Below are 72,089 nucleotides of genomic sequence, written 5' to 3' on the forward strand. Positions count from 1 at the left end.
TTTATTATTCCAAGGGGGAAATTCAGTTGTCCAGTTGTAGCACAGCAGTATACAGTTATTTACAAAGTTACAGAGAAGTAGGAAAAGATAGATAAGAGTAAAAAAACAAGAGCAGTACAGTACCAAAAACGAGAAGGTGCATCAATAGAGGGGGCGAATTAAATATAAGTATATACATAAAGTGTCTTACAAAAAAGAGACCAAAGCAGTCAATGCTAGTTAGTGCAACAAGTATCTCACTGTCATTGTTAAACAAGACAAATACTCAGAAACTACCAACACAACCTAATAGTGCAATGTCGAAAAACAGTGCGAAAAAAAACTACAGAAACAGCTCAGAGCAGAAGAAACTAGGCAGCGTGTCACCGTAAGACGCACATGATGCTCACAGCGCGGAACCGAGTGCCGCGCTGTGAGCTTGTAGATCTGCTATTTTTCACTGGTTAAAGCATTCAATAATTCTAAGATAAACGGGTTAACTAAATGATGTGTTTGATGTTTGTCCAAGCGAAGCCGCCGTACCTCCCTGGATTACCAGGGATTAGAACAGCCCCATTCATTCAGTGCACTAGTTGTTAGAACAGCCCCATTCATTCAGTGCACTAGTTGTTAGAACAGCCCCATTCATTCAGTGCACTAGTTGTTAGAACAGCCCCATTCATTCAGTGCACTAGTTGTTAGAACAGCCCCATTCATTCAGTGCACTAGTTGTTAGAACAGCCCCATTCATTCAGTGCACTAGTTGTTAGAACAGCCCCATTCATTCAGTGCACTAGTTGTTAGAACAGCCCCATTCATTCAGTGCACTAGTTGTTAGAACAGCCCCATTCATTCAGTTGTTAGCCGCTGAGACTTGAGTTCAATAATATTCTTTTGTTTTTTGACGCATTCCTAAGACAACATTTTAATTACAATAAATTTGCCCCCATTGATTCCGGATGGGGACCCAAATGCACTCGGGTCCCCATCCGTAATCAATGGGGGTAAATTTATTATAATCAATTTTGGTTGTTCTGCTCTCATCCAATGGACATCAAGCTTTTATCCTCATCCTCATTCCTCGTTAGCATAATTGCCTAATCTCACCTTTTGGATAAATTTACATGTTTGCCTAGCTTTACTCTCCTATGTGTGTGTGTGTGTGTGTGTGTGTGTGTGTGTGTGTGTGTGTGTGTGTGTGTGTGTGTGTGTGTGTGTGTGTGTGTGTGTGTGTGTGTGTGTGTGTTACAGATCAGGAGAGCAGATCACATGCATGGTGGAACACCCTGGCCTGATGGAACCTATAATGGTAGACTGGGGTCAGTAATCTATTACTGTAATCTATTACTGTAATCTATACTGTAATCATGACTGAACCTGTAATGGTGGACTGGGGTCAGTTACTGTACTCAGTAATCTGAACTGTAATCTATACTGTGCGTGTTTAATGCTACTGTATTCAACCTTTTCAGACCGCGACCCCCAAAAACAATCATATTTGAACTGGGGAGTGGGGGGGGGGGGGGGGGGTTATGTGCAACCCTTGAAAAAGGTCTGTGACCTGAAACATGTCACAAACCCCTATGTTTGATAATTAGTTCTAGAATTTCACAACAAAGACTGTTTTAATACCAGGTTACTGATGAAACACACTGCAGTTTAATCTGCTGCTCGGTGCAGAAGGGCTGTTAACCCATTCAGGCCGGGAACACATTTTGCTGTTTGGGAGGGGCTTACAGTACATGTACAGTATGTAGCAACATATTTGTTTTGTAGGCTAATTTCTGATTTAGCCCTATTCTATAGGCCTATCGTTGCTGTGTGTTTGTGTTTTTACTTGATTACAATTTACAATGTCAGCATTTAGCAGAAGCTCTTAATACAATAAAGGCCTCTCCATACTTCGACAGAACCGAACTTTTCGGTTGAAAAATAAACTTTTTTATTTTGTATCTTTTCCGAAAAAAAAGCGTCAGATGTTCATACTTCGCTCCTGTTCGGAGGGTTGGCACGTTGGAAGTTGGAAGCGGTGGCACGTATTGTGGAGGTTATGGAGGAGGGGGAAGACGAGGAGGAAATGTTAGAGGAGGAGGAGGATTTTGCCCTGCTTTGTGCGGCTGAGGAGGAGGCGAGCACATCTAGCCGTCGGTGGTAGCCTATGTCCGCCCACTAAATACGACATGGCCCCGGGATGGCCTGTATCAGACTCTCGTTCAGGGGATGAGGGGCATGGACGAGGAGAAACATTTTGAAATAATGAGAATGTCTGCCAGTCGTTTTGACGACCTTCTGCGTCGTGTCGCGCCGCTCATTGAGCATGCACCGACACACAGTTATAGTAGTTTTCGCGGGTCGCAAAGCAAAAACAAAAGCAATGTACAGTAGCCTCGCGTCACCAGGCTTTCCAGTGTACAGTAGCTGGGGGTGGGGGGTGGGGGGGTCCAACCGACCAATATTTCTATTATGACTCCATGCCAGATGGAGTGAAGTGTTTAATCTACTGTAATAATATAATATATCATTAATATCATATCATATTTCTATTACCAGATGACTCCATGCCAGATGGAGTGAAGTGTTTAATCTACTGTAATAATATAATATATCATTAATATCATATCATATTTCTATTACCAGATGGAGTGAAGTGTTTAATCTACTGTAATAATATAATATCATTAATATCATATCATATTTCTATTACCAGATGGAGTGAAGTGTTTAATCTACTGTAATAATATAATATCATTAATATCATATCATATTTCTATTACCAGATGGAGTGAAGTGTTTAATCTACTGTAATAATATAATATCATTAATATCATATCATATTTCTATTACCAGATGGAGTGAAGTGTTTAATCTACTGTAATAATATAATATCATTAATATCATATCATATTTCTATTACCAGATGGAGTGAAGTGTTTAATCTACTGTAATAATATAATATCATTAATATCATATCATATTTCTATTACCAGATGGAGTGAAGTGTTTAATCTACTGTAATAATATAATATATCATTAATATCATATCATATTTCTATTACCAGATGGAGTGAAGTGTTTAATCTAATAATATAATATCATTAATATCATATCATATTTCTATTACCAGATGGAGTGAAGTGTTTAATCTACTGTAATAATATAATATATCATTAATATCATATCATATTTCTATTACCAGATGACTCCATGCCAGATGGAGTGAAGAACAAGCTGGCTCTGGGAGCAGCAGGTCTGGTTCTGGGTCTGGTCTTCTTCCTGTCTGGATTCATCTACTTCCTGTGGAGGAAGAGAGGAGGTGATTGACGTGATTAATTAATGTTTAATTCATTAATCTGCTATCAGTGGAAGAAGAGAGGTCAGATCTACACATACACAGTGCTGACAGCTTAATTAGACTGATATGGTGATGCTAGGTGGAGTTGAATGAGTCTGTCTGTCTGTCTGTCTGTCTGTCTGTCTGTCTGTCTGTCTGTCTGTCTGTCTGTCTGTCTGTCTGTCTGTCTGTCTGTCTGTCTTATATTTTAATCATAATGTCTTATTAATGTCTAATCTCTTCTTATCAGGTCGTATCCTGGTGCCAACGACCAACTGAAGGTGAGAATCTTCCTTCCACAACATCCACGTTCATTTCCTCTTCCTGTTCAACACAAACACACATTTATACAAAAAATATGCTTATTTGGGCAAGAAAACAGTTAGATTTCCCAATTGACAAAATCAAGGTATTCACAAATTATCAGACATATATAGCGAATATGGTCCTAGATCCTTTCAAGAGCTCAAACAAATGTATAACATCCCTGGTAGTTACTTTTTATTTTATCTACAACTGCGCACTGCAATGCGCACTTATGGTGTCCCATGGAATCAACCCCTGACTGTACATCTCTATTGCGTATACTGAATGGTATAAATGTCAAAACTGGTTTTGTTTCCGGAAATGAAACTACAGGAAATATCATGGTTTGGAATATAGATCTTAAGGATTATACACCCGAAATAAATTGGCAACGGGTATGGAATAATATTCCATTAACATCTCGGAACTATAATAACCAATTAACACATTACAAATTAATCCAAAGATTTTATTTAACGCCCAGGAAGCTCTGCCAGATCAAAACTTTACAAAATCCCTTCTGTTCTTTATGTCCGCTAAGAACCTTGGGAACCTACTGTATGTACTGTACATACTGTACATACTGTATGTACACATGATGTGGGAATGTCTAAGAACCATGGGAACATACAGTATGTACACATGATGTGGGAATGTCTAAGAACCATGGGAACATACAGTATGTACACATGATGTGGGAATGTCTAAGAACCATGGGAACATACAGTATGTACACATGATGTGGGAATGTCTAAGAACCATGGGAACATACAGTATGTACACATGATGTGGGAATGTCTAAGAACCATGGGAACATACAGTATGTACACATGATGTGGGAATGTCCAGGAGTGTTGACCTTTTGGGCTGCGGTCGCATCATTTCTATCTAATATAATTGAGCTGGAGGTACCCTGTTTACCACACATTCTATTACTTAATGATGACTCATCTCTAAATATAACATCCCATAAGAAGAGAATATTTCTGGCTGCTGGTCTAACGGCAGCAAAAAAATGCTTGTAATGAGATGCAAACCTCCTCATAATCTTAGTATCCATCGCTGGAAAGTATCTTTTTATGAGGTCCTGAGATTAGAGGCATCTTGTGCCCGAGCGCAGGGTGCAAATACAAAGTCTATTCAAACATTACTCACTGCAGCCCAGAAGGTAAAATCATTACTCAGATAGGATACTTTGCATGTTCTGTTTCCCCTATGCTCTCTCCCTCATCTGCTGTAATTTCTTGTTTCTCTTTCTCATTATATAATTTTGACCCAGAAGAGGTATGATGATGTGTATACAGTACATGCAGGCCATGGTGTCTCTCTCTTATAGTCTGTGCAAATGTGGGGGTATGGAGATGGGGATAAGAGACTTTGTCCTTGTAAGTAGGAACCCATTATAACAATATTTTAAAGAAAAAAAAAAGGAAAAAAGAAAAAGTTGGTCACAAAAAAAAAGCTTATTCAGTAACCCCTGTTTTAATAAAGAAGACTTAACTGTAACTGGTGCATTTATACGGCACTTTTATCCAAGGCGCTTTACAGAGATTGTGCATTACATTCACCCATTCATACACACACACACACACACATTCATACACAGATGTCCGAGGAAACCATGCGCAGCACCAACCTGCTCACCGGGAGCAACTAGGCGTTCAGAGTCTTGCTCAAGGACTCTTCCACACTAACTCTGGGGGAGCCCGGGATCGAACTGGGAACCCTCTGTGTTCTACGACGGCAACACATGTTGATGTGTGGGCGGCTGCAGCTCAGGACTGGAGGTAGAAGAGCCTGCAGGTTTGCCAATGATCGGCGGTTCAAATCCCGGCTCCTCCTGTCTACATGTCAAAATGTCCTTGAGCAAGACTCTGAACCCCTGGTTGTACTCAGTGAGCAGGTTGGTGCCTTGCATGGTTTCCTCTGCCATCAGTGTGCATTTGTTTGAATGTAATGCACAATGTAAAGCCTTGGATAAAGGCGCTATAGAGGTTTATACATTTACCATTTGATTTGTCTCCATGCTGTCCACAGCATGTGGAGAGGGAAAGGGAAGTGTAGTTCTTGATTGTGTTACATTTAGATCATGGAAACCTGATAATAACAGGAAGGAAACAGGATAAAACCCAACGCAGGGAGCGTGCATGAGTTGCCCTGAGCCCTGATGTATTTAACTGTCTTTAACTAGGATGCATTTCTAGCAGAGGTAAAAGACAGTTTGTGTGTGGGGTGTGCGTGTGTGCGTGTGTGCGTGTGTGCGTGCGTGCGTGCGTGCGTGCGTGCGTGCGTGCGTGCGTGCGCGCGCGCGGTGCGTGCGTGCGTGCGTGCGTGCGTGCGTGTGTGTGTGTGTGTGTGCGCGTGTGTGTGTTTACATGAAGGAGAAGTGTTTACATGAAGGAGAAGTATTTCAATGTGTCAAAGAAGAAGTAATGATCTTTTGTAGAAGAACACAGTAGAAGTATCATCCTCTGTAGAGGAACTAATGTGATCTTGTTCCAGGAGACTGTGTGTCCATTCTAAAGCCTTTCTATTTATTAGTCTTATAAATCTGATTCAGTCTGACCTCGCTCACTCATTGGCTGTTGAGCTCGTCTGTCATGCTTTTAGTACGTGCTGTGCACCAATCATCTGAGGTTGGCAAAATCCGTCCCTACCATGGCAGTACTGGTAGCAGGAAAGGTCGAACTAAAACAAAGTTGATCCCAACAGGTCTGTGGCCTTAAGCTAGATGCAGAATAGACCAAAATCTAATCTTTGCTTCTGGGGGTCCCTGGAACAAAATATTTTGCGATAGGGGTCCGTGGCCAAATACATATCATTCTGGGGGTCCTAAATAATGATAGAAACATACGTTTTTTTTCTGGAAAACTGTTAGGATTTAGAATGCATTTGTAGAATGTGCCTATCAGTGGTTAAGGACCCCCAATATGTGTTTTTGGCCGCAGACCCCCATCTCAAAATATTTTGTTTCACGGATGGACCCCTATCGCAAAATATTTTGTTCCAGGGACCCCCAGAAGCAAAGATTAGATTTTGGTCTATTCTGCATCTAGCTTAAAGGGGAAGACCACCCATTTTCAATATTGAAATATGTCATTAATATACCTTAGAGGAGTTGTGTGGAAATAGAAAAACAGTTCCCCCCCCTTCTGTGTTGCCTAGAACTGGAGGATTGATTTTGGGGTTTGTATTGTAAAGTACAATGTGTGATGTCATCAAGTTGTACTTTACAATACAAACCCCAAAATCAATCCTCCAGTTCTAAGCAACACAGAAGGGGGGGGGGGGGACTTTTTTCTATCCACACAACTCCTGTATATTAATGACACAGTTCAATATTGAAAATGGGTGGTCTTCCCCTTTAAGGCCACAGACCCGTTGGGAAATGAGTTTGGGTCGACTTTGTTTTAGGTCAAAGACAGAATCAGAAGTAAAAGGAAAAGTCTTCCCTAATGTTACTGGTTACACTTAAATGTTTGTGAAAAAAGGTATTTAGCACAAATCATTTATATAATCATTTATATCATGTGAGAGTTTGAGTTGCAATCATAACATGCAATCATTATAATCATTAATAATTTATATATCATATTTAATTTTTCCAACATGTGATATTAATGACACAGTTCAATATTGAAAATGGGTGGTCTTCCCCTTTAAGGCCACAGACCCGTTGGGAAATGAGTTTGGGTCGACTTTGTTTTAGGTCGACCTTTCCTGCTCCAGCTTGGCGGAATGCCATGATTTATGTGATACTCACGAAGGTCTTCAGTAGTAGTTTTATTGATTGATTGAATATGTTATTAGACAGAAATGTAAAACAACATGAGTTCAGTCTGAACACTTTGTCTAAAAGGATTTCACCAGAAAATAAGTCCTTGGGGTCTTGTTTCCTTTGGGGTCCTTGGTATTCAATTCATCAACATATAAAGTAGCATCAAAAACATTCAAATATCATCACAGATATAAATCACTTCATGTACAGAGAACATAATAGTTTGGAGTAGAAACAGCAGGAATTACTACGGTTCAGAGAGACTGACTCAGTAGGCCTTTACATATCAGACACAGACATGATTTGTTCAATACGATTTGTTCGTTCATTTACGAAACCATCATAACACATTATGTAGGCCGATTATAAATTATTATCAAAGTAGTGAACACACAGGAGTTCAGACTGTGGTGTGTAAAGATGTATGAATTAATTTAAAGCAGATTAAACCAGATAAAACTGAACCCACCAGGACAGGCCCTCTCTGTTTGCTGTGATTCAGATTGATTTATTTCTCCCAACATTACAGATGTCACAGTCAGAATACTGAGTTAATGGGGTTGAGAATGGAGTTCATTACATGTTTAACTTGTTTAATCCCCCCCCCCCCCCCCCCCCCCTTGTCTTTTCACAGATGCAGCCAGCCAGTCATCGCTGCTCCCTGCTGGAGAGAGGAGGGAGTGCATGTGTTTCCAGTTTGCTTTTAAAGGGCCACTTCACCTCTGGGACAACCCGATCTTATTTTATTGTTGTTTGGGACATGATCAACACAATCCTGAGTTATTTTTTTGTGTTCAATCTGTGTTTTTAGATATTTTCGTATTTCAGCAGTGATGCATTTTGCATCACTAGTGGGGAAGCTCCCCCCTGTCAGGTGATAAGAAGCGGCCTGCTCATTCCTCATGCACTGAAGGAAGCGTGAACTCAGTCCGTTGCTCTCCCCAGGTTGGCAGAGGGAGAGCAGAGCCCAGGATTACAGCTTAGACAATTGGCACTGGGTGAAAAAATGTGTTACAAAAATCATGGGATAAAAAATGGCATGAATTATGATTCTTAGTTAAATGTCCAACTCCAACATTATTTATTTGAATACATGTTTTTCCCCAAAGATTCTTCCTCATAATTACAGCTTTCAGATGCATTAATGATATATAAGTTCTTCTAGAGCTACACACAGAAAAACACTGGGTTAAAAACAACCCAATTTGGGTTGTTTCCCAACCCAACACTGGTTAAATATTGTACCGACCCATCGCTGGGTTAATTTAACCTAACATGTTGGGTTATTCATATAACCCAATGTGTTGGGTTATTTAAAATGTATTATATTTCCTCATTATTATATATTATTATTATGTTGGTGGTTCCTTTTTTAAATTGAAATTTCATCGGTACAACTAATAGTTGTCAATTTAATTAAATAATCACATTATCACAAAGTATGGGCGAAGCGATTCAGCCTATGCTAATCTTCCCTGTTAAGTTACAATATCAACTAATTTATTGACATTGCCAAAATGAGACAATACATGGAAGAATAGCATGATCCCATAGGCTATACCTGCAAGAGTCCTCTAAGGTTCTGCATCTAATTTCACCTCTAGGGGGAGGGAGCTCAACCCTAACCTAGCACCCTAGCACTTTAGCTTATGGTTGAAGCTCAAATACTGACAAATCAAATTCTGACATAATGTCAGTCAGCTTGCCTTGGCAGACACTTGGATATGACACTGTGTCATATCCACACAGTGTCATTGACACATTTAGCATTTTTTGCTCCTAAAAGCTTAAAATGCCACTGGAAATGCTTTACCCAGCATGCTTTGCATTGTTATGCAAAGCAATGGTGACCAACGTATTTACCCAACGTGTTGGGTAGTCCAAAATAACTCAACAAATTCTATGGAAATTACAACCCAACAGCTAATAACACCATACCCAACAGAAATAACTCAGCGAATTGGGTTATCAGAATACCCATTTGCATGAAAACAACCCAATTAAATAACCCAATAGGCTTAACCCAGCCAAAACAACCCATCATTTTTTAGTGTGTACTGGCTCATATCTCATCATTTTATATCTCTGATCATCTATATTTACATCATATGAAAATAATGACCAATAAAGACCATCTTAGTATTGTTGTGTCAGGTCACATGTTCTATGTGTGTAATCAATCATGAGTGATTGACAGTTAATCTGCTAGATGTTGGTTTGGATACAGTGTGTGGTTATAACTGATGGAAACATTGTGTTACATTGTAACCATTGTGTTTTACTGTACTTACTGTACAGCAGGGCTCAGCAGCCTTTTTGAAATGAAGAGCCATGTTTTTGTTTCCTAGACCAGGGGTCTTCAACAGGGGGTCTGGGACCCCTAGGGGGTCCTCAGAGTTACTACAGGGGGGCCGCCAAATCCTTGTGTGATAGGATCATTATGTATACGATAAGGTCTTGCTGCACGGTCATTATGGCTTATATGGAGACAACTAATAATTCTCAGCCTGAAGTGTCCATATAAGCTGGTGCTGTGGCACCCTAGGATGCCGTGATGCCAGTCTCAGAATAATTTGATAATATTTGGACGTGACGGTGGTCTCAGGGGACTATAAATATACAATTCATTCATAAAGAAAAAAGTAACTTTGGAGTGCCCGAAATAAGCGATTTTGGGAGGGTCGCACCAGCCAGCTGTGAGGAGTTGGTCGTCAAAACTCAGATGAGGAGCAACAATAACAGAAATCCACCAAAACCAGGTAGCAACAAAAGGCACATTTAGAAATGTTTTGGTCTGAACTTCCCCTTTAATACATAAAAAGTGCCTTCCTGATTGGCTGTGAAACAGGAAGTGAAATATATTACTCCTGGTATTTTCTATTGCAGTGTCAAGTTCAATTTGACCAGAATATATGTTTTAATATGTTTTTAAGCTGTTAAACTGTGTGCACATGAGCATCTATGGTCATTAGGCCAATACAAAGAGCATCTATGGTCATTAGGCCAATACAAAGAGCATCTATGGTCATTAGGCCTATACAAAGAACATGAGCATCTATGGTCATTAGGCCTATACAAAGAACATGAGCATCTATGGTCATTAGGCCTATACAAAGAACATGAGCATCTATGGTCATTAGGCCTATACAAAGAACATGAGCATCTATGGTCATTAGGCCAATACAAAGAACATGAGCATCTATGGTCATTAGGCCAATACAAAGAACATGAGCATCTATGGTCATTAGGCCTATACAAAGAACATGAGCATCTATGGTCATTAGGCCAATACAAAGAACACACACTGAAATGGTATTTCTAAATTATGATTTATTGATTAATGAACACAACTATATATACCTTGTTGTATTTTTTTGGTCTGGTTTTTAATGTCTTTGTATTTGTCACATTAGACTACTGTTAATAAAGTTGTATTGGATTGTATTGGACTGGAACTGACTGTTTCACAACATGTCTGCCTAGTAACTGTGATGTTTGACCAAAGAACAATTCTGATTGGCTGTGAATCAGGAGGAGAGTTCAAGTTTCACGCGCACGTGCACACACACGCACGCACACGCACGCACGCACACACACACCACCTTCTTTGATCACATGACCAAGGCTTGTTTTTAAAAACATTTGATGCTGTCAGCACGTCTCAGTGAGATGTAATGAGGCTTGGATTTTCTGAAGGCAGCCTGTAGTAGGGCTGTACACAAAGTAACACACACACACACACACACACACACACACACACACACACACACACACACACACACACACACACAGAGCAGAGCCATGCTATAAAAGATAATTGTCTTTAGCTTCTTCTCCGTGACTGTAGTGTACAGTATGCTCTCCTATATGGCTGTGAATGCTGAACCCTGAACTTGTGAAGCCTGCCCTACAGAAATCCCTTGTTGGACGCTATACACCAAAATGCTACAGTATGAGCAGTACTAATAATCAGCAAGCAGAATGAATGAACATTCAACAGGTATCTATCTGTATGCGGGAGGGAGGGCTACCCAGGGTGAGTGAGAACATGGGGGGAACATGAGGCTTGCTGGTCTCTGCCATAGACACTGGGGGCGGTGCTGTGGGGGCCAACACCTGTTCACTGAACGGCAAGGGCATCTCACACCTACGTGGATGTACTGGAGAAAGACACTGCTGAGCATCCACATGCACGGACGATCCACAGGACTAGAAACACTGCCGGAGGGCTTTGTCAGAGCAAGGCATTCAATTCCCAGACGTTTCCTGCCCAACTGCCCACCACCAGGGTGGTTGTGGGTTTGAATCCACCGTCGGGCCAACACAATTCACCCTTTGTTAGCCTTCTGATTGGTCCCTGACTGACCAACCAGCAGGCTCTGTCTGCCTTGTCCCGCCCTGGTTCCACCTTTATGTTGAATTTGCTAAAACATAATTTTTGGAAAAATAAAAACATTTAAAAACATGCTGAGTCATTATACTGCCACTGAGCAGCTCCATTTTACTGAAGCCAAGTTTGAAATTAGAATTGAACACACAGAATAACTATACAAAGCAACTGAATTACAATGGTAGTGGAGGGAGTGTCCCACCGAATGTCCCACCAAGACACAGCAACCAATGGGTGTGAAGAGGCAGGACTTGACAAAGGGTGAATTGGGCCGTATTTGGGAGATGGAAGCTGGGCGGGGAAGGTGATCATTTTCATTACACATACTCCTACGGGCTGGGGTGGCACCTGCTGTCAGTGGGGAGTGTTTGGTGGGAGGAGTAAAGGCTATATGTCCTCCTGGTGGGGATCCTCACAGGCAGGTGAGCCTGTTGTATACAACAGTGACAAGTGACAACACAGAAATGTGTGTGGGGAGGAATCAATTTAGATAACAACTACGTTAGGGAGAAAAGGGGTGTAAAAAAGGTATTGTCTACTCTTAAAGGAGGACAACAGTATACAGTATTGATATGTATGACCATCAGGGACGTGCTGGCCACTGGGAAAAGCGGGACAACTCCCGAACGGCCGGTTCATTCCCGGCCGGTCCAGGCCGGCCATTAGAAGAGAAAAAAAAGAAAATGTCGGCCTTCGTTCCAACAAAGTAAATCGTGTGTTGTGTGCTTGTAGATCGGCTGTTTTCACTAGTTTAAATCATTTTTAAAATGGTGTTGGACATACAAGGTTTCCACCCGACAATGACGAAATATAACTCATGTAATTGGCCCACTGACTTGTCACTTGTCATGATTGATCTGAAATGGCAAATCTTTGAGTAGCAGCAGCGCTATAGAGAGAGATCTCTATAGCGCGCAGTGAGGGCCTCTACAACTCTTTTTCCCGGGCTGAATCAGGGGCCCAGCACGTCCCTGATGACCATGTTTTAAATATAGGCTATTGTATAGAAGGAGTAAGGTCAAGACAGCAGGTGGACGTTTTGCTCAAAGCTACAAATCCTGCTAACGTCTGAGTTTGAAAGATGCTAGTATGTTTTCGTACTGTTGCCTGCATGCCTTTCACAAGGTTGCCTACAGCTATTCTAGAATTGCTGTTATTTTCTGCACTTCTTTGCAGTGCGTATACAATGTTATAGCCTACTGTAAGTAGTAGTTATGTATTCTTTGTTACAGTGGACTGAACCCCCTGTTTAGTTTTTCTTCATTATCTTTCAGCTTGTCAAGATCACGACCTCATTCCAGAGATCCTCATTTCCAGCCTATTAACACATGGGATGCTCAGGTTTATAACATTTCTAGCTGTTGCTGCTGCCGCCATTCACTCACGCTTTATTTTGAAGAGCCTCGGAAGCAAGTGGGTGTCCACTGACGATTGAGGAAGAAAATCCATTTGTTTACAAACGCTCGCGAAACTAAAATCCAAACCGCGGCCGACCATCGCGGTAAAGTGTCGCCGTGAAAACAATCAGATCTCTGCTTCCCTGGCGTTCTTTTCTCCTCATTCATAGATAAAGACCTTTTTATGTTTCAGAGTAGAATGGAAATCAATGCAACCAGCTCGTGCCATTTTCTCTCTCTCTCTGAGCTACGGGGTGACGTATGGACCAAGGTCATTCAGAGGGCAGGCAGCTGCACGTAGAGCTGTACAGTTAACCCCTCGTTGTCTCGTTCAGGAACGAGACAACTCCTTTTGGCAGGGTGACCCCTAGTGGCCTTAACTCGTTACTGAACGAGTTTGGCACCCAAGTTGTTAACCTTACGCACCTGTTCCTCATTAGTTCTCTCCTATATACAGTATATACCCCATATTCCACTGTACTGTATCTTAGGCAAGGGTTGACACTAAGGTCTCAGAGGCACTTGCCCATGGGGCAAGTACAGGTCATGTTCTACTTGCCCAAAGATCATGCCCACTTGCCCGAAAAGTTAATCAAAGTCCATTATAAAATGATAGCTAAAATTTGAATTACTGTTTAACAACAATTTAACACTTGTTTTACTTTGAGACTATACGACAAAAAATGTCGTACCTACATTTTTATCCAAATACCTATAGCTATGATTGAATATGACTATTGGTTCTCACCTATTTTATATTTTTAAGCATAGCAACAGTGAAATCAGCACATTATAGGTAAACGGTGCTCTTATTTGACATTCCACAGACCAGAAGACAGAGTGCTCTGGCCACGTTCAGGTGTTTAGACAGATATCTTGTGTTGTGTTTATAGACGGTTGTGACCCGCTCAAACAAGCACTTGAACCTGAAAGTAAACTCCACCTGCCCGAAAGTTTTATTTACCTGCTGTGGGCAGGTGGGCAAGCCTTAGTGTCAACGCCAATCTGTGTTTTTAGATATTTTAGTATTTCAGCGTGCAACAACTGATCATATGATGCAAAATGCATCATATGACCAGTTGTTGCATGCTGTTGCATGCTGAAATACTAAAATATCTAAAAACACAGATTGAACACAAAAAATAACTCAGGATTGTGTTGATCGTGTCCCAAACAACAATACAATAAGATCTGGTTGTCCCAGAGGTGAAGTGGTCCTTTAAGGATAAGGGGGAAGGCATAGGGCCCAATTTGTCTAGCGAGCAGATCAAACTATATTAATCAAAAGACCTGACAAGCTCAATGGAGTCACTTTATTCTGTAGCATCTGAGAACTGCATCGGGACCATGCACTCTTTTGTGTTTTGTAGCCTACAGTAGTAGCTCCAGACAATTCACTGTTAAGAAAATGAAAAAGATGAAGAAAAAAAGGAACTGTAATGATCAAAGACAGATTAACCCTTTTGACACTACTAAGTCAAGTAGCCTACAGTATACATGCTGATGAGTGGCTTCATTTAATTTAGGCTTTTAAATACGGTAGATTAATGTATTCCATAGCCTTATAGAGTCAGCATTGTCGTTCAAGTGAAAGTTGAAAACTCCATTCCAATTGTACATGTCATAATCTGGTGGTAATGAGAGCCGCACCAGCTCAGACAATTCTGGAGAAATGGTAATGTGTGCCTCAGAGGCTTGTACTGTATGTAATAAGTACAGCTGATTCAGTTCACACAAGGGCAAGATATTCTAATTCAAGGGATGAGAATGTTTATGAGTGAATATTTCGGAAAGCTGTTCCTTTCATTCAGCTAATGTCTTAGATTTTTTCTTGTCTTTGCTTTCTTTGGCTCTGTGTGCTCTGGGTTATCGAGGCAGTTATAGTGGACTGTAGTGTCAACACTGTAGGCATTGAGGCCTGAGCAAAGAATGTCTCAGTAAGAAGGGACACCGACGTGTTTTTTTGGCGTCCATGCGCCAATCTCGGTGGCAAAACTAACACCGGAAGTTCGGTGAATAAAATTGGCGTCTATGAGCGCCGACTGGGACAGCTCATGAACAAAAAAATAATTCTGAACGATTGAGACCTTTATAAAACACTCAGCTCAGGAATATAAAAGAACACATGTCACACATTGTTTTCGTCTTGCTTTTCGGTTTGTGCGCTGTATAACATTATAGAAGCATCTAAAGAGCACAATTTACGTTTCTGAACTTGCTAGTATCGCAAGACTCTCCACCATTCCCTGTCTGGAATCCATTTTTTGTTCATGAGCTGTCCCAGCCGGCGCTCATAGAAGCTAATGTTATTCACCGAACTTCCGGTGCCAGTTCCGCCACCGAAAGTGTCATGGCGGATAGGCGTGGTCACCAACGCGTCACCGGTGACTTCTCCTTCTTTGAGGCTTCTTGGGCCTGAGCAGGAAGCAGGGAGGAGCTGGGATGAGGGTGGGGCCAACACTGGCTCATTAGTGCAGTCCTCCCACTCAGGACAAGGTGGTACTGCAGCTGAAAATGCTCTGAAAACCAGGCAGAAATGACTGTATTCAGTGGTAAATAATAGCCTCAAACCTTTTGAAAAACGTTTTTGGGACATAAACAACATGATAATAATTATTTTTAAATGCATGGTGTAGGACCTTTAAAGAAGATGGAACATTCTGTCAAACAGGCTTACAGTTGATGCTTTGTGGAGCAGTAGCTGCATAACAAACAATTTGTCTTGTGGAAACCTGCATAATGAAATAGAAATTCTGAAATAGTAATTACCGCAAGCATCTGCCAACTCAAACCCCCATAAACAGCTGAACACTGTGTTATTGTTATTGTGTTGTCTTTTGTCTAACACAATGAGAACAGCAGCTTTCAAGGCGTCAAGCCATGACGATGTTAATCTATTGATAATAATACCATGCATTGCTTGAGTTTATTTTCATGCACTCAAAAAGAAAAGAAGTCTTTTCTATGGATAACTACAGCATGTATTCACATGTGTAGGAAATGTTATGGTTGTGAAGTGAAGATCTATTTCAAATGTGTTAGAGATGTAGGGCTCACAGTTATATATTTTTAATAACTTGAGGTTAATGCCCTACTTCGTCGTACAAGAATTTCAAACAAATGTAGCAGATCTACAAGCTTTAATCAAAAAATAAATAAATCATAATAATAAAAAGGAATAGTTTTGGACATATATGACCTTATCATAATTATGTTAGTTAACAGCATCCAATACAAAATATAAGACTAAAGGGCCATTCACACTGAGACTACATAATAATATTATGTAGTCTCACTTTTAAAACCATATTATGGTTTTAAAAGTCGTCAAGTGGATGGCAGGTTAACACCAACTATAAAAAAGGTATTTTATTATTCTCATTGATTCTTATATTATGAACTCGTCTAGATTGTTATAGAGCTTATATAGATGGTCATGATCTCAGCAAGGACTCGAGAGACACTTTGGCTCTGCAAATGAGAAACGGTAACGTTGTTTAGTCATCATCATAAAGTATTGTTTTGTTGTCACATTTATATGATGGATTTCATCTGCGGAACCAAACCCAGAGAGCCAGAGACTAACACCAAGAGTTGTTATGTTAGAACAAAATGTGGTCAACATAATTCTTTATAATTAAACTGTTAACCTTTGATATTGTCACACATAAATATCAAACTCTGTTTTCATTAATTTACAAAAAATCAAACCTCGGTTCGAAGTGGAGCGGTGAATCTGTATGTGTGTGTGTGTGTGTGTGTGTGTGTGTGTGTGTGTGTGTGTGTGTTTGTGCCTGCACAACAGCGCCCCTCCTTTAACATGTGTGGCCACTCAAGGTATTGCCAGGCTACAGACATACCCAGCCAGCCAGCCAGCCAGCCAGCCAGCCAGGTCGGCCCACCCGGCCCGACCCTAACAATTATCATCATTTTCGGCCCGAAAACCCGAAAGCCCGAGTGAGAGGAGAAAAAAAAGAAACGTCGCCAGCCCAGTAGGCAGCACCAGTGTCTCAAATTACAACAGTGAGAGAATGGACATATAATAGTTGGCGAAATGGCAACTTCACGTGTTAAATTGCTCATGAAACATGCAAGGTTCTGCACAAAATGTGCTAACGTTAAATCCCTGTTGTTGTCAACACTAGATTCAATCTCAATCATACAGCTATGCTATCATCCTCTCTCTCCATTGTCGCTGCCTGCGTGATTTATGTTTCGTCCTTTCAACGGTCACGCATCAAACACAGGCAGCAGGCTCGGCAGATCTATAAACCCAAAACGTGTTCATCTGGCTTGCATTCTGGGCTTGCAGATCTGTTCTTTAGTGCGCGACACCTCCTGGCCACCATGCTTAAACATACACAACTCAGGCACTGAGGCACGTAATAAGCGGCGCGCTGCGGCTGTAAACCCTTTAATATAAATGCACACAGCAGCAGCAAAGGACACTTGATTAACCAGAAAGCATAATGGAATTAATATCTTACCAGACGAGATGATCGTGTAAGGTAAGGCTGTCAACGTATGAGTATGGTGCTTTTAGGTTGATCATGTTGATGTTGTTGTAATACAATCCTTTTAAGTCCTTGTCAATATATCCAGGTTGGTTCCGCTTTGAAAGTAGGCTAGTTTTCTTGGATTTATACTTATTACAAACTTGTGAAATTGCCTGCTGCCTTTTAATTTAACATGCAGCTCCAAACTTTCATCGTAGCCGCTGCTCCACACGGAGCTAACGGTAACTCGCTGCCTGGGACAGACTTCCGTATATCCAAAGGTTTCGTTTGTGACGTCATCACAACAACCAGACTGCTCTATGAGACTGATAGACTATACTTCCGTATGCGTCACCGATTATCCTTGGATAATTGGTTAGGAACTTAGACAGGCTTCAGAGCTGCGCTTAAAGACAGGCAGACAGCGATTATGCGCCTGTTCTCTGTTGCTTGAGTGACGGAGCCCGGAGCCCGGAGCCCGGGCCGGGTCGGGTCGGGCTCGGGCAGAATTTGAGAACTCTAATAGCCAGCCAGCCAGCCAGCCAGCCAGCCAGCCACGGACATACCTGTCTATTGGGAGCGCTTTCACCGCTCCAAAAAAAACAAGTTAGAATATGGAGGTTTCTGCCCGACAGCAACACTATTGTTTTCCCCCATAAGGAAATGCGTGTATGCAGGGACGTGCTGGCCATTGGGAGAAGCGGGACAACTCCCCAACGGCCGGTTCATTCCTGGCCGGTCCAGGCCAGCCATTAGGAAAGAAAATTAAAAAAAAATTCGGCCTTCGTTCCATTTTGGGGGCTGGGCGGCCAACAAAGTAAATCGTCACTGTCGGGCAGAAACCTCGTATCTCCAAGTTTCAAGTGTATAAATCTTTTCGCAAAGTAAAGCCCTGCTTCATCATAAGGCTGTTGCACAAAAGTAGTGAATAAGGCTGTTGCACAAAAGTAGTGAAAACAGCAGATCTACAAGCGCACAACGCCTCGCACCGCTGTAGATCGGCTGTTTTCACTAGTTTAAATCATTCTTAAAATGATAAATACAAAACAAACGGTTTTGGACATACAAGGTTTCCACCCGACAACAACGAAATATAACTCATGTACAGTATTTGGCCCACTGGCTTGTCACTCATCATGATCTGAAATGGCAAATCTTTGTATAGCAGCAGCGGCGCTATAGAGAGATCTCTCTCTATAGCACGCAATGAGGGCCTCTACAACTCTTTTTCCCGGGCTGAATCAGGGGCCCAGCACGTCCCTGCCCCTACAAGTGAAGTGGTGAAGCTCATGAGCACAATATCTTTGTCATGCATGAGTGATGGTAGAAATGTGGTCTCTTTATGTAGCAGGAGACCTAGGGCTCCACTACCAGGCAGGACATAAAAGTTGTGGATTGCAAAGTTGTGAATCAGAAAATTACCATTAAGGCAGTTACACAACCGGGAATGAAGATACGAAAAAATATTCCACATAGAAACTATTCATTTAGTTGATGAATGCCTCTTTCATACAGGTTGATGCCTTTATTCGTGTGCAAGAAACTGACCTTGATTAAAATGTGTGGCTCTGTCGTTGCATAATATTCGTATTCTGTGTGGAATCTGGATGTAGCATTGAGTTTTTGATTAGTGTGTGTGTGTGTGTGTGTGTGTGTGTGTGTGTGTGTGTGTGTGTGTGTGTGTGTGTAATGACAACCTTCCTAGAAATGTAGTGAAAATGGGTCTTTGAAATATGGACTAAAAGTTAAAAAAAAAAAAAAAAAAGTATGCAGCCTTTTCAGAAATCATCAGCAACAAATACAGCCTGGTCTCGACTGCAACACATAAATAAATAGGAAGCACCATAGCAGACAAGGAAGAACCATATAAGAGTCTGGTTTCTGGTTGTTGTGGGTATATATCGATACTGATTGATTAGTCACTTTTACAACGAGGTACAGCTTGTAAGCATTGGGCATTTGTGGAATGAGCAACACAGCCAAACGTGTGTGTAGCGCCGACCAAAGATTTGCCAATACTGGTGCTGGCAGGTGTATGAATGGGGTGCATCTCTCCACTCCGACATGTCTCCTTTCCGACATGTCTCCATTCCGACACTAACCCTATCTCTAACCCTAACCCCTATAGAGTGTCGCCACTCCGACAATAAGAAGTCAATTTCGGAGTGGCGACATGTCGGAATGGAGAGAGCCTCCCGTATGAATGTGTGTGCCAGTCACAGGTGTGTGCCTATCCCTGAACATGGATTCTGCCAAAAGTTGGGACCTAATGCTATCTATCCTCCAGGAAGACAACGCTCGCCCCCACAGAGCCAGGATCATCAGAGAGAACCTCCAGAATTTGGGAGTGGAGAGGATGGAATGGCCTGCCGTGAGTCCATACCTCAACCCAATAGGGTATAGGCACATAGCCATTTTGTTCTACTTCCGGGTGTCTTTTCGACTTCCTTCACAGGTGTTTCTGATGATACTAATCAAGGGTCTGTTCCATTCTGGTCAAACAGAGTCTGGGTGCTGTTATTGTGCATGTTGGCTTACTGGAAACACTCTGCTACACCAGTGGCTCTCAAAGTGTCCTTGAGTGGGTTCCAAATATCCCCATACAGGTGTGTAACTCTGAGAATGTACAAATGTAAGCAAATGGACCTGCAAGGGTCCATTTGCTTCCATTTGTTGATTCCATTTGTACAGAGTTTATGGTGGTCCTTGAAATTAAAGGACCACTGTACAATAAATCAAACAGAGCCTTAATTTGTATCATCAGTAACACCTGTGAAGGAAGTCGAAAGACACCCGGAAGTAGAACAAAATGGCGTATGTGCATATACCCTTGTGGGATCAGCTTGGATGACCAACAGAACCATGTTGGCTGACTTGTGATAAATCCTCGTTGAGGAATGGGATGCCATCCCACAGCAAAATGTGGCTATATGTTGGTGACCAGCATGAGGAGGTGGTAACAAGCCGTTGGATCTTCCACACTCGAGGTCCCTTACACTGAGTGTAAAATGTATAAAGTGTATATGTTACAGGATGTTTGGGTAACGCAGGACGTTCTATGTAAGAGCGCTTGTTTTGTCGTTCACCACACACCAATCACCACCAGGTGGCGACGACAGCCATTCACTAGTGAAGGCGCTGACGTCACTCGTTTGCGACTCTATTTGCGACTTTATTTACTAGCCTAGCCTAGCCTAGCCTAGCTTAGCCATTAGCTCCATTGTAGTCACTTGGACAGGGCGTTTATCGTGGGCTTGCCCAGGCCGTAAATATAACGATTGCATTCACCACGGCTTCGTAACTCGCGCGGCCCTGGCCTGCTCTTCGCCCCCGAGCACCGACCAAGGTCCGCTGGCCTGCGCGCCGCTTGCAATGTCGTGGACAATCGAGCGGCCCCGCCTGGAGGACGTTGCTGTGGGCGACCGCTTGTTCCGCCCCGTGCTGCACGCCGAGTGCTCCGTTTCTCGACCGTCCTGTTTCTCTAACAAACCGTGACATATACATGGCTAATATGTGTTGTTTTTTCTTATTAGTGTGGGAGAGTGCAGTCTTCAATGCTCCAAACAACAAAGGCGAATACCAACAGAACATTATTACAGCCCATTTTGGCAAATGTTTAGTCGGCGCTACCCACAATTTGTCTGTGTTGCTCATTCCATGAATGCCCGATGCTCATAGGCTGTACCTTGTTGTAAAGGTGACTAATCAACGATAGAAATGATATAAAACACATTTATTAAAGGGGAGTGTTGGCAGTAAATAGGCCTATGTTACATATTTCGCAACCTAACTTAATCTATGCACGTCTTCGTTTGGTCTCTAAGTATCCATTCCATTGTGTGTTTGCTAATGAGAACGTGTTGACAAATAACTGAAATACGCACGATGTGATAGTTTCCTCTTAACGTTGTGTTTGCTTGTATGGTAATTTACAGTTGTGAATTTTTGCCTTGTGGACATTTGAATCAAACTGCATTAAAATGAAACATTTACCATCATGTGCAGTGGCATAACATTCCACTAACGGATAGTGTGTTTCAACAGCAATATGAAGGAAAAACAATCAATCTGATTGATTGATTTACCTGGCAGTCGAGCAGTAAAAAGCAGTTCAGGGTCATTTAACACCATTCTCATTATTCCCGTTGAGGTATACATTTGTTTTTTTTTAAATTACAAACAAGAGGCTGAAATCACATCACATTTGACACACATGGGTAGTCTATTTGGCCTTATATGGTCAGCACACATTCTAGTGGATAGAATGAATGGAAAATGTACCAATTATATTTTTATTTGAATGAAATACAATCACTGAATATACCTTTAACGACAGGGTCATAAAATGTGACCACAGCAAGGACCATGTTCAACATGCAGTGATGTTACTAGGTTTTCAATGTAATGGGTCCCGGGACCCACAGGTGGTCATTCGAATGGGTCCCAGAAAAGTTTTATGAGTCCTCAATATAAAATGGCAAAATGGCGTCGGACGTCGGTGGAATCAAAACACTTACGTTTCTATCGCCTGTTTAAGGGAGCTATAGTCAACCTTTTCATTGTAGGGCCGACACTTTGTTTACATCCTAGTCTATTGACTAGAATGTAAACAAAGTGTCGGTCTGACAATGGCCAAAATGATTATTTTATCATTATTTTACGCTTTTTGTGGTCATTTTTGAATAGAAACACATATATGAAGCTTATTTTTTTATAAAATATTTTCAAAACATTATTTTTATTTTAGCATTCGTTTTTCAAGAAAAAGTTGACTATAGCTCCTTTAAGACTTTCTGCGTGGATTTTATTTGTGTTAACGTAGGGTAAAGTAGGATGCTTTCACCCATGAACAATGGTGGTGTCTGTGGAATTTTTCTTTTTTTTTCTTTTTCCGCAATGCGGTAAATTATTTTAACATGGACTCCAATGGAGGCGCATCCCCGGGACCATGACATGAATGAGTCCCTGGGTGACTTGAATGAGTTTTTGATGCGGGATGCGCATTGCGCACGTAATGACATCACTGAACATGTCACACACACACACACACACACACACACACACACACACACACACACACACACACACACACACACACACACACACACACACACACACACACACACACACACACACACGTGTGTGATTTGCGCGCGCTCAAAATGTCAAATCCACCCTAGTGGAACCTGTTACATATTACATAATAATATCCGTTTCAATGAATCCCTTGGGTCCAAATTGTATGGTAAAATGTGTTCATTTGTCTCTGAGTTTTCTTAATTTTCTTCCCTTTTCGGGTTGGGGTGACATGTGTAATAAAGATTTAAAAGGAAGCCTATTGGACAATATTTGAGCTTGGTACTTGGCAGAATCTTAACATACACACTTAAAGAATTAAGAAAAAAAAAAAACAGGTTGTGAAAGAAAATCCACCCTATGCGCGCAGACCCCCCCTGTCCATCTAGACTATATTTTCTGTCACTGTCTGATCGTACACATTATACTGATATCAAATAAAACTAGAAATACTGTTCCTAAGAAACAGTGTGGGCTTGCATGTAACACCATGGATGGGCACAAAGATCTGCCCTTTGGCTGCACCTCATTGGCTAAGGGCCCTGCCTTTGTACTGTCGGTACAAAGGCATTGTCATTTTGAGGAGAACTTGACTGATAGATAAATAATGAAGATAGTGTGGGCTTGCATGGAATACCATGTATGGAACACCATGTCTGGGCATAAAGATCTACCCAACGGTTCTCTCTTCCTTGCTCTCCAGACTTATTTCCGTTTGGAAATGCATTGGATGCTTAATTTTTTTGTTGCCATGATTTTTTCTCTTCAATGTCCCTTGATGCCATGGTCTCCATAGACCTCCATGTAATTTATAGTGCACGGATCGTGCACGCCCATGCCTAGATGATGCACCACGTGTGTGCCCACTGTTCACAGCTTTCAAACAAAAAAATCCACTTGGAAATCCGTTCAGGCATTCATGATTTATCAGCCATTATGTTTTCTTCAGATGTAAACAAACATGGCTGCCATGAATGGGTTGGTATGGGGGTTAAACATGCAATTTCGCGATCGCGATCATGCCTAACACATTTCTGGAGGTCCAAAAAACATTTTTGAATTTTTTTTTGAAAAAAAATAAATAAATAAAAATTCTTCAAAAACGGCCCAAACTCGGGAAACTCGGGGTTGGCACAGCATTGGTACCAATACAAACTCGGGAAACTCGGGGTTGGCACCATATGTGTTAAAGTTAGATATTTCAAAAACTACAAAAGATTTCATGTGGGTGTTGTTATTTATATCAGTTTGCACTTGTTGGTGATGTCACCAAGAACGCAGCTGCCTCATTGGCTAAAGGCCCTGCCTTTGTACTGTCGGCCAGTTTTGAGGAGAATAACCTTACTATATAAATACTTGGGAGAACATAATGGTCTCGCTTTCAGCGGGCCCACAATTATAGAGATTAGATCATGATAATATTAAAGGTCATTAGTGCTATGGTTATTCTGATATTCCTTGTGTTACAGCAGATCAGTGGTCCAAGGTACAGCAACACCATCTCATACTGTATGTTGTCGTTTAAATGGCCTGTCTTGGTTTAAAGCCCACTCACCACGACAAGGTTCAGGCCGAGAGTGGGGGACACACGGGGGAGGGGGGACACAGGACAGAACACATGGGGAGGGGTGACAAGACAAGACAAACTCTGGCGAGATAACATGAAACAGATATGTATACAACATGGTTACAATAAGATACATATATTTACCCATATCCATCCAAACATTAATGTACATGAGATTTCAAGGAAGTTGCATGAGACAAACAATAAAAACAATTAACTTAAGTGGCTGTCTCACAGATCTTTCCAGTGTGGTTTGTCTTTGTATTATCCTGCACACATCTGACACTCCCCTTTGCATCAGGTATCATCTGTGTGACTACTCCCTCTCTTCCAAAACAAGTCAGCAAGACACTTCACTTGCTTCCAACTTTAGCGTGCATCCTTCGTGAACATTCCAAGCGGTGACAGTCTGTTCCTTCATTAGCAATAGTTGTTAGAAGTCAATGGCTCAAGATCTGTTGGATGATCTGATGACTTGGTAAGAGGTCTGTCATTTAATATTGATTCCACTACGCAAAACAATGTTCATAAACGTTCATCGTCGACGCTTTGCTCCTTCAGAACATACTATTATTTTCCTCTCAGAACAAGATCTCTCCCAGATCCCTCCAAAGTGATACCTGGCAGGTGGATTGAACACAGTGAGACCTGGCAGGAGGATTGAACAGCCACTGTATTGCTTTTTGCATCATGAGTGTGTCCCGGATCTTCCGCTGGTTCCACTGATGAAGGGTTTCTCGCAGCTCACACTCGGCCGCGTTCGATTAGTTTAATTATCAGAAAGCATGATGGATACTTACCTCACCTGCACAGAAAGTGTTGGATAGCATTCAGGCAAGAATCAGTGTGCAATGTGTGCACTACTTCCAGATGTCCTGCTCTGGACGAGAGGCATGTGAACAGAACTCTGCACCCTTTCACAGTACTGGACGCTGCTTCACATCTAACGGTCCAAAATAGTCCACCTCCATGTTTGTGAACGGTGACATGCAGGTAATAATGTGGCTTGAGGTATGTTTGCCATTTTCAATCCTAGTGCCTTGCCTTTGATTATTCTCCAGGTAATACATCCTGGTTGGCGGAACCTCCTCACTACAGAGTTTGCTGAGGGGGACATATATCTCTGACACAGTTGTGAGAGCATATAGTAAGTTCCTTACCTAATGTCTGATCTTCTCATGGATGTCTTGCAGAATTAGCATTGTGATGTGCAAGTCTTTCGGAATGATAGCTGGATGTTTTCCATATTGGCATGGCATATGCATGGAGACGGTCTCCTACTCTCAATACTCCATCTTATATTATTAGACCAAGCTCCATCAATGGATGATTCGTCGTATGACTTCCTCTTTTTGAACTTGAGTCAAACACTCAGTGTAAGAGCATTTTTTCAGGGCTGACTGGTCACGTCTTTTCTCCATCAGAGTTGTATTTTGAAAGCTGGGATCTGCTTGAACATCTCCATGATTCTGCAACATTGTAGAAGTAGACATTGTAGAATCCAGGCCACAGCTCTCAATAGGCACCAACTGGAGTAATGGTTGATGTGCTTGCTCATAACATCCGTCATCAGCTGTATGTGCGACATGTACGTAGGTACGTTGGGTCAAACAGCCTCTGGAAGCCCATTGGCTCTGTGTCTCTACATTTGCTGATGTTTGGCTGAAACAAAAATCTTTGTGTTGGCAGTTGAAGTCAGATGGCAGGTGCAGGTACTAGTGGAAGTGGCAAGTTCACATTGTCATGACTCTTCTACAGATCATATTCCTCCACCTCCTTCTAAGACCTCATGGAAAGAGGAGTTAGGAGGTGTTAGGAGGTGGTGTTAGAAGGTGGTGTTAGAGTTAGGAGGTGTTAGAGTTAGGAGGTGTTAGAAGGTGGTGTTAGAAAGAGGTGTTAGAAGGAGGTGGTGTTAGAAAGAGGTGTTAGAAGGTGGTGGTGGAAGCTGATCTGTAGAAGACACATGACAATGCCAATTTCAGCCAAACATCAGCAAATGTAGAGAAAACAAAATAACGGCATTATCTATTCAATCTTCTTTTGCGTAACGTCAGAGGTCCAACTCTGTGTTGCGTAGCCACGCCCGCATCTCGGGTCCTAGGTTGATGAGGCTTGCTTCCGAGGGTGGTTGTGTAAGGGGCTTGTGGTGAGTATATGGTCGGCAGTTTGCTCAGGGTCGTCGCACTTGCATGCCGCACTCTCCACCAGGCCCCACTTCTTCATTGATGTTTTAAAGCGACTGACACCAGTTCGTAGGCGGTTCCATTGCCGGCGTGGTAGGTCGTCTCCTCCTATGGCGCCACCTACTACGTCCCGGATGTATCGATGGACGTGGGAGGGCCCGGCTGGCTCCCACTCCTGCTTCCAAGCTGCTGCCAACCATGCATCTCTGGAGATGTCCCCAGAAGTGGAGTTGAGCATCTCATGTCAAATGATCATTACAGAATGACGCACAAACAACCTTCATCATGAAAACAATCAACTAAGTGTCTGTCTCACAGATGAGGCATAGCTTGTCAACAAGTCTTTCCAGTGTGCTGTCGTTGGCTTGTCCTGCACAAGTCTGACAAGCTGCTTTGCATCAGGTTTCATCGGTGTGACTCTACCCCATCACTTCTTTTGTGAACAGTCAAGTTCCATGACTGGCTTCTTCTTCAAGTCTGTAGCAATCGCAGATGACTTGCTGTCAATATTGGGCACAAGCCACAGCTGACGGGGTAGGTTCTGCCAGGTATTCTGGACTGCATTTTCCAGTAGGTGGGACCTTGTGTGCACTGATCCACAGCGGCACGTGTCATGTTGTGTAGTTCCAGACCTTTATGCGTTGCACCTCCCTTGTTCACACGCAGTCTATTAAGTGACTTCCAGACTGTCCAGCCAAGGTTGTGGCCACTATAGTGAGAATTTCCGTTGGTGTGATTCCCCTTCAAGAGATTGTGTGTCGTCGCTTTGCCATTCATCTTCCCAGATGTTGGCCCTTGCTTCGTCTTTGATTGTCTGGAGGGCAGGACTGTCTGCATAAAACTGAGCCTGCGTGGGGGTGCTACCCGGTAATGCAAGGGGTGTATAATGTTCCTCTCCTGTGTTCTTCCTTCATCTTGAGCATATGCATTCTTCTGATGTGTGGGGGAGAGATGCCGGTTATTCCCAACCGGCCCATCCTCACGCAAAATGCAAAAAAGAAGAAAAAAAAAGAAAAAAGAAAATAAATTAATAATTTGTTCAAATTGCATGGGGGGGCTGAATTCATAGGGCCGGATGACTCTTGAGGTCCACTCTTGAGATCAAAAAGGCAAACAAGCGGGAATCCTATGCACTACTTCAACTTCATCTCCATCTTGGTTGTTGTTCTCATAACCCCATGATGTTCTCTGGGCATTGAAGTCGCCGATGCTGATGTGAAATCTTTCTGGTAGTTCTGTGTACAGAAAGGGGATTGCGGGTGATGTGAGACATTTGGGAGGGCAACCGTGATGGTTTCCATGTGCATTTCCAAGGTGTGGGTCCAGACTTCCTCAACCTTGAGGTTTGGTTTGCTGAGAACAGCAGATCCATACCGTCTCTGTCGGATATCTATGGCCATGTTCATTCCAGTAGGTCATCTTCAATTTACAAGGCATAGGCCAGGTCTGGGTTGGTATGGGTGTTACATTGTGCAGTGAAGAAGCTTGGGGCTTTTTTGGGTCAAACAACAGCCGCTAGAGGCCCATGGGCTCTATATCTCTACATTTGATGTTTAGCTGTGACCCCAATCCTTGTGTTAGCAGTTGAAGTTCCCTGCCTAGATGGCAAGTGCAGGTACCAGTGGGAGTGGCGAGTTCATATTGTCATGTGTTTTCTACAGATCAGCTTCCACCACCACCACTAAGACCTCATGGAAAGAGGTGGTGTTAGGAGGTGGTGTTAGAAAGAGGTGTTAGAAGGAGGTGTTAGAAGGAGTTGGGGTTAGAAAGAGGTGTTAGAAGGAGGTGGTGGAGGATGATCTGGAAAGACACATGCCAATGTGAACTCCCTACTCCCTCTGGTACCTGCACCTGCCATCTATGCAGGGGACTTCAACTGTGAACACAAGGACTGGGGTTACAGATAAACATCAAATGTAGAGAAACAGAGCCCATGGGCCTCTAGAGGCTGTTGTTCGAACCAAAAGAGCCCACAAGCTTCTTCACTGCACAATGTAACACCCATACCAAAGTGTAATACATGCCATAAAGCATTGTTTGATATTATTTGCGATTTAAGCTTCTCTTCTTCTTTCTTGTATCATCCTCAAATGTCCAACTCAGTATTGTGAAGCCACGCCCTTGTCTCTGGTCTTACTTGGAAGAGGCCGGCCTCTGAAAGTGGTTCGTACAGGGGGCAGGTGTTAATGATGTGCTCTGCAGACTGCTCAGGCTCGCCACATTCACATGCTGCACTGTCTGCCAAGCCCCACTTCTTCATAGCTGATTTGAAGCAGCCGACTCCAGTGAGCAGGCAGTTCCATACAGTCCATTGCTGGTGTGGTAGGTCCTCTCCTTCAACGCCTGCTCCCGGATCCCAGATGTAGCGGCGAATAGGGGAGGGCCCAGCAGACTCCCACTCCTGCTTCCAGGATCCCGCCAGCTATGCACTTGTGGACAAGTCCTCCGGGATGGAGCGAAGCAGCTCTTGTGCCGCCTTGTTGTAAAGGTGGCGGGACATGAGTCTGTTTGGAGGCTTTGTATCCACTGTAGTGTTGTGCAGGTTATGCCAGTTGTGTATCTGGGTGTTCCTTGCCAGCTTGAGGGCAGCAGGTCGGGGCAATTCCTGCAAGGACTGGCAGGTAGGACACAGGAGTAGGTTTCAGGCAGCCAGTTATGGTTCAGAGATTGTTGATTACAGTGGGATTTAAGCTTAACATAAAGCCAGTCCAAGGTCTGTTGTGCCAAATGCATTGCAGGAGTCAAATTGGATTTGATTACAGGTTTTGGAATGAAGATGATTCTTCTTTGACTTTGAGTTCTAGTAATCTCATGGCTTATGATGCAAAGCAGTAGGGATCCAACTTCACCTCCATCTTGGTTGTTGTTCTCATGGGCATTGAAGTCACCGATGCTGATGTGAAATTTCCTCTTGCATCTTTCTGGCAGTTCTGTATACAGAAAGGGGGTTGCGGGTGATGAGACATTTGGGAGGGCAACCGTGATGGTTTCCATGTGCACTTAGTTTGAGTAAAGACTTTCTCAAGCTTGAAGTTTATTTTGCTGAAAACAGCTGATCCATACTGTCTGTCGGATATCTATGGCCATTGTCATTCCAGTAGGTCATTCAGGGGTCAAACATTTTCGCTGACAGCTTCCAAAGATGTTTTTTCTTCGACTTTGAGTTCTAGTCATCTTATGACGTACCATGCAAAGCAGTTGGGATCTATGGCCAGAGAGGAATATATGCCAGCAAAGCATTGTTTGATATTATTTGCGATTTGAGGTTAACATAAAGCCAGTCCAGGGTCTGTTGTGCCAAATGATATTGCAGGAGTCAAATTGGATTTGATTACAGGTTTGAAAGATGACAGGATCTTACTGCATACTCCAGATAAGACTCACTTATGAATGAACCTGTCATGCAAATTGATTTCTTAAAGAGAAATCTCATGGATACCCCCCCCCCCCCCACCCCCAATCAACACCAACAAACAACTAATTTACAAAGCAACACATTTGCACTGCTTTTCATATCAAATAAAAGCTGCACAACGCACCACTTTCCTCAGCTTCAGCTAGACACATTTTGAACGCAATTGCACAACCGCAAAACATTGTTCACTAAGTAATGGAGGCCTAAAATGACTAAAATGCTACTTACACAGTTGTGCAATGGCTGATAGGTGAGGGCTAACAGTTAAATTACCTCAGCTACACAAATTATTTCCTTTGCTGACACACGGCATAGGCCAGGTCTGGATTGGTATGGGTGTTACATTGTGCTGTGAAGAAGCTTGGGGGCTCTTTTGGGTCAAACAACAGCCGCTAGATGCCCATGGTCTCCGTTTCTCTACATTTGATGTTTAGCTGTAACCCCAATCCTATGTTAGCAGTTGAAGTCGCCTGCCTAGATGGCAAGTGCAGGTGCCAGTGGGAATGGCGAGTTCACATTGTCATGTGTCTTCTACAGATCAGCTTCCACCACCACCACTAAGACCTCATGGAAAGAGGTGGTGTTAGGAGGTGGTGTTAGAAGGTGGTGTTAGAAAGAGGGGTTAGAAGGAGGTGGTGTTAGAAAGAGGTGTTAGAAGGAGGTGCTGGAAGCCGATCTGTTGAAGACACATGACAATGTGAACTCCCTACTCCCTCTGGTACCTGCACCTGCCATCTATGCAGGGGACTTCAACTGTGAACACAAGGACTGGGGTTACAGCTAAACATCAAATGTAGAGATACAGAGCCCATGGGCCTCTAGAGGCTGTTGTTTGTCCCAGAAGAGCCACACAAGCTTCTTCACTGCACAATGTAACACCCATACCAAAGAGTACTATGCCAGTAAAGCATTATTTGATATTGATATATTGAATATTATTATATGATGCCAATGTAATGGAGGCCTAAAATGACTAAGATGCCTGGTAGGTGAGGGCTAACAGTTAAATTACCTCAGCTACACAAATTTAGAATGCAAACGCAAAAGCAACGGTAGCCTAAAATGACTAAACTGCCTCTTGCACAGTTGCGCAATGGCTGGTAGTTGAGGGCTAACCGTTAAATATAATGTACTTTAAAAAAAAAAGACCCGTCTTCCATTTGTTACAATTGCATGACGGGTTGAATTCATAGGGCTGGAAGATTCTTGAGATCTTCTAAGAACAGCTGTATGTACAATGTATTCTTCCAGTCGGCGTCATGCAATTCTGCAAGATCAAAAAGGCCAACAAGCAGCAATCCTATGCATAGAGTTATAAGAAGAATAGAGAGGACACCTGATATCCCCGCCCGTCCACTTGCATTGAGTTGCTCACCCAGCGCATGAGGTGTTTTCACCCATTTATCTGTGTAGTAAAACGTGACGTAGTGGAGCCTATGTGACGCGCTTTGCGTCATAGTTTGTATTCATGGACGCGCTGGGGCTCCAATTCATGAATGACCACTTCCGGTATGAACGCGCAGTCAATACAAAGAAGCCTAGATGCGCGTTCATGTTTCTGGCCCCAACTGCAGTACCTCAAAACAGCCAACATGTCCATGGCGCTTCAGAGCTCCCCCAAGGTTCCGGGGGCTTGATCCTATGCCCTACTTCAACTTCGCCTCCATCTTGGTCATTGTTCTCATAACCCCATTATGTTCTCTGGGCATAGCCGATGCTGATGCTAAATTTCCTCCTGCATCTTTCTGGTAGTTCTGTGTAGAGGAAGGGGGTTGCAGGTGATGTGAGACATTTTGGAGGACAACTGTGATGGTTTCCATATGCACTTCCATAGTTTGGGTCGAGACTTCCTCAGGCTTGAGGTTTGGTTTGCTGAGAACAGCTGATCCATACTGTTTCTGTCGGATATCTATGGCCATTTTCTTCAGTAGGTCATTGAGGGGGTCAAACGTATTTGCTGACAGCTTCCACAGATGGTTCTTCTTCGACTTGAGTTCTAGCCATCATTATGATTATCATATCTCAGACGTAAAACATAAAACATAATACATAGAACAAGGACAGGGCACACCATATACAAACACCCATATAACACACAAACAATGGGAAACAATGCCCAGCAGCATAGAGATGTGCATACATGGGTTTTAAGTGCTATGTACAGATTGCAACATTTATACATAATGGGTCAGTGCAAGTTCAGATGTCTAATGGCTAATCGGTAGGTGCCGTCTCTGAAATGGGATGTTTTACTCTTAATGCTTCTGTATCTCCTGCCCGATTGCCTGATGGGAGGCATTTGAGGTCAACATAAAGCCAGTCCAACGTCTGGTGTGCCAAATGACATTGCAGGAGTCAAATTGGATTTGATTAACAGGTTTTGCCTCTTGCACAGTTGTGCAATGGCTGGTAGGTGAGGGCTAACAGTTAAATTACCTCAGCTACACAAATTATTTCCTTTGCTGACACACGGTATAGGCCAGGTCTGGATTGGTATGGGTGTTACATTGTGCTGTGAAGAAGCTTGGGGGCTCTTTTGAGTCAAACAACAGCCGCTAGATGCCCATGGTCTCTGTTTCTCTACATTTGATGTTTAGCTGTGACCCCAATCCTTGTGTTAGCAGTTGAAGTTCCCTGCCTAGATGGCAAGTGCAGGTACCAGTGGGAGTGGCGAGTTCACATTGTCATTTGTCTTCTACAGATCAGCTTCCACCACCACCACTAAGACCTCATGGAAAGAGGTGGTGTTAGGAGGTGGTGTTAGAAGGTGGTGTTAGAAAGAGGGGTTAGAAGGAGGTGGTGTTAGAAAGAGGTGTTAGAAGGAGGTGCTGGAAGCCGATCTGTTGAAGACACATGGCAATGTGAACTCACCACTCCCTCTGGTACCTGCACCTGCCATCTATGCAAGGAACTTCAACTGCTAACACAAGGACTGGGGTTACAGATAAACATCAAATGTAGAGATACAGAGCCCATGGGCCTCTAGAGGCTGTTGTTTGTCCCAGAAGAGCCACACACGCTTCTTCACTGCACAATGTAACACCCATACCAACGAGTACTATGCCAGTAAAGCATTATTTGATATTGATATATTGAATATTATTATATGATGCCAATGTAATGGAGGCCTAAAATGACTAAAATGCCTGGTAGGTGAGGGCTAACAGTTAAATTACCTCAGCTACACAAATTTAGAATGCATTTGCACAGTTGCGCAAACGCAAAAGCAATGGTAGCCTAAAATGACTAAACTGCCTCTTGCACAGTTGCGCAATGGCTGGTAGTTGAGGGCTAACCGTTAAATATAATGTACTTTTAAAAAAAAGACCCGTCTTCCATTTGTTACAATTGCATGACGGGTTGAATTCATAGGGCTGGAAGATTCTTGAGATCTTCTAAGAACAGCTGTATGTAGAATGTATTCTTCCAGTCGGCGTCATGCAATTCTGCAAGATCAAAAAGGCCAACAAGCAGCAATCCTATGCATAGAGTTATAAGAAGAATAGAGAGGACACCTGATATCCCTGCCCGTCCACTTGCATCGAGTTGCTCACCCAGCGCATGAGGCGTTTTCACCCATTCATCTGTGTAGTAAAACGTGACGTAGTGGAGCCTATGTGACGCGTTTTGCTCATAGTTTGTATTCATGGACGCGCTGGGGCTCCAATTCATGAATGAGCACTTCCGGTATGAACACGCAGTCAATACAAAGAAGCCTAGATGTGCGTTCATGTTTCTGGCCCCAACTGCAGTACCTCAAAACGGCCAACATGTCCATGGCGCTTCAGAGCTCCCCCAAGGTTCCGGGGGCTTGATCCTATGCCCTACTTCAACTTCGCCTCCATCTTGGTCATTGTTCTCATAACCCCATGATGTTCTCTGGGCATTGAAGTAGCCGATGCTGATGTTAAATTTCCTCCCGCATCTTTCTGGTAGTTCTGTGTACAGGAAGGGGGTTGCAGGTGATGTGAGACATTTTGGAGGACAACTGTGATGGTTTCCATATGCACTTCCATAGTTTGGGTCCAGACTTCCTCAGGCTTGAGGTTTGGTTTGCTGAGAACAGCTGATCCATACTGTTTCTGTCGGATATCTATGGCCATTTTCTTCAGCAGGTCGTTGAGGGGGTCAAACGTATTTGCTGTCAGCTTCCAGAGATGGTTCTTCTTCGACTTGAGTTCTAGCCATCATTATGATTATCATATCTCAGACGTAAAACATAAAACATAATACATAGAACAAGGACAGGGCACACCATATACAAACACCCATATAACACACACAAACAATGGGAAACAATGCCCAGCAGCATAGAGATGTGCATACATTGGTTTTAAGTTCTATGTACAGATTGCCACATTTATACATAATGGGTCAGTGCAAGTTCAGATGTCTAATGGCTAATCGGTAGGTGCCGTCTCTGAAATGGGATGTTTTACTCTTAATGCTTCTGTATCTCCTGCCTGATTGCCTGATGGGAGGCATTTGAGGTCAACATAAAGCCAGTCCAACGTCTGGTGTGCCAAATGACATTGCAGGAGTCAAATTGGATTTGATTAACAGGTTTTGCCTCTTGCACAGTTGTGCAATGGCTGGTAGGTGAGGGCTAACAGTTAAATTACCTCAGCTACACAAATTATTTCCTTTGCTGACACACGGCATAGGCCAGGTCTGGATTGGTATGGGTGTTACATTGTGCTGTGAAGAAGCTTGGGGGCTCTTTTGAGTCAAACAACAGCCGCTAGATGCCCATGGTCTCTGTTTCTCTACATTTGATGTTTAGCTGTGACCCCAATCCTTGTGTTAGCAGTTGAAGTTCCCTGCCTAGATGGCAAGTGCAGGTACCAGTGGGAGTAGCGAGTTCACATTGTCATTTGTCTTCTACAGATCAGCTTCCACCACCACCACTAAGACCTCATGGAAAGAGGTGGTGTTAGAAGGTGGTGTTAGAAAGAGGGGTTAGAAGGAGGTGGTGTTAGAAAGAGGTGTTAGAAGGAGGTGCTGGAAGCCGATCTGTTGAAGACACATGGCAATGTGAACTCACCACTCCCTCTGGTACCTGCACCTGCCATCTATGCAAGGAACTTCAACTGCTAACACAAGGACTGGGGTTACAGATAAACATCATATGGAGAGATACAGAGCCCATGGGCCTCTAGAGGCTGTTGTTTGTCCCAGAAGAGCCACACACGCTTCTTCACTGCACAATGTAACACCCATACCAACGAGTACTATGCCAGTAAAGCATTATTTGATATTGATATATTGAATATTATTATATGATGCCAATGTAATGGAGGCCTAAAATGACTAAAATGCCTGGTAGGTGAGGGCTAACAGTTAAATTACCTCAGCTACACAAATTTAGAATGCATTTGCACAGTTGCGCAAACGCAAAAGCAATGGTAGCCTAAAATGACTAAACTGCCTCTTGCACAGTTGCGCAATGGCTGGTAGTTGAGGGCTAACCGTTAAATATAATGTACTTTTAAAAAAAAGACCCGTCTTCCATTTGTTACAATTGCATGACGGGTTGAATTCATAGGGCTGGAAGATTCTTGAGATCTTCTAAGAACAGCTGTATGTACAATGTATTCTTCCAGTCGGCGTCATGCAATTCTGCAAGATCAAAAAGGCCAACAAGCAGCAATCCTATGCATAGAGTTATAAGAAGAATAGAGAGGACACCTGATATCCCTGCCCGTCCACTTGCATCGAGTTGCTCACCCAGCGCATGAGGCGTTTTCACCCATTCATCTGTGTAGTAAAACGTGACGTAGTGGAGCCTATGTGACGCGTTTTGCTCATAGTTTGTATTCATGGACGCGCTGGGGCTCCAATTCATGAATGAGCACTTCCGGTATGAACACGCAGTCAATACAAAGAAGCCTAGATGTGCGTTCATGTTTCTGGCCCCAACTGCAGTACCTCAAAACGGCCAACATGTCCATGGCGCTTCAGAGCTCCCCCAAGGTTCCGGGGGCTTGATCCTATGCCCTACTTCAACTTCGCCTCCATCTTGGTCATTGTTCTCATAACCCCATGATGTTCTCTGGGCATTGAAGTAGCCGATGCTGATGTTAAATTTCCTCCCGCATCTTTCTGGTAGTTCTGTGTACAGGAAGGGGGTTGCAGGTGATGTGAGACATTTTGGAGGACAACTGTGATGGTTTCCATATGCACTTCCATAGTTTGGGTCCAGACTTCCTCAGGCTTGAGGTTTGGTTTGCTGAGAACAGCTGATCCATACTGTTTCTGTCGGATATCTATGGCCATTTTCTTCAGCAGGTCGTTGAGGGGGTCAAACGTATTTGCTGACAGCTTCCAGAGATGGTTCTTCTTCGACTTGAGTTCTAGCCATCATTATGATTATCATATCTCAGACGTAAAACATAAAACATAATACATAGAACAAGGACAGGGCACACCATATACAAACACCCATATAACACACACAAACAATGGGAAACAATGCCCAGCAGCATAGAGATGTGCATACATTGGTTTTAAGTTCTATGTACAGATTGCCACATTTATACATAATGGGTCAGTGCAAGTTCAGATGTCTAATGGCTAATCGGTAGGTGCCGTCTCTGAAATGGGATGTTTTACTCTTAATGCTTCTGTATCTCCTGCCTGATTGCCTGATGGGAGGCATTTGAGGTCAACATAAAGCCAGTCCAACGTCTGGTGTGCCAAATGACATTGCAGGAGTCAAATTGGATTTGATTAACAGGTTTTGCCTCTTGCACAGTTGTGCAATGGCTGGTAGGTGAGGGCTAACAGTTAAATTACCTCAGCTACACAAATTATTTCCTTTGCTGACACACGGCATAGGCCAGGTCTGGATTGGTATGGGTGTTACATTGTGCTGTGAAGAAGCTTGGGGGCTCTTTTGAGTCAAACAACAGCCGCTAGATGCCCATGGTCTCTGTTTCTCTACATTTGATGTTTAGCTGTGACCCCAATCCTTGTGTTAGCAGTTGAAGTTCCCTGCCTAGATGGCAAGTGCAGGTACCAGTGGGAGTGGCGAGTTCACATTGTCATTTGTCTTCTACAGATCAGCTTCCACCACCACCACTAAGACCTCATGGAAAGAGGTGGTGTTAGAAGGTGGTGTTAGAAAGAGGGGTTAGAAGGAGGTGGTGTTAGAAAGAGGTGTTAGAAGGAGGTGCTGGAAGCCGATCTGTTGAAGACACATGGCAATGTGAACTCACCACTCCCTCTGGTACCTGCACCTGCCATCTATGCAAGGAACTTCAACTGCTAACACAAGGACTGGGGTTACAGATAAACATCAAATGTAGAGATACAGAGCCCATGGGCCTCTAGAGGCTGTTGTTTGTCCCAGAAGAGCCACACACGCTTCTTCACTGCACAATGTAACACCCATACCAACGAGTACTATGCCAGTAAAGCATTATTTGATATTGATATATTGAATATTATTATATGATGCCAATGTAATGGAGGCCTAAAATGACTAAAATGCCTGGTAGGTGAGGGCTAACAGTTAAATTACCTCAGCTACACAAATTTAGAATGCATTTGCACAGTTGCGCAAACGCAAAAGCAATGGTAGCCTAAAATGACTAAACTGCCTCTTGCACAGTTGCGCAATGGCTGGTAGTTGAGGGCTAACCGTTAAATATAATGTACTTTTAAAAAAAAGACCCGTCTTCCATTTGTTACAATTGCATGACGGGTTGAATTCATAGGGCTGGAAGATTCTTGAGATCTTCTAAGAACAGCTGTATGTAGAATGTATTCTTCCAGTCGGCGTCATGCAATTCTGCAAGATCAAAAAGGCCAACAAGCAGCAATCCTATGCATAGAGTTATAAGAAGAATAGAGAGGACACCTGATATCCCTGCCCGTCCACTTGCATTGAGTTGCTCACCCAGCGCATGAGGCGTTTTCACCCATTCATCTGTGTAGTAAAACGTGACGTAGTGGAGCCTATGTGACGCGTTTTGCTCATAGTTTGTATTCATGGACGCGCTGGGGCTCCAATTCATGAATGAGCACTTCCGGTATGAACACGCAGTCAATACAAAGAAGCCTAGATGTGCGTTCATGTTTCTGGCCCCAACTGCAGTACCTCAAAACGGCCAACATGTCCATGGCGCTTCAGAGCTCCCCCAAGGTTCCGGGGGCTTGATCCTATGCCCTACTTCAACTTCGCCTCCATCTTGGTCATTGTTCTCATAACCCCATGATGTTCTCTGGGCATTGAAGTAGCCGATGCTGATGTTAAATTTCCTCCCGCATCTTTCTGGTAGTTCTGTGTACAGGAAGGGGGTTGCAGGTGATGTGAGACATTTTGGAGGACAACTGTGATGGTTTCCATATGCACTTCCATAGTTTGGGTCCAGACTTCCTCAGGCTTGAGGTTTGGTTTGCTGAGAACAGCTGATCCATACTGTTTCTGTCGGATATCTATGGCCATTTTCTTCAGCAGGTCGTTGAGGGGGTCAAACTTATTTGCTGACAGCTTCCACAGATGGTTCTTCTTCGACTTGAGTTCTAGCCATCATTATGATTATCATATCTCAGACGTAAAACATAAAACATAATACATAGAACAAGGACAGGGCACACCATATACAAACACCCATATAACACACAAACAATGGGAAACAATGCCCAGCAGCATAGAGATGTGCATACATGGGTTTTAAGTGCTATGTACAGATTGCAACATTTATACATAATGGGTCAGTGCAAGTTCAGATGTCTAATGGCTAATCGGTAGGTGCCGTCTCTGAAATGGGATGTTTTACTCTTAATGCTTCTGTATCTCCTGCCTGATTGCCTGATGGGAGGCATTTGAGGTCAACATAAAGCCAGTCCAACGTCTGGTGTGCCAAATGACATTGCAGGAGTCAAATTGGATTTGATTAACAGGTTTTGCCTCTTGCACAGTTGTGCAATGGCTGGTAGGTGAGGGCTAACAGTTAAATTACCTCAGCTACACAAATTATTTCCTTTGCTGACACACGGCATAGGCCAGGTCTGGATTGGTATGGGTGTTACATTGTGCTGTGAAGAAGCTTGGGGGCTCTTTTGAGTCAAACAACAGCCGCTAGATGCCCATGGTCTCTGTTTCTCTACATTTGATGTTTAGCTGTGACCCCAATCCTTGTGTTAGCAGTTGAAGTTCCCTGCCTAGATGGCAAGTGCAGGTACCAGTGGGAGTGGCGAGTTCACATTGTCATTTGTCTTCTACAGATCAGCTTCCACCACCACCACTAAGACCTCATGGAAAGAGGTGGTGTTAGAAGGTGGTGTTAGAAAGAGGGGTTAGAAGGAGGTGGTGTTAGAAAGAGGTGTTAGAAGGAGGTGCTGGAAGCCGATCTGTTGAAGACACATGGCAATGTGAACTCACCACTCCCTCTGGTACCTGCACCTGCCATCTATGCAAGGAACTTCAACTGCTAACACAAGGACTGGGGTTACAGATAAACATCAAATGTAGAGATACAGAGCCCATGGGCCTCTAGAGGCTGTTGTTTGTCCCAGAAGAGCCACACACGCTTCTTCACTGCACAATGTAACACCCATACCAACGAGTACTATGCCAGTAAAGCATTATTTGATATTGATATATTGAATATTATTATATGATGCCAATGTAATGGAGGCCTAAAATGACTAAAATGCCTGGTAGGTGAGGGCTAACAGTTAAATTACCTCAGCTACACAAATTTAGAATGCATTTGCACAGTTGCGCAAACGCAAAAGCAATGGTAGCCTAAAATGACTAAACTGCCTCTTGCACAGTTGCGCAATGGCTGGTAGTTGAGGGCTAACCGTTAAATATAATGTACTTTTTAAAAAAAAGACCCGTCTTCCATTTGTTACAATTGCATGATGGGTTGAATTCATAGGGCTGGAAGATTCTTGAGATCTTCTAAGAACAGCTGTATGTAGAATGTATTCTTCCAGTCGGCGTCATGCAATTTTGCAAGATCAAAAAGGCCAACAAGCAGCAATCCTATGCATAGAGTTATAAGAAGAATAGAGAGGACACCTGATATCCCTGCCCGTCCACTTGCATTGAGTTGCTCACCCAGCGCATGAGGCGTTTTCACCCATTCATCTGTGTAGTAAAACGTGACGTAGTGGAGCCTATGTGACGCGTTTTGCTCATAGTTTGTATTCATGGACGCGCTGGGGCTCCAATTCATGAATGAGCACTTCCGGTATGAACACGCAGTCAATACAAAGAAGCCTAGATGTGCGTTCATGTTTCTGGCCCCAACTGCAGTACCTCAAAACGGCCAACATGTCCATGGCGCTTCAGAGCTCCCCCAAGGTTCCGGGGGCTTGATCCTATGCCCTACTTCAACTTCGCCTCCATCTTGGTCATTGTTCTCATAACCCCATGATGTTCTCTGGGCATTGAAGTAGCCGATGCTGATGTTAAATTTCCTCCCGCATCTTTCTGGTAGTTCTGTGTAGAGGAAGGGGGTTGCAGGTGATGTGAGACATTTTGGAGGACAACTGTGATGGTTTCCATATGCACTTCCATAGTTTGGGTCCAGACTTCCTCAGGCTTGAGGTTTGGTTTGCTGAGAACAGCTGATCCATACTGTTTCTGTCGGATATCTATTGCCATTTTCTTCAGCAGGTCATTGAGGGGGTCAAACGTATTTGCTGACAGCTTCCACAGATGGTTCTTCTTCGACTTGAGTTCTAGCCATTATGATTATCATATCTCAGACGTAAAACATAAAACATAATACATAGAACAAGGACAGGGCACACCATATACAAACACCCATATAACACACAAACAATGGGAAACAATGCCCAGCAGCATAGAGATGTGCATACATTGGTTTTAAGTGCTATGTACAGATTGCCACATTTATACATAATGGGTCAGTGCAAGTTCAGATGTCTAATGGCTAATCGGTAGGTGCCGTCTCTGAAATGGGATGTTTTACTCTTAATGCTTCTGTATCTCCTGCCTGATTGCCTGATGGGAGGCATTTGAGGTCAACATAAAGCCAGTCCAACGTCTGGTGTGCCAAATGACATTGCAGGAGTCAAATTGGATTTGATTAACAGGTTTTGCCTCTTGCACAGTTGTGCAATGGCTGGTAGGTGAGGGCTAACAGTTAAATTACCTCAGCTACACAAATTATTTCCTTTGCTGACACACGGCATAGGCCAGGTCTGGATTGGTATGGGTGTTACATTGTGCTGTGAAGAAGCTTGGGGGCTCTTTTGAGTCAAACAACAGCCGCTAGATGCCCATGGTCTCTGTTTCTCTACATTTGATGTTTAGCTGTGACCCCAATCCTTGTGTTAGCAGTTGAAGTTCCCTGCCTAGATGGCAAGTGCAGGTACCAGTGGGAGTGGCGAGTTCACATTGTCATGTGTCTTCTACAGATCAGCTTCCACCACCACCACTAAGACCTCATGGAAAGAGGTGGTGTTAGGAGGTGGTGTTAGAAGGTGGTGTTAGAAAGAGGGGTTAGAAGGAGGTGGTGTTAGAAAGCGGTGTTAGAAGGAGGTGCTGGAAGCCGATCTGTTGAAGACACATGGCAATGTGAACTCACCACTCCCTCTGGTACCTGCACCTGCCATCTATGCAAGGAACTTCAACTGCTAACACAAGGACTGGGGTTACAGCTAAACATCAAATGTAGAGATACAGAGCCCATGGGCCTCTAGAGGCTGTTGTTTGTCCCAGAAGAGCCACACACGCTTCTTCACTGCACAATGTAACACCCATACCAACGAGTACTATGCCAGTAAAGCATTATTTGATATTGATATATTGAATATTATTATATGATGCCAATGTAATGGAGGCCTAAAATGACTAAAATGCCTGGTAGGTGAGGGCTAACAGTTAAATTACCTCAGCTACACAAATTTAGAATGCATTTGCACAGTTGCGCAAACGCAAAAGCAATGGTAGCCTAAAATGACTAAACTGCCTCTTGCACAGTTGCGCAATGGCTGGTAGTTGAGGGCTAACCGTTAAATATAATGTACTTAAAAAAAAAAAGACCCGTCTTCCATTTGTTACAATTGCATGACGGGTTGAATTCATAGGGCTGGAAGATTCTTGAGATCTTCTAAGAACAGCTGTATGTACAATGTATTCTTCCAGTCGGCGTCATGCAATTCTGCAAGATCAAAAAGGCCAACAAGCAGCAATCCTATGCATAGAGTTATAAGAAGAATAGAGAGGACACCTGATATCCCTGCCCGTCCACTTGCATTGAGTTGCTCACCCAGCGCATGAGGCGTTTTCACCCATTCATCTGTGTAGTAAAACGTGACGTAGTGGAGCCTATGTGACGCGTTTTGCTCATAGTTTGTATTCATGGACGCGCTGGGGCTCCAATTCATGAATGAGCACTTCCGGTATGAACACGCAGTCAATACAAAGAAGCCTAGATGTGCGTTCATGTTTCTGGCCCCAACTGCAGTACCTCAAAACGGCCAACATGTCCATGGCGCTTCAGAGCTCCCCCAAGGTTCCGGGGGCTTGATCCTATGCCCTACTTCAACTTCGCCTCCATCTTGGTCATTGTTCTCATAACCCCATGATGTTCTCTGGGCATTGAAGTAGCCGATGCTGATGTTAAATTTCCTCCCGCATCTTTCTGGTAGTTCTGTGTACAGGAAGGGGGTTGCAGGTGATGTGAGACATTTTGGAGGGCAACTGTGATGGTTTCCATATGCACTTCCATAGTTTGGGTCCAGACTTCCTCAGGCTTGAGGTTTGGTTTGCTGAGAACAGCTGATCCATACTGTTTCTGTCGGATATCTATGGCCATTTTCTTCAGCAGGTCGTTGAGGGGGTCAAACGTATTTGCTGACAGCTTCCACAGATGGTTCTTCTTCGACTTGAGTTCTAGCCATTATGATTATCATATCTCAGACGTAAAACATAAAACATAATACATAGAACAAGGACAGGGCACACCATATACAAACACCCATATAACACACAAACAATGGGAAACAATGCCCAGCAGCATAGAGATGTGCATACATTGGTTTTAAGTGCTATGTACAGATTGCAACATTTATACATAATGGGTCAGTGCAAGTTCAGATGTCTAATGGCTAATCGGTAGGTGCCGTCTCTGAAATGGGATGTTTTACTCTTAATGCTTCTGTATCTCCTGCCTGATTGCCTGATGGGAGGCATTTGAGGTCAACATAAAGCCAGTCCAACGTCTGGTGTGCCAAATGACATTGCAGGAGTCAAATTGGATTTGATTAACAGGTTTTGCCTCTTGCACAGTTGTGCAATGGCTGGTAGGCGAGCATCCCAAGCACACATCCAGCGAAGGTAAAGGAAATATTAGGGCTTGTCACAATTATATTCTATACGCGCAAGGAGGGGACGCCGGGTCCCATCGTTGTCCACTACGGAGGCGGCCGCGGGTAGAGGCAGGTCCAGAGCCTTGCGAGAAACGTCAATTCAGACGTCATAATTGTGACAGCCCTAAATGGGGGTCCTACCAAGAGCTGTGTTCAGGGGAAACCCCCCGGCGGGCATCAAGGTCAACGGCCACGAAACCACTGAAGACCAGACCGGCGGCACGGAGGAATCTTCCACTCCTCCCACGAAGACCAATCCACGGTTGGAGAGAGATCTCTAGATCTCCATCTCTAAGGGCATCCTCGGTTGGAGAGAGATCTCCAGATCTCCATCTCTAAGGGCATCCTCGGTTGGAGAGAGATCTCCAGATCTCCCTCTCTAAGGGCATCCTCGGGTGTAGTGGATACATCTTATTCGCTCTGTAGTGGCACATCCTCCTTGCTCTGGCTGCGGCCACACAGTAGGATTTCTACAGTGGATCTCTACTTTGTGCAGATGCAATTCCTGCCGTACCTTTGAACTTTGACTCTTGTGCGGCTGATGCAAGTCTCAACAAAGTGCCAGTTCTTATACCAGCGTTTAGGTCTGTCCCATTGGTTAGTGTCTATCACTGCCGGGTGACAGTTGAGTGACAATTGAGCAGTGCTGTATTCAACCCTTGTGTATGTGGACCCCGTAACGGCACAACGACGCTCCGGTCGTCATCCTAACACCACTTCCGGGTTATCTCCACCGCACAGATGACTTCTTCTTGTCAACTTCATGTTCTGTAAAGACAAAAAAGAAAGAAGAACTAAGCATTTGAGTCGTGTCGGCTAACAGGGTGACATTTTGTTATTGTTATCATCATCATCATCACCATCACAACCTGGTGGTCACTGACAGGACTGTGTCACCATTATCACATTTTTACCATTAATTCTGTCTTGGCCATTCATTTGCAACATCGGTGTGACAGACAGGCGGACGGAAGGACGGACGGACGGACAGACATGAGCTGGAGGTTTTCATAACAGCGTCCTACAGTCGCAACCATCTCATAGTGCATTTGGCCAATTAAGGATTATTAATTAATCAATTAACTAAAGGACCCCAAATCTGAAATCTATAACTAAAAGCGTTTGAAATTAAATCAAAAGTTAAGATTTCAGATTTACAAAAATAACAAACAAAAAAAATCGCACTACAGTCGCAACCATCTCATAGTGCATTTGGCCAATTAAGGATTATTAATTAATCAATTAACTAAAGGACCCCAAATCTGAAATCTATAACTAAAAGCGTTTGAAATGAAATCAAAAGTTAAGATTTCAGATTTACAAAAATAACAAACAAAAAAAATCGCACCCGTGCGAAGTGAGCGGTGCAAAGGCGATTTTCATTATGCATGATCCTTAATAGCGTAACGAAAAAAGAAATATAGATTTTCATATATGTATGATCATTAATACTGTGATGTAATAATGATGTAATAAGATTCGTGCTCTTCCGAGCACAGGTCTCTACCAGGTCAGGCGTCCTGGTGGTTCTATAATAGGCCAATGTAAAACTTTTCCGTCCTGTCATTTTTTCCTTGGCCTTTTGCGAATGTGCGTGCACAATTTCATTCCAATTGCACGTTGTATTCATGATTTGAGGTATTTTGTTCGAAACGAATCAATGGAACATGATTTTAGATGTGAACAAGAGGAAACTAAGGCAAATGCTAAGGAATAGACTGCCTTTAGCAACCCTTGACTATAATCCATTGAGTGATCTCTTACGTTATGGTGATATGTCATAGTAATAAATATGGAGGTAAAACAGCATGCGCAAATCTTCATTGCAACCAGTCATGTTTATATGTTACGTCAGACCAGAACCCCTGGTCAGTATATAAAATGTGAAAATGTAGGTTATATTATTCCACTTACAAGACCGGGACATATTATAGAAGAAGTGCAACTGAAGAGAGGGTTATAAAGCAATTAGGTGACAGAGGGAAAACAGACAGGAGGTCAGACAAACAACTGTGCCTGTTTAGCAAACAGCCAGGCCATTACACACAACAAACTGATGAGAATAAGCTTTACCGAGAATATGGAACCCAGATGCAGGAAAACTCCTAAATGCCTCATACAAACTGTCTTAAATCCTGGTTGGTGTCGGATCTCTGCCCGTTTAAGGTTCAGACAAACAGCCTGGCCATAATCTGCAAGTGTAATGTAGTGTGGCCGCTGTCTTGAATGAGTTTGTATGCATAGAGCCAAATAAAGCTTATTGAGGGTTATAAAGCAATTAGGAGACAGGGAAAACAGACAGGACCCAGCACTTCTTGGCATTGTCCGTCAGTCAAAGTCGGAGAGAAAAGTCTGACCAACCCAATATCCTGGACCTTTCCTAAACCTTAAACTGGCAGATTGAACACCACACAGGATTCGAAACAGCAACCATAGCCTGCAAGGGTAATGTAGCGTGGTTGCTGTTTCGAATCCTTTGTGGTGTTCAATCTGTTAGTTTAATGTTTAGGAAAGGTCCAGGATATGAAACAACCTGGCCATTACGCCTGGACCTTTCATGAACTTTAAACCGGTCTCAAGTGCAAGTGTAATGGCCAAGACAGATCTAAATTAACATGAACAACACAGCATTTGATTGGTCTGTTCTGTTTGGCTAACACATGTCGTCATGAGTAGAACGGTTTCTGATTGGTCGATTCTAATGTTTAGTTACTCAACTAGCCAATCGATGAAGAATGAAAGAATCGTCCCGTGCTAATATGTTAAATAAACCAAAAGTGAAATATAGGAGCGGTTTGCACCGCGCAAAAAAATATCTGGATTCCAATTCAAAAGAAGCAAAAATAGCCGATCTACAAGCTCAAAACGCATGCAGTGCAATGCATTTTGAGCTTGTAGATCTGCTATTTTTGCTTCTTTTGTATAAGATACTAGAATGACAAATTAGAACGTATATAGCAGTGTGGCCCTCTGGAGTGAAGGTGGAAATATAGTGGCCCTCACCATCATCAAAGTTGCCCACCCCTGAATTAAAGGGTGATGTCATAATATTGAGGCATACAATATATAAGGGCCATGAGAGGGGCCGTCTATGCCCACGATAACAAGGTATATACAGTATGGGGAGATTGTGATGTCTTATTGGCTGAAGGGTTACAAGATAACAAGGTATATACAGTATGGGGAGATTGTGATGTCTTATTGGCTGAAGGGTTACAAGATAACAAGGTATATACAGTATGGGGAGATTGTGATGTCTTATTGGCTGAAGGGTTACAAGATAACAAGGTATATACAGTATGGGGAGATTGTGATGTCTTATTGGCTGAAGGGTTACAAGATAACAAGGTATATACAGTATGGGGAGATTGTGATGTCTTATTGGCTGAAGGGTTACAAGATAACAAGGTATATACAGTATGGGGAGATTGTGATGTCTTATTGGCTGAAGGGTTACAAGATAACAAGGTATATACAGTATGGGGAGATTGTGATGTCTTATTGGCTGAAGGGTTACAAGATAACAAGGTATATACAGTATGGGGAGATTGTGATGTCTTATTGGCTGAAGGGTTACAAGATAACAAGGTATATACAGTATGGGGAGATTGTGATGTCTTATTGGCTGAAGGGTTACAAGATAACAAGGTATATACAGTATGGGGAGATTGTGATGTCTTATTGGCTGAAGGGTTACAAGATAACAAGGTATATACAGTATGGGGAGATTGTGATGTCTTATTGGCTGAAGGGTTACAAGATAACAAGGTATATACAGTATGGGGAGATTGTGATGTCTTATTGGCTGAAGGGTTACAAGATAACAAGGTATATACAGTATGGGGAGATTGTGATGTCTTATTGGCTGAAGGGTTACAAGATAACAAGGTATATACAGTATGGGGAGATTGTGATGTCTTATTGGCTGAAGGGTTACAAGATAACAAGGTATATACAGTATGGGGAGATTGTGATGTCTTATTGGCTGAAGGGTTACAAGATAACAAGGTATATACAGTATGGGGAGATTGTGATGTCTTATTGGCTGAAGGGTTACAAGATAACAAGGTATATACAGTATGGGGAGATTGTGATGTCTTATTGGCTGAAGGGTTACAAGATAACAAGGTATATACAGTATGGGGAGATTGTGATGTCTTATTGGCTGAAGGGTTACAAGATAACAAGGTATATACAGTATGGGGAGATTGTGATGTCTTATTGGCTGAAGGGTTACAAGATAACAAGGTATATACAGTATGGGGAGATTGTGATGTCTTATTGGCTGAAGGGTTACAAGATAACAAGGTATATACAGTATGGGGAGATTGTGATGTCTTATTGGCTGAAGGGTTACAAGATAACAAGGTATATACAGTATGGGGAGATTGTGATGTCTTATTGGCTGAAGGGTTACAAGATAACAAGGTATATACAGTATGGGGAGATTGTGATGTCTTATTGGCTGAAGGGTTACAAGATAACAAGGTATATACAGTATGGGGAGATTGTGATGTCTTATTGGCTGAAGGGTTACAAGATAACAAGGTATATACAGTATGGGGAGATTGTGATGTCTTATTGGCTGAAGGGTTACAAGATAACAAGGTATATACAGTATGGGGAGATTGTGATGTCTTATTGGCTGAAGGGTTACAAGATAACAAGGTATATACAGTATGGGGAGATTGTGATGTCTTATTGGCTGAAGGGTTACAAGATAACAAGGTATATACAGTATGGGGAGATTGTGATGTCTTATTGGCTGAAGGGTTACAAGATAACAAGGTATATACAGTATGGGGAGATTGTGATGTCTTATTGGCTGAAGGGTTACAAGATAACAAGGTATATACAGTATGGGGAGATTGTGATGTCTTATTGGCTGAAGGGTTACAAGATAACAAGGTATATACAGTATGGGGAGATTGTGATGTCTTATTGGCTGAAGGGTTACAAGATAACAAGGTATATACAGTATGGGGAGATTGTGATGTCTTATTGGCTGAAGGGTTACAAGATAACAAGGTATATACAGTATGGGGAGATTGTGATGTCTTATTGGCTGAAGGGTTACAAGATAACAAGGTATATACAGTATGGGGAGATTGTGATGTCTTATTGGCTGAAGGGTTACAAGATAACAAGGTATATACAGTATGGGGAGATTGTGATGTCTTATTGGCTGAAGGGTTACAAGATAACAAGGTATATACAGTATGGGGAGATTGTGATGTCTTATTGGCTGAAGGGTTACAAGATAACAAGGTATATACAGTATGGGGAGATTGTGATGTCTTATTGGCTGAAGGGTTACAAGATAACAAGGTATATACAGTATGGGGAGATTGTGATGTCTTATTGGCTGAAGGGTTACAAGATAACAAGGTATATACAGTATGGGGAGATTGTGATGTCTTATTGGCTGAAGGGTTACAAGATAACAAGGTATATACAGTATGGGGAGATCTTATTGGCTGAAGGGTTACACAGGATGATGAGTAAAAACACAGGGAACAACAGTGTGTTGGCCTGCGGGACAACCACACTAAAGCCCTTTGCACACAGGCGCGTTTATCCGCACGGATAAAACGGACAATTTCATTTTTTTAAAAGAAAACAATGATTCTCTACGACCTCATGCACACCGGATCCGAAATAGCCGTGCGAAGAGTGGCTGCGGCCGTGCGTTTTTTTCTCGATCGAACCCAGTTCGATTTGTGCGTCTTGTCGCATGCGGTGAAAAACTCATCACTCCTTTTATGACTCCTTTTGGGATCCGCAGCGCCGATTCCGCACAGCATTGCACACCAAATCCAATGCGTTTTCTTCATACAGCAAACGGAAGAAACGCAACTCCTGTGTGCAAAGGGCTTAACTGTGGGCTCACTGAAAACGAGCAGACGTATGTTATCTTCATTATTTATCTATCAGTCAAATTCTCCTCGACGGTACAAAGGCAGGGCCCTTAGCCAATGAGGTGCAGCCAAAGGGTAGATCTTTATGCCCATACATGGTGTTACATGCGAGCCCACACTGTTTCGTAGGAACAGTATATTATTTCTAATTGTGTGCGTATGTTATCTTCTTTATTCATCGATCAAGCTGTCCTAAAAAATGACGTTATATATCAGCCTTCTCCTCAAAAGGACGTAAGACTGCCTTTGTACCGACAGTACAAAGGCAGGGCCCTTAGCCAATGATGTGCAGTCAAAGGGTAGATCTTTGTGCCCATCCATGGTGTTACATGCGAGCCCACACTGTTTCGTAGGAACAGTATTTCTAGTTAGAAAGTTGCAATTGTGGGAAATTGCAGGTGTGGTTGCCTCACCAACATGACCAACAGCTTAACCTTACAACCTGGATAACATCACTAAAAGAGTTTACAAAAAACTGGTTTTCACTTTGCTGGCAAAACATTTTTGGACTGAATACAATAGTGTGTTGCCCATAGCAACCACATCTAACTATAAACTACAAATCACCCAATGTGAAGTGAGCGGTGGTCGTGCTTGCATATCATCTTCAGTCTAGGATTTGAGTCTAGGATGTACAGGCTATGCTACACACACACACACACACACACACACACACACACACACACACACACACACACACACACACACACACACACACACACACACACACACACACACACACACACACACACACACACACACACACACACACGTTTTGCTATGGCAAAACGCTGAGGAAAAATCAAACCTCGAGTATAAAATTGTCTAGAGCTAAGGAATTCAGAACTCTGAATGAATTAATGATTTTATCTGGAGGGCCGGATTGTCATGTGAAGCTTGACCAATCCTCAAACTATGGTCTCGTTGGACATTTTTAATCATCCAATCCTCAGACCAGGACAGACACTACACACGTACGGGACAGATAAAACCTGTTCATTCTGGACTGAAATGACCATATATGGACATGGGGGACACACATGGGACACACATTTACGGACAGATAAAACCTGTTCATTCTGGACTGAAATGACCATATATGGACATGGGGGACACACATTTACGGACAGATAAAACCTGTTCATTCTGGACTGAAATGACCATATATGGACATGGGCGACACACAAAGCCACTCCTTGGAAGCGGCTTTCACCGCTTCAAAAAGGCTACAGACATACGACATACGACATATGACATCACTAGACAAACATTATGCTACGCACACACATTTTGCCATGGTAAAACGCTGAGGAAAAAGGCTACGGACACACGCACAGCTACGGACACACACACATTTTGCTATGGCAAAACGCTGAGGAAAAAGGCTGCAGACATACGACATATGACATCACTAGACAAACATGATGCTACGCACACACATTTTACTATAGCAAAACGCTGAGGAAAAAGGCTACGGACACACGCACAGCCACTTACAGGAGAGGTTTGCACCGCTCAAAAATACTGTTCCTACGAAACAGTGTGGGCTCGCCTGTAACACCATGTATGGGCACAAGGATCTGCCCTTTGGCTGCACCTCAATTGCAAGTGTGGTTGCCGACGTGACTATTTTCTGCAGCGCGCTAACTGTCATGTGAAGCTCAACCAATACTCCAGCTAACACCACTCCAAGATGTTTTTCCATCAATTTCCAATTGCACCTCATTGGCTAGGGTCCTGCCTTTGTACTGTCAGAGAGAACTTGATAGATACACAAATAAATAAATAACGAAGATAACATACTGGTCTCGCTTTTCAGGTTGTCCACAATTAGCCAAATCTATGTCCGTCTGTGTGTCTGTCTGCGCTTACATCCATCCAATGGGTTAAACCCATAGAGTTATAATAAGAATAGAGAGGGCAACTGATATCCCCGCCCGTCCACTTGCATTGAGTTGCTCACCCAGCGCATGAAGCGTACTTCCGCGTTTGAAACGCCTCTGAAACGTGACGTAGTGGGGCGACTATTTGGCTTCTGAGCCAATCGCGACGGTCGGGGAGCGAGAAACGGGGAGGCGGGGGTAGCGGGGGGCTATCTGCCTCAACTGAACTAACTGTTTGAATAGTCGCCCCAACTGCAGTACCTCAAACGGCCACCATGTACTTTTTGCTTCAAAGCTTGGTTAAACCCCTGAAAAAACACAGAGTGACGTCATTCAATGGGAAAACACTTGAAACCAACCAATGAGGGACCAGCATTGCTGTTCTTGGTGACGTCAGCATCAACAAGGGCGGCCTGATATAAATTACAAGGAGCGCTCTGCTGGAGCATAAGTAGGTCATACAAATCTGTGTGTGTGTGTGTGTGTGTGTGTGTGTGTGTGTGTGTGTGTGTGTGTGTGTGTGTGTGTGTGTGTGTGTGTGTGTGTGTGTGTGTTTATGCCCTGCGTAGCCAATCACAGGCTACAGCTGACAGCCTTTAAAGGCCCAGTTCACCTCTGGGACAACCAGATCTTATATTAGTATAGATAGATAGATAGATACTGTAGATAGATACCTTTATTATCCCAAGGGGGAAATTCAGTAACAATTCAGTTATTGTTGTTTGGGACACGATCAACACAACAAACCTGAGTTATTTTATGTGTTCAATCTGTGTTTGCGACCATCAAGTCACAGTTACTATCACCAGTAAGACTCCCTAATCGGGAGATAAGCGACCGTCAGGTGACATGTATACACAAAGAGGGCTGTAAGTGGCATTGGTTCCTGAGTGTAGGGGGACGTGTAGACATAGTGTGTACCGATTTGTGTGATTTTAGGGCAAAATCTGTAGGAGCAGTGTCCAAAAATGTGTTTTGCAAGAATCGGCCTCATGGTGGCGCTAGAAGAGGGGCATGTGAGAAATGAGGGGTGGGGTCTCCGCGTTCCCTTGGCGGACGAATAGGTACCGGCCCCGGCTCTCCCGGACGCTCCTAGGCCGAGTTACGGCATTTTATGTGAGCTGCAGTGGAGGGGGTCCTCCACTGGGGGCGCCACCACTTTTGCATCCGTTCTGGAGCAGCAGGAGTCGGTGGTCCCCGGGAAATCCCCGTGAGCCATTGTGGTCATTTGTTCATTTTTGCACATTTGGTCATTTTTTACATCTGGGGGTCCCCCAGGGACTGGAGCTCCGGGGGTCCTTGGAGGTTGTAGTTTGGCAGGCAAGGAGCGTGTGTGCAAAATTTGGCATGGATCGGGGCAACGGTTGCGGAGATATGAGCAGGGCAAGAGTGTGACGTGTGAGGTGTGACAGACAGACTGACGGAGGGAGGGACTGACTGACGGACTTACACTTTGTGGAGGTTTTGATAGTAAGTGCGACCTGACGGTCGCAAAAACCTCGACCAGCTGTCCGTCAGTCTGTCACACGTCACACGTCACACTTTTGCCCTGCTCATATCTCCGCAACCGTTGCCCCGATCCATGGCAAATTTTGCACACACACTCCTTGCCTGCCAAACCACAACCTCCACCGATCAATTCTCACATGGCCCTCTTCTAGCGCCACCATGAGGCAGATTCTTGCAAAATACATTTTTGAACACTGCTCCTACACATTTTTACCTAAAATCACGCAAAGCAGTACACAGTATGTCTACACTTATGTCATCAACATGGATCTGTCCCATATAGCGCCACCATCAAGCCGATTATTTCAAACACATTTTTGGACACTGCTCCTACAGATTTTGCCCTAAAATCATGCAAATCGGTACACTAGTCTACACTCATGTCATCAACATGGATCTCTCCCATATAGCGCCACCATCAGGCGGATTTTTTTCAAACACTTTTTTGGACACTGCTCCTACACATTTTTGCTCTCAAATCACGCTGCGATCTGACTCGCTTATCTCCCGATTAGGGAGTCTTACTGGTTTTAGATATTTTAGTATTTCTGCATCAGATGATGCAATATTATTCTACAAAGCATCATATGACCAGTTGTAGCATGCTGGAATACTAAAATATCTAAAAAAAATAAAAAACAGATTGAACACAAAATAACTCAGGATCGTGTTGATCGTGTCCCAAACAACAATAAAATAAGATCTGGTTGTCCGAGAGGTGAAGTAGGCCTTTAAAGCAATGACTGTAAATAAGGACAGTAAAGAGTTTTAAATGTGATGTAAAGTGTCATGAATAAAACACTCGTCTAACGTGCTGTTCCACTCATTTTCGAGCTGCACCCTCTAGCAGAGTCCCCAGAAGTTCTTTTGCTCACCACTAGGGGGATGTACTTTTTTTGTTACTTCCACACAACTCCTCTAAGGTATATGAATGACATAGTTCAATATTGAAAATGGGTGGTCTTCCCCTACAAGTCAGTGAGTCAACAAGGCTTAGGGAGGACATTGGAATTGTGCCAGAACTGTGAGCTTGTAGATTGTAGATCAATGTAAAAACATAATGTGGCAGATTCAAAAAGTTTGCACAGAACACAATTACATTTATTCCACCACTGCCTACTTTGTCAAATTATATCAAAACTAGGAAACAATATTTGCATTGTAATTCATTCACAATGACTATCATTATTAAACGAAATGTTGATAATATGACACACTGACTATCAAGAAGATACAAACATGGCACTTCATGTCAAAAAGGTTGCCGGCCCCTGGTCTATTAGGTATGGGTTCAGAATGAACAGAACCAGAGGCTGATGTAACAAAAGTGTCAAGTTTATGTAGAAAAAGAATGTTAAAACACAGAAGGGAAGAGGGTTTATTATAGCTGTGGGAACTCATGATGCTAAAAGTGGGAATGAATGCTTCAGGGCCTACTGGGTCCTCTCTAAACCAGGGGTTCTCAACCTTTTCAGGCCGTGACCCCCAAAATAATCATATTTGAACCGGGGTCCTTAAAGTCACTTTAGAAATGTGCAGATACCCTCCATACACTTAAACTTTATGTTGGTTTGTTTACTGTTTGAGAGAGAAAACAATGCTACACATCTGGGGACCCCACCTGTGTCCACAGGTTGAGAACCACTGCTCTAAACTAAACAAACACAGCAAATAAACAAATCAAATTAAAATATAATGCAAAACCAAAAGCAAAAAAAGTAATTCAAGTCATTAAAGTAACCACAGCAAACAACATCCAAACCATGCAATATGAATGAATGGCCTCTATACATCCATGCCCTCAGCACAACAAACAATCTGATAAAAGCCTCAAACATACTATGAAGGTGGAAGGAACAGTGAAAGGCTGTAGCTTAGGGTGGTTGGTTAGTTGTCCTCCTACTATAGATCACATACTAGCTTACATCTGGTTACCCCTCAATACAGATTCCACAAAATATAGCAAAATGACTCAAATACAACAAAATTCCAAAACATACCTGCAGTCAATATATTCAAGGCTGCCTCTGGAATCAAATCCAAACACCTAATGCGTCCAGGTCCAAAACAAACATTCAAAAGTTCTGGCCAAACATTCAAAACTTCTGGCCAAACAGCAGGCTGACAAAATGGCCGCCTCTTATATGGACCCTTAAAGGGCCAGCACTACAGAATACAGATGGGCTGTCAATGGTAGAGCAGGGACGTGCAGAGAATGTTAGAGAGGCAGGGGCTGACATTTCTGAAAGGGCCTTTTGGTGGAAATATTAAAAATAGCAGACCTCCAAGCTCACCTCCAGGGTCACGCTGTGACGTGTTGTGAGCTTGGAGGTCGGCTATTTTCGGTGCTTGATACCACACTGAACTATGCATATACAGGAGTCAATACTAGAGTCAATACTGGCATAGAGCATGGATTTCTACAAAGACAGGGCAACAATTTAAAGAGTGTTCACTTGAATGCTGCCTTCAGGTATGGCATGGAAAGAGGGGCATTTGCATTTCTTTCACCGTACTAAAAACTGCATTCATGGTCTGGAGAGGGCACTTTTTACAGAAAGATAAAAGGGCTTGGGCTCAAGCCCCCTTTGATGTCTATGTGTGCACGTGCCTGATGGTATGTGTTGCTTGCAACTCTAAATTCAACATATTAAAAACAAAAGAAGAAACTTGAGTTGCAATGTGAGGATTTTAATATGTTTGTGCATCATTGACAGTCTTTTCACTCTATGTTGTGGTATTGATACGTGGTGTGATAGCCAACTTGTTCCACCACTGCGTGGAGCTCTTATTGCAAAAGGCCCGTATTTTTCTTTTAACTCAGGGGTCTTCAACAGGGGGTCCGGGACCCCTAGGGGGTCCCCAGAGTTACTACAGGGCGTCCTCCAAATCTTTGAGTGATAGAAACCTTTTTTTTGGTTAAATATCTGAAAACTCAATTGACATGAATCCAACAGGGAAGTGCAACAGGGAGTTGGAGAAGGGGGGAGACATTTTAGATTTAGAGTGGTGCAACAGCTGAAATTTTAGTAATGCGTAAGTCTTGACTAAGAAGCCATTTACGTTACAACTAGGCTACGTTTGAACTTAGTATAACATTTGGTGCAACTCCGCCCAGGATCCTGGATGGCTTGATTCCAGGCTTAAAATAATTGATAGATATTTTTATAAATCTCTATGGGACAAATTAATGGACGATTTTTGAGTGGCACCAGACAACCAAGGCCACTGCTACTGTATGCCCTATAGGGAATGCATCAATCACTATCTATGACACATATTTGTTTTTCAAGCTCCTTGGCCACAAAAAGGAGACGAATGCCTGCCTGGGGTAGCCTATACACGCCTGGGGTAGCCTATACATGGAATGCCTGCCTGGGGTAGCCTATACACGCCTGGGGTAGCCTATACATGGAATGCCTGCCTGGGGTAGCCTATACACGCCTGGGGTAGCCTATACATGGAATGCCTGCCTGGGGTAGCCTATACACGGAAGTAGACATTAAAATGATACCAGAAATGTTTTTAAAGTGAAACTGACTGTTTGTCTCTCTCTTCTCCAAGTGGACACAGCTCTTCTAACTGCTGCTTATTGGAATCAAATCATAATGCAGCACAGGGACAGTAATTGGCTGGAGATTGTAATTTAATTGGAGGCAGTCACACTCTAAACAACTGCAATGGCATATATAATTATATATTGAGTGTAGCAGGGAATCAGTGAAATTTGGGAAATAATATCTACAGGAAGACAACGGCCATGCAGGGCTATATTCAGATTATTCACATTCCGGTCCACACCTCACTTATATCCTTTGACGCCCCCCCTGGCAGGGGCGTCACACCAAATTCTGGGCCCTGGGTACAAGGATTCACTGCGGGCCCTCCATGAATGTTAACTATTGAAAAAATAGCAGATATACAAGCTCAAAGCGCGGCACCGAGTGCCGCGCTGCGAGCTTGTAGATCTGCTCTTTCTTTTTTTTTTTATGTGAAAATGTGTGCAAGAAACCTATGTTTCTATGTCAGTGGTGCTCAAACCTTTTCATGTCAAGGACGCCCAAGATGATATGTATTTGGCCACGGACCCCGATCTCAAAATATTTCGTTCCAGGGACCCCCCAGAAGCAAAATTTTAGTTAGAAATGTTCGCTTAAAAAATACATATATTCAAAGATTTTCACACATTTTCACAGCTTTTCAAAAATAGCAGATCTACAAGCTCGCGGCGCGGCACTCGGTGCCGCGCTGTGAGCTTGTATATCTGCTATTTTTCAATAGATAAAGTTATAAGGGCCCCTTCACCTTGGGCCCTGGTAACTCAGTCCCACTTTCCTACCCCTTGTGACGCCCCTGCCCCCTGGTCAAATGCAATATATGAAAAAAGCACCCCAGGGTGTGCATTAGCATGCATGCGCACCCACGCATACATATATGCATACCCCTCACACAATCATGGTGAGGGTATTGGATCTTCATATTGGATTTTCGACCATTTTCGCTAACATCATAAAGGTGTCGCTTCCATTTCAATGGCAAGCTCAGAATCTCAGAGAACAGTACACTCTCATCTCATGCACACACATGCAGGCACGCAGGGGCACGCACACACACACACGCATGCACGCACGCACACAGTAAAAGTAGTCAAGATCTACAAGTTCACAATGCGTCACATCGCGACGCATTGTGAGCTTGTAGATTGGCTATTTTCAAATTTGGCTGAAGTGATTAATGTACGCTTTAACTAGTACCTATAACACACACACACGCACGCACGCACGCACGCACGCACGCACGCACGCACGCACGCACGCACGCACGCACGCACACACACACACACACACACACACACACACACACACACACACAGGGACGTACAGATAATGTTAGAGAGGTAGGGGCTGAAATTTCTAAAAGGGCCTTTGGGTGAAAATATTGAAAATAGCAGACCTCCAATTCTCTCTAATGCTGCCTTCAGGACAGGTATGGCATGGAAAGAGGGGGCATTTGCATTTCTTTCATCATAGTAAAATATGCATTCATGGTCTGGAGAGGGCACTTTTTACAGACTGATAAAAGGGCAGGGGCTCAAGCCCCCTTTGATGTCTGTGTGCACGTCCCTTCACACACACACACACACACACACACACACACACACACACACACACACACACACACACACACACACACACACACACACACCTCCTTGGCATTACAGTGTTTTTGAGGTCCCAGTGAGATTGGGACCGGAGAGCTTGTTTTGTAGTTCACCTTATGGCCAGTCCCCAGAAGGAGTCACCGCTTGCTCCATCTCGCACCTAAAAACAAGCGCTCCTGCTGCTATTCCAAAGCCCATTGAGGTACATGTTTTGAGGGGCGGGAGGGGGTGAGGGGAGGGGGTGGATCATGCTCAATGGGACATTTTAAAAGTATCTCAAGTAAAACAAAGAGTGGGCAGACTGGGCAGCTGCATGGCCTAAACCCTTTTAAATGTTTTTGAAAAATAGGGATTAGAATAGATGTACATCGACATGTTGTGAGCTTTTTTTTAAATGTTTTTCAGAACTGCAAATGTAGCCCCCATAGTCAGTACAGCCATGAACCAGCGACAACAGCCCTGCTAGTCGGGCTCAGCTCTATTGGCATGACGGTTTGTGCATTGGTCTGGCGAGTGGGAGTCCCGGGTTCAATCCTCGCTTCCACTACACAAAGATGATTAGGGTGTAGGGGGAGGGGAGGGGGTATGATAGACCCACTGGGTGTTGGGTAGGGGGGGGGGGGTAAGATAGACCCACTGAGAGGTGACCTGACCTTTGCTGTCACAGTGGAGCAGCATCAAAACATCAACATGTCGCCAGAATGTATGAATATACAAATACAAATAACTGGCAGAACTAGGAGCAATGTATGAGCACAAAGATAAAAACAGCCAAAATAATTAGTTCCTTTGACCACAAATGTACTTCTTTTACTCCATTTTTGAACTCTCTCACTGATACAACAGTATAAAGAGTTCCACTCATAAGCCTGTCGAAGGGGAGGAGAACTATACCAAAACACATAACATTTAAAAATGAAAATTAGCACAGATTATGTTTATTTATGCATCTCTAACTATGTTTCTCTTCAATAAATCTAGAAGGGTGTCTTCCCGGACACAGATGATGCAACAGCATATCTTTAATCTGATTGGCTGATTATTCTCCACTACAGAACAGACCCTCCTATTCTCTGTCAGTCGTCAGAGCTTCTCTTTGAGTCAACACCTGATTATTGATCTGCTTGTTGTGATTATTGATCAGTTTGTAGTGATTATTGTGATCAGTTCTATTGATCAGTTCAGTTCACATCAATCAGTGATGATGAAGATCTCAGCCACCCTCCTCATCCTCTCCTCTGTACTTCATGTCAAAGCCATCCCAGGAGGTGAGTAGATTTGATATCACATATAGGCATATAGTACTTTGTTTTTATATAAAATATATATGTTGTGTTATTATATGAAATATATACTTTATGATATTATATCAAATATAAGTAGATCATATTATATATTTTACATAAAATATATACTTTCAATTTTTTAAAGTGTGCGTGTGCGTGACACACACACACACACACACACACACACACACACACACACACACACACACACACACACACACACACACACACACGCACACACACACACACACACAATACCAGTAAGACTCCCTAATCGGGAGATAAGCGACCGTTGGTCGCTTATCTCCACAAATAGGCCAAAAGTTTGTTTTACCAATTATTACACTCTATGTGAACATTTACATCAACAAATCCCAAGTACTATGCAGAACGACCCATTTCAAGTTTTTAATGTACAACAATATTTAGAAAATAGGTCTACAAGCTGACAGTCCTTGTCCCTTATATTCCCATAGGTTATATGGAGATCTCAGTGTTTGTCAGTCCTTGTTCATTTATGCCCATATATGGACATCTCTATATCTACTGTAACAGTCCTTGTCCCTTTATGCCCATATATGGAGATCTCTTAACTGTAAGTCCTTGTCCCTTTTATGCCCATATATGGATATTCCTGATGTCATCAGTATATGAACATATATGGGCTTTCTGATATGCCCATATATGGAGATCTCTTAACTGTAAGCCCTTGTCCCTTTTATGCCCATATATGGATATCCCTGATGTCATCCGTATATGCCCATATATGGGCTTTCTAATATGCCCATATATGGAGATCTCTGTATCTCCATATATGGGTATAAAAGGATACTTCAGGTCTGACATCAGGTTTGTTTATATTGGGTTGCTAGGTTTGACATCACAAACTCTATGGGCCATCTGACCTAGAAATCTATATTTGGGCATAGATGACTCATCGTGACCTCATCACACGTCGACCGCACGTGTGACCGACGGACGGCCGGTGGAGGTTTTCATACTAAACTGCGACCTTATCGCAATTATAGAATTTTCTCACTTCAAATTGAACTTTACAACCAAACAGGATTGTTTAACATGTGATGAATCTGTGATGTGTCATCCTCACGTTGAAATGTAAATTAATGGCATCTTTGTTTTCTTTCCAGTCATACATAAGGATATTAATGCCATTTGCTGTTCAGACTCAGATGCAGAGTACATGTATGGTCTGGATGGAGAGGTGAAGCTCTACGCTGACTTCACCAAGGGGAAGGTGGAGTATCCTCTGCCTAAGTTCATTGATCCATTCAACTACCCAGAAGGAGCTTATCAATCAGCTGTGGAACAGCAGCAGGTCTGCAAACACAACCTGGAGCTCTCTCGCTCTGTCTTCAAGAACCCTCCAGTGGAACTAGGTACAGATATCTATCTATATCTATATCTATATCTATATCTATATATATATATATATATATATATATAATTATAATGTTTTATTATAATTTCTTTACACACACACACACACACGCACGCACGCACGCACACACACACACACACACACACACACACACACACACACACACACACACACACACACACACACACACACACACACACACACACACAAATGTGGATTTATGTGTCGCAATGCAGAACATAGCAGATCTCCAAGACCACAACATGTCCCATCCACGCCACGTTGTATGCTTGTAGATCAGGCTTGGAAATGGGCGTGTAATAAAAAAAAAAAATACATTTATATAGGGCCTTTATCCAGCACCTTGTTCTTTGACTTGCAAGAGCAAAGTGAGACCAACCAGTGGTTCCTGCTCCATAGAGGCCACATGTGCCATCTCATCTGTCTTATGGCGCTACCAGGAGGCTGGCTTATTTTTTTATTTTATATCACTCCTTCAGATTTTATCCAAAAATCATGTAAATCAGTACACAGTATCTCTATAGTCATGTGATCAAGACGGATCTGTCCGATATTACACATTTCATCCTAATTGACTATCATTGGCTTTCAAAGTTTACACTATTGATCTGTTTTGAAGAAAATGCCTCAAATCAGGCACATACCGGTACAGTAGCTTGAGATTTCGGTGAAAATTTGCATGCAAATTCCCAATAGGTCGAGGGGACAAATGCCATCCTTTTCACATTGGCTGTGTGTGCGTGCGTACCTGCGTCCCTGACATAAAGCGCCCTTTAACTTAAGAAAAAACTCAAATTCCCATAATGCAACCGCAGATAACTCAATCAGGAATCCGGTTTTGCATACAGGCCAATGTTATGAAATTCACAAAAATGTAATTATCTCGTAAAAATGTGGTTAACTCATTTAGTGCCCAAACCGAAGAATTTCGGTTCTTTTTTTCAATCCAATCCAATATTTTTTTTGCTATTTTACTTACCCTGAGCTGCTAATAGCGACATGGGTGGTCCTGGCTCGTCCATCGCGTTCCAACGAGCCATTCTACATGTTGCGACGATTTATTCCATTGAAAATGGTTTAGAATACATTTTAGAGCCCCCCCCCAAAAAACTCTATTTTTACAAGACGTATCCGAGGTGCCGAAACCGAAAAATTCCGGTTGAATTAAATAATCGGAGGCCTCGACAAAGCCCCGGTCTAAATTTGGATCCAGGCAGCCTACCGCGCTCTTTCCACCGGCCCGTAATCGGGTAACGCCGCCGCACCGTGCCGCCCAGTCCAATACATTCTCACATCTTTAGAGCTCATTTTCTCTGAACTGTGTTCCTAGGGCAGCGGAAAAGATCGGTCTTCTAAAAAAAAAACAGCCGATAGCTAACTGTTAGCTCACTTCCTTCAGTCCACTCTCATAACACTCATTGCAGTGAAAAGCCAAGCCAGTTCTGCCTGGATACCCGGAAGTGATAGTGAAGCCCTATGGGCAAATGTCGGGCACTCTAACGGCACCTTGTGGCCCCTGGCAGTCATCGTGTTAACATCTGTGTCTGTGTATTCTCTGTGTCTACAGAAGAACCTAGCAGCTCCCTCTACCCCAGAGACCATGTGGTGGTGGGCGTGGCCAACACTCTCATCTGTCATGTGACCGGGTTCTATCCTGCTCCAATCAGCATCAGCTGGACCAGGAACACCCTCAACCTGACTGATGACATCACTGATGACATCACTACCAGCGTCCCGTACCCCAACAATGACCTGACCTTCACCCAGATCTCCACTCTGAAGTTCACTCCAGAACAGGGAGACATCTACAGCTGTACGGTCAACCACCAATCACTGAGCAGCCCTGAGACCAGATTCTGGGGTGAGAACACAATTACTTTGAGTTTAGGATCTCCACTCTAAATAACATCTAGGCTCATTTTCCTACTTACTGTATATTGATCCCAAATGTCTGTCCATGGGGTCTATTAGACAGAAATAACCCTGCAGTTTCCCCAGCAGACTCCATGCTTTGGTTGTCCCACATAAGGACTCTCGTAAATCATGTTTTCGGGTGAGCATTCGACACAACTGCCAATCAAAGTGACTGTACTGGCCAATTACTGTGCATCTTTTCCGGCAAAACTCATTAAAAAAAATCACCATCAAAGCAAGACTGCAAGTGCCAACCAAGTACAATCGGTCGATCTGGTATCAAGACATCCATAGTCCACTCTGCATTAACCATCATGATGTATACAATATACCAAACTTTATGCACATGGACAGCTGAGGATGCTTTTTTCATTCTCTTTGCTCTTTTGCACTCTTTCTTTCCTACGTCATCATCATTACCATTACTATCTTTTTAGATGTGTTGTTTTTGTTGTTTTGCTGTTATGTTATTGTTTGCTGTTACCACTGCATTGTCTGAAGGAAGCCAAACAAAAAATACCTAACAATAAAGTGCAACCTTGAACCTTGAATGATTATGAACAACATCTAGATTCCAGTGCACACATAACAAATGGCTGAAGTGCATTTAAAAACATATACATTGCTCGCCACGACCACATTGTCGACATAGTGTCTGATGCAGTCAGAAAATGTATGCCATCCAGTGCAGCAATGTATAAACATTCCAGAGTGTTACTGGATTGGTTTGGTTGTGCTTGTGATGTCTTTACTGACATCCTAAATACACCAGATGTTGTTTTGTTGACATCAGTCACAGAGAGGTTCTGATTCTGGAGGTGGGATGTGTTTTCCATCTGTACATGGACCAGGCTTTACAAGATAAGCATTCTAAGTACCAACCAAGAATCATAACAGACTTTGGGTACAGATGTAGATTCTCAATACTCGTATGTGGAATCCTGGGCCATTTACATAAACTGACCACGAGTGGCCTAAAAATAGCTGACATGACAAAGAGCAAGGCCAAACAACGGTCTAAATATTGCTCTGTTTCAGCAGTTCTAGACAGCTTGTCTGTGTGGAGGAGAAGGTGTCATGAGTACCCTTAACACTCGGGTGACTGAAAAAAAATCACTGACTGCATTTATCTGTTGAAATGACCTGTAATTCTCTCCCCCTTTTGGGCCAAAGATTAAGTAGGACTTCACACCTCCTCCCCTGCTGGCAGGGGGGGTTCTATTGTCTTCTAATAGAACCCCCGCTGGCAACAGTGGAGGAGGCAGAAAGGGAGAGAATTTTACCTGTCAATTTGACTGATAAATGCAGTCAGAGTGGTATAATCGTATATTATTTCATACTTAGGAAACGTTTCAGAAGGGGGGAAAACATTAAACAGTATTTAGGAAAAGTCAAGGAAGGGGAAGTTTCTGAGACCTTCACTGGGAGAGTTATTGCACTTTGCCATCTCAAAATGACCTGTTAGTCACCATGTGTTAAGTACATGAACCCTATCAACCTGTTGAGTTTGTTTCTCTTTAAAATTAAGTGTAATTTGTGGATTCAAATAACAAATAAAAGTGTGTGTGTGTGTGTGTGTGTGTGTGTGTGTGTGTGTGTGTGTGTGTGTGTGTGTGTGTGTGTGTGTGTGTGTATTTCTCTCCAGATGTGGAACAGGACCAGCCCAGTGTGGGTCCAGATGTGTTCTGTGGGGTGGGGCTGACCCTGGGTCTGCTGGGGGTTGCCATGGGAACCTTCTTCCTCGTCAAAGGAATCCAATGCAACTAAAACAATGCTGACACTCTGTCAATATTGTGTTACTTTAATCATTTAATCCGTAACATCATACATTAAAAGTTATGTTGATTTAACCATTTGATGCATAGGATGTAGGTGTGGGATATCATGGTTTGGTCTTTTCATTATCTCCACCAGGCTAGAGAAAGAAAGAACATATTTTTGCCTATAACTCTTGTACAAAAAAATAAATAAAAAGAAAATCATGTCATCTCTGAAGTCATGTGATCAACGTGTATAATTTTTCAGCTTCCATTCCGATTGGCTACAATTTGCTTCCCAAGTTTGCAGTAGGGACCCATTTGCAAATCCTGAAAGCCAATCCAATCTGCCCCAGATTGTAATCACACATCGAGGGGTCTCTAAAGAACACAGAGCTAAAAGCCATTTCACACCACCCATAAGGGGCGCCAACGATGCTACAAATGTCACTGTTTGTCGCTTAAACGTGTTTTTCCCACCAACCTATTGGTAGAGATAGTCTTGTGATGTGACAATGACCATCAGACAGGGTATTTACTCCATACCACCTGTAAATGCCTTCTCAGAGTCAGAATTGTGGGTGTCTATTGAGCATCTATTGAGGGCAACTCCAAAATCTACCTGTAGAGGGCTCCAGAAACTAGCTTACATCACAGGGTACAGGTTAACTCATTCTGTGCCTATCCCGAACATGTTCGGGATATGTTCAATCCAAAACATTTTTTTTTTAATGAATTGACTTACCCTGAGCTGCTTGTAGAGCCGTGGGTGGTCCTGGCTCGTCCTACGCTAGCCAGCTAGCCATTTTACATGGTCCGACGATATATTCCATTAAAAATGGTTTAAAATACATTTTTGAGACCCCCAATGTTCACCGAATGTTCAGCGCCGCTTCCGGAACGTAGTCCAGTGTGCCTATCCCGAACATGTTCGGGATTTTTAATGAAATGAATAAAATGATCCGAGGCCTTCTGAAGCCTGAGCCTAAATTTAAAATCCAGTGGTCCAAATCCTGGGGAAGCCATGCCGGCCGTGAGCCGCGAATGTAGCCGAGAATCGCCGCCGAATCCAATGAAAAACCACATCTTTGGAGGCCCATATCTCTGGATTGTGTTTTTAGGGATGTGGCGCGAGGTTAATTACGGCGAAAAATTATCTTTAAAATGACAAAATGGGAATAGCTATTCTGTTAGCATTATCATCCGGGACCTTTCCATGACGTGCATGAACGTGAGCACGTGCGTCACTGCAACGTGAGCCCCCGGATGCTAATGCAGTCGAGATGAGGTTCCTGCTCATAAGGAGCCCATATGAGGTTTTCCGGGGATAGTTCGCTACGTTTTTGACCATTCTTACCTTCACCAAACATTGTATCCAAAAAGTAAAGATCCTGTACCCGTCTCTCACATGTCTACTTTTTTAACGGCGGGGGTAATCCAAGCGATGTGTTGAAACAATACTTTTTAAATTGATCGTTTTGTCAGCCAGTTGAGTTCCATGTTTTTGTAGCCTGTGGCAGTCACGTGTGCACATTACCACTTCCGTAACATTTCAATGGGAAAAACATGGAACTGGTTGAAAAAAACAGCGATTTAAAAGTATTGTTTCAACTCAACGCTTGGATTACCGCCGGCGTTAAAACAGTAGACGTGAGAGACGGGTATAACCGTCCCCTTCATAACCGCCATCATCAACAGTTCTGTAACCTCAGGCTGTGTCCCAGCTGCCTTCAAGGCAGCCAGAGTATCACCACTCCTCAAAAAAACAACTCTTGACCCCTCGGACGTCAAGAACTACAGACCGGTATCCCTCCTCTCATTTCTTTCAAAAACCCTTGAACGTGTGGTCTCTAACCAGCTTTCTCTCCATCTCTCACAGAACAACCTGCTGGATCCCAACCAGTCAGGTTTTAAACCGGCCCATTCTACAGAAACGGCACTCCTAGCAGTCACAGAAGCACTCCATGCTGCCCAGGCTGCCTCCCACTCTGCAGTCCTGATTCTTCTGGATCTATCAGCAGCATTCGACACAGTGAATCACCAGCTGCTCCTGGACACCCTTGCTGACCTAGGCATCACCGGGACGGCACTAAAGTGGTTCGCCTCCTACCTGTCGGACCGGACCTACCAGGTCTCATGGAAAGGTTTGCTTTCATCCCCCCGAACCCTCCACACGGGAGTCCCCCAGGGATCCGTACTTGGCCCTCTGCTTTTCTCCCTGTACACCAAATCCCTTGGTGCTGTAATATCTGCTCACAATCTATCCTATCACTGCTACGCTGATGACACTCAACTGTTTCTGTCCTTCCCCCCTTCTGCCACCCAGGTGGAAGAACGCATTGCTGCATGTCTGGCCGACATCTCACAGTGGATGTCAGCCCACCACCTTAAGCTGAACCCGGACAAGACGGAGCTACTCTTCTTCCCAGCTAAGTCTTGCCCCATGCAAGATCTCACTATTTCCATAGATAATGCATTGGTGACTTCAGTTCCTACTGCTAGAAACCTTGGTGTGGTCCTGGACAGCCAGCTATCATTCAAGGCACACATTGCATCAGTCACCCGGTCCTGTAGGTTCACACTCTATAACATCCGTAAGGTCAGACCCTTCCTCACCCAGGAGGCATCCCAGCTCCTCATTCAGACATCTGTCATATCAAAGCTTGACTATTGTAACTCTCTCCTCACTGGTCTCCCGGCATGTGCACTTAAACCTCTCCAACTGATCCAAAATGCCGCGGCACGACTGGTCTTCAACCAGCCTAAGTTCTCACATGTCTCTCCCCTTCTCCGCAGCCTCCACTGGCTCCCGGTTGCGGCCCGCACTGAATACAAAACACTGATGCTGACCTTCAAAGCAGCCAAAGGTATGGCTCCTCCATACCTCCAAAACCTGATCAACCCCTACACCCCCACCCGCTCACTTAGATCAGCCAACACAGGGATGCTGACAGAACCCTCGCTAAAAACTCCAGGGCAAAAATCCACTCGTCCGAGACAGTTTGCCCTCCTGGCCCCCAAGTTGTGGAATAAACTCCCTGTTGCACTTAGAACAACGGACTCACTCGCTAGCTTTCGCCGTGGACTGAAGACTCACCTTTTCAGACTCCACCTAAACCCTTAGCACTACAGAAAAGTCAGTGACCATACATGAAGCTAGTTAGCATTAGTTTTTTGTCTTTAGGTTTTTAGAACTTTGATTATACTGTGTTTTTTTTCTAGATAAATATCCATTTGCATTTGTTATATTGTTGATGTTCTGACATATTATCTTGTTTATTATTGTGATGTTATCTGCTTATTGTAAGTCGCTTTGGATTAAAAGCGTCTGCTAAATGCCTAAACTGTAAAACTGTAACTGTAAACTGTATAGGACCTTTACCTTTTGGATACGATGTTTGGTGAATGTAAGAATGGTCAAAAACATGTCGAACTATCCCCGGAAATGCTCATATGGGCTCGTATAGCGGAGGGAGAGCTACTTTAAAGTGCAACGATTACTGAAAGGTTCTTATAAAAAAAAACACACACACACACACACACACACACACACACTGGTTATAGCTATTGCAGCAAGTTGTTACTTTTGGTTTGATATCTTTGCCTGGTAACATTTGAGTAAGTTTCCACAACAGAATCTCAACTCATCAACATGTTTACAATTTTTAACTGTACTTTTTGGTTTATTGTCTGCCTGGCAACAAGTGATGATTGTGAATAGGGTTTTTTCATTGGTTGAGACTTCTTGGGAAGGGTTAGAGTTAGCGTTAGTCTGCCTTCAACTCATCAACACTTCTACTAAACTCTGAAACATCTCAACTCATCAACACTTCAACTAAACTCTGAAACATCTCAACTCATCAACACTTCAACTAAACTCTGAAACATCTCAACTCATCATGACTTCTCATCTCTGGCTCGGTGTTTCACTGAGTTTCATCTGTTTCTATGGAGCAGGTCAACTTTATTTCATTACTTGATAATCCACACATTCAGTCTGTCTTGTCATTACAGAGTTAATAGAAACATGAACATGTAGGCCTATGTATCTCTTTTTCTTTTCCATTTTTACATTTCCAGGTGGATTTCCCTACTGTGTGTTTACTGAGTGTGTGTTTAACTTCACTGATCTGGAGGACATACAGTTCATACAATCATATGTGTTCAATAAACAAGAGTTCTCCAGGTGGGACAGCAGGGTAGGTCAGTGGGTTGGATACACAGAGTACGGTGTGAGGCAGGCAGAGGACTGGAACAGTCAACCTGGATACATGGCTCAGATGAGAGCAGAGCCAGAGAGATACTGCAAAGGCAACGTTGCTAACGACTACTCCCATGCTCTGGTGAAGACAGGTGAGCTGATCTCAGACCAGCACTATAAACACTCATCACCTCATAAACTATAACATGAAATCATATTGATAAAACATCACACATGATTAATGATGTTGTCACTGATCTCCTATGGACATAAAACAGCTTCAACAGGGGGTCTGGGACCCCTAGGGCTCCTCAGAGGTACTGAAGGGGGGTCAGGGGTGTCATATTAAAATTCTGTTTAATATGAAACAGAATATATATTATATATTTAATATAGTGGGGGTCCCTGCTTCATCTCTCTCTCTCAACTAAGGGGTCCTTAGCACCTTGTGCACTTGTGGCCATATATGGCCTACTTGTGTGCCAGCAGAGCATGCAAGTACTGCGATCGGTGCTGTTCAGTGCTGTCTGTCTGTCTGTCTGTCTGTCTGTCTGTCTGTCTGTCTGTATGTCTGTCTGTCTGTCTGTCTGTCTGTCTGTCTGTCTGTCTGTCTGTCTGTCTGTCTGTCTGTCTGTCTGTCATGTCTGTCTGTCTGTCTGTCTGTCTGTCTGTCTGTCTGTCTGTCTGTCTGTCTGTACGTGGGTGGGAGGGCAAGTTTGTAATCTGTCGAGGTGCCAACTTGCTGCTTCCTGATTGGCTATGTTTACGCTATGTTTGTTTTTTTGCTGTTCCTTTGAAACAGTGTGGGCTCGCTGCTCCCTCATTGGCTAAAGGCCCTGCTTTAATAATAAGATGAAAGCTGGGCTAGAACTACTTTGTCTTGCCAACGGCAACCAGTGGTTGCCAACGGCAACCAGTGGTTGCCGTTGCCAACCACACTAATAACACTGTTGTTGTCCTTCCAGTGGAGCCCTACGTGATTGTGACCTCAGTGACTCCCCCTGGTGGCAGACGTACAGCCATGCTGCAGTGCAGCGCCTACAGCTTCTATCCTAAACAGATCCTGCTCACATGGCTGAGAGACGGAGAAGAGACAACCTCTCAGGTGTCTGACACCCATGTGCTGCCTGATGGAGACTGGTACTACCAGTACCACTCCTACCTGGAGTACACACCCAGGTACACACCTAACAGACACCTACACATAGAAATACACACCTCTACTGGTACTACCAGTACCACTCCTACCTGGAGTACACACCCAGGTACACACCTAACAGACACCTACACATAGAAATACACACCTCTACTGGTACTACCAGTACCACTCCTACCTGGAGTACACACCCAGGTACACACCTAACAGACACCTACACATAGAAATACACACCTCTACTGGTACTACCAGTACCACTCCTACCTGGAGTACACACCCAGGTACACACCTAACAGACACCTACACATAGAAATACACACCTCTACTGGTACTACCAGTACCACTCCTACCTGGAGTACACACCCAGGTACACACCTAACAGACACCTACACGTAGAAATACACACCCAGACTGACCCAGGTACACACCTAATAGACACCTACACATATAAATACACACCTAATAGACACCTACACATAGAAATACACACCTCTACTGGTACTACCAGTACCAGTACCACTCCTACCTGGAGTACACACCCAGGTACACACCTAACAGACACCTACACATAGAAATACACACCTCTAGTATACCAGATTCTGTCCCTATCGGGACATAGGTCGTAGATCGCTGATTCGGCTCAAGCTGACTTCACAACGCTCAACATGGCGCCTCGCTCGCTTTAGCTCGCTTGGCGGTGTCTCACGTCACGTAGCTCAAGTCCTCCGTCGTCTCCACCAAAAACGCCTTTACCGATCTACAAGCTCACAACGTGTCACATGGCTGCAGTTACTTTAAGTAAACTAACATAAAAAGTATTTAGCCTTTGGCTGCAGTTACTAAGTTAATTAAACTAAATAGTCTGGTAGGAAGGTAGGCCTCCCGCGCACCCGAGAGATATATTTTTCTAACCTACCTTTTTAGAATCCTTAAGGTGTCTAGTTAATGAATTTTGATGTTCCCAGATCCAATTATTGTCCCATATATGTTTTTTTTAACCATATGTTGTGTCCGTCCTGGATTTTTGGCTGTGAAAACGAATAACTTTAAATCAACATAGCTCCTGAACCATACATCAGACAGAAACCATTCACCCCATTTTATGTTCGTCTTTGCAAGATGAATTGATTGATATGAAGATTTGCCATGGTTCCATCATGTTTAGTGCATTAAAACCCAAATAAACACAAAAAAAGTTAAAATTCGCCTAAACTGGATCACAACAACTCCTCCCCCATGCACCCTATTGATATATTTTTTCTAACATTTGCATTTTTACAATCTTCAAGATGTGTAGTAAACAAATGTTGATGTTCCCCACTTGAAATATTGACACATGTATGTTCATTCTGGCATAGTGTTTGCTATAGTGAATCTTTGCAAATGCAAAAAAGAGAATGTAAAATCTACATAAGGTCTTAACTATACATTATTCTGAGACACATGTCCAATTTGTCTGTTTCATTTTGGCATGAGGCATTAAGGGAGATGGCTAGTGACATAATATGTACATTTATGGATCATCAATACTCAAATAAATGCTATAATGCAGACAATTCAATAGGCGGATTTACATCTATCAGATAAACCACCAAACAACTCACTCACTCACTCACACACTCACGCTCTAACGCTCTAATGCTCACGCTTATCTACGTTTATCTATTCACTCGCTTCAGCAACTGATCCCAAAGTTCACATGGTATTGGCCATTAGCATTATACCAACGCTGACGGAGCCCGAATTTCATTTCTCCCAAATTAAAGCTGTTTATTAGCGTTTTCTTAGTCTGTTGTCAGGGTTACGGTCCGTTCCTCCAGGCCATGGGATCTGTAGCCCCACACACACACACACCCCTCTCTCTCACAGTTCGGAATGTGCTCTCTCTCTCTCTCTCTCTCATCTTCCAACGGGTATGAAACTCCCTCCCTCTCTCTCTCTCTCTCTCTCTCTCTCTCTCTCTCTCTCTCTCTCATCTTCCAACGGGTATGAAAAAACTATGTGGAGCAAGCGCATACATTATGCCTTACATTATGATGCTCCCACATATGCTCCCACATATTCTCACGCACGCACCAGTTACAGTAGCTTTCCCCACAACCCACACTCTGCACATATTTTGGAGCACATATCTTCGAACGGGTAAGGTCTAGTAAGGTCTTAACTATAAATTTTTTTCGGAGACAAATGTCCAATTTCTCTGTTTCATTTTTGCATGAGGCATTGAGGGAGATGGCAAGTGATGGATCATCAATACTCAAACTAAAATGCAGACAATTCAATAGGCGGAATTGGGCCAGAGGACATAGGCATTTTCTTTCTTCAAATTGTTAATATGAATGCTTTAGGTGCTTGATACACACATCCCATCCTCAATTCAAAATAGTGCCAGGTTTTAAGTTTGCCTACAGTCTTATCGATATCTGCAAACAATATCAAATATACGTGACATCTTAATTAAATGATTATGCATACATGGCGGAGAGAGTCGCAGCCCCAGCCTTGAAGCCTCAAAGGTCTAGTATCTCCCTTGTTCCATAGAGATACCCCTTTGGAGCGATGGTTAAGATATTGGACTTTCGCGTGGGAGGCCCGGGTTCGAAGCCTGGG

This window comes from Nannobrachium achirus (genome assembly GCF_963921795.1).
Source record: "Nannobrachium achirus genome assembly, chromosome: 20".
Lineage (NCBI taxonomy): Eukaryota > Metazoa > Chordata > Actinopteri > Myctophiformes > Myctophidae > Nannobrachium > Nannobrachium achirus.